Source organism: Amblyomma maculatum, chromosome 2, assembly GCF_055883805.1.
Source record: "Amblyomma maculatum isolate TAMU_Amacu chromosome 2, ASM5588380v1, whole genome shotgun sequence".
Taxonomy (NCBI): Eukaryota; Metazoa; Arthropoda; class Arachnida; order Ixodida; family Ixodidae; genus Amblyomma; species Amblyomma maculatum.
Window position 1 is genome coordinate 130,706,318 of NC_139345.1, and position 72,089 is coordinate 130,778,406.

At 44.9% G+C, this 72,089-nt stretch overlaps 1 protein-coding gene across 2 annotated transcripts; it reads right to left on the reverse strand.

Annotated features, from left to right (window-relative positions):
- Positions 1-29,266: 29,266 nt before the first annotated feature.
- LOC146199887 (uncharacterized) lies at positions 29,267-57,992 on the reverse strand. Of its 2 annotated transcripts, none has more exons than XM_084595283.1 (5): positions 57,734-57,992; positions 43,590-43,795; positions 37,617-37,760; positions 33,348-34,682; positions 29,267-30,859 (listed from the first exon to the last, which is right to left on the reverse strand). In XM_084595283.1, exons 2-5 carry the CDS (start codon positions 43,774-43,776, stop codon positions 30,717-30,719), a joined length of 1,809 nt encoding a protein of 602 aa, XP_084451409.1. In that variant the 5' UTR covers positions 43,777-43,795; positions 57,734-57,992; the 3' UTR covers positions 29,267-30,716. The 2 variants fall into 2 exon arrangements, with proteins under 2 accessions (XP_084451409.1, XP_084451408.1); XM_084595282.1 differs by lacking the exon at positions 57,734-57,992 and adding an exon at positions 47,229-47,389.
- Between the last annotated feature and the right edge of the window lie 14,097 nt (positions 57,993-72,089).

Consider the following 72,089-nt stretch of genomic DNA (forward strand, 5'->3'; position numbering starts at 1 on the left):
CCGGCCCTCAGTCACCAGCGGCTGCGGAACAACTGACCACGGCGGCGGTCAGACCTGTTACGCAGCAGGGGGTGCTAAGAAAGCCTAGCTCCGCCGGACAGGCCGCCATTGGAAACTGACCCTGGCAATGTTTAATGCTAGAACCCTAGCTAGTGAAGCTAGTTTAGCAGTGCTGTTAGAGGAACTAGAGGGCATGAAATGGGATGTCATGGGGCTTAGTGAGGTTACGAGGCCGAATGAGGCATATACTGTACTGTATATGGGCATGTACTGTGTTATCGATGTTTACCAGAGAGGCGACAACTAGAAGTAGGTTTCCTTGTCAATAAGTGTATAGCGGGCAATATAGATGATTTCTATAGTATTAATGAGAGGGTGGCAGGCATCGCAATTAAGCTTAATAAGCGGTATAAACAAAAGGTTGTACAGGCCTATGCACCTACATGTAGTTATGATGACCAGGCAGTTGAAAGCTTCTATGAAGATGTAGAATCGGTAATGCGAAAAGTAAAGACGCAGTATACTGTACTAATGGGCGACTTCAATGCCAAGGTAGGGAAAAAACAGGCAGGAGACAAGGCAGTAGGTGACTATGGCATTGGTTCTAGGAATAGCAGGGGGGAGTTACTAGTTGAGTTTTCAGAGCGCAATAACTTACGACTCATGAATACCTTCTTCAGCAAACGGAAGAACCGGAAATGAACATGGAAAAGTCCTAACGGAGAGAATAAAAATGAAATCGACTTCATAATGTGTTCAACCCCCACCATTATGCAAGATGTAGAGGTAATCGGGAAAGTGAGATGCAGTGACCACAGGATGGTGAGGTCCCGAATTAGCCTAAATCTGAAGAAGGAACGCAACAGAATAGTAAGAAAGAAACCCATCAACGAATTAGCGGTGAGGGGGTGGGCAAAAGAGTTCAGGATCTCGCTACAGAATAGGTTTTCAGCTCTAAGTGAGGATGGCGACATTACCATAGAGGCAAGGAACAATAATTTCAGAGATATCATTACTGAGTGCGCGGTAGAAGTAGGCAGTAGGATAGTTAGAGAGGATACAGGTAAGCTAAGGACACGAAAGATTTGATTAAGAAACGCCAGAGTATGAAAGCTTCCAATCCAACAGACCAGATCGAAATAGCCGAGATATCAAAGTTAATCAATAAGCACAAGGTGCCCGATATAAGGAAGTATACCATGGAGAAAATTGAGCATGCTGTAAAGAACGGGGGAAGCCTTAAAGTGGTAAAGAAGAAATTGGGCATAGGCAAAAACCAGATGTATGCGATAAGGGACAAGGCGGGCAACGTCATAACTAATATGGAAAAGATAGTCAAAGTAGCCGAGGAGTTCTATACAGATCTCTACAGTAGCCAAAATAGTCAGGACCGTAATGAGATTGGCGATAGGGAAAAACAGTCAGACGTTCCACCAGTGACGAAGGACGAAGTAAAGAAAGCACTAGGAACTATGAAAAGGGGGAAATCAGTTGGAGAGGATCAGATAACTACAGATTTACTGAAGGACGGGGGGGATATCGTGCTAGAAAAACTAGCCACCCTTTATACGCAGTGCCTGGTGTCATCGACGGTACCGTAACCATGGAAGAATGCAAACATTATCCTCATTCACAAGAAAATGACTCTAAGTACCTTAAAAATTACAGACCAATCAGCTTACTGTATGTTACGTATAAGGTATTTACTAAGGTAATCACTAATAGAATCAGGACAACCTTAGACTGCAATCAAGCAAAGGATCAAGCAGGGTTTCGGAAACAATACTCTACTATCGATCATATCCATACCATTAATCAGGTAATAGAAATATGCTCGGAATATAACCAGCCCTTATACATAGCATTCATTGAATACGAAACAGCATTTGACTCAGTTGAAACCTTGGCGGTGATGCAGGGATTGCGAAATCAAGGGGTAGACGAGCCGTACGTGAAAGCGCTGGAAGATATATATAGTGGCTGCACAGCAGCCATAGTTCTGCATAATGAAAGTAAGAAAATTCCAATAAAGAAAGGTGTTAGGCAAGGAGACACAATCTCCCCAGTACTATTCACAGCTTGTTTAGAAGAAGTATTCAGAGACTTGGAATGGGAGCAGTTAGGGATAAGGGTAGATGGAGAATACCTCAGTAATCTGCGATTTGCTGATGACATTGCCTTGCTAAGCAACTCGGGGGATGAACTGCAAATAATGATTGATGACCTAGACAGGAAAAGTAGAAAGGTAGGCTTGAAAATCAATATGCAGAAGACTAAGGTAATGTTCAACAGCCTCGGGAAGGAACAGCAGTTTACATTAGGTAGCGAAATACTGGAAGTAGTAGGTGAATATGTCTACTTAGGACAGGTAGTAACCGCAAATCCGGACCATGAAAAGGAAATAACAAGAAGAATAAGATTGTTATGGAGCGCATTTGGCAAGCACTCGCAGATTATGACTAGCAGCTTACCGGTATCGCTCAAGAGGAAAGTAAACAACAGTTGCATCTTGCCTGTACTCACCTATGGGGCTGAAACGTGGAGGTTAACCAAGAGAGTTCTACTTAAGTTGAGGACAACCCAGAGGGCTATGGAACGAAAAATGGTAGGGGTAACATTAAGAGATAAAAAGCGTGCAGAGTGGGTCAGAGAAATAACTCAAGTTACCGACATTCTAGTAGAAATTAAGAAGAAGAAATGGACATGGGCAGGCCATGTAGTGCGAAGAGAGGATAACCGATGGTCGCTGAGGGTAACAAACTGGATTCCAAGGGAAGGAAAGCGTTGCAGGGGGTGGCAGAAAGTTATGTGGACGGATGAGATTAAGAAGTTCGCAGGGGTCAAGTGGATGCAGCTAGCACAGAACCGGGTTAAGTGAAGAATTATGGGAGAGGCCTTCGCCCTGAAGTGGGTATAATCAGGCTGATGATGATGATAATGATGATGATGATGATGATCCTTGATGTCTTAATCAGCCCCGCTGTGGTGGTGCAGTGGTTCGCCCGACTATGGAGCCGGAGTGCTCGAGTTCGAACCTGGCCGTGGGTGGCTTTGTTTAGATGGAGGCGAAACGGAGAAACAACTGTGAACTGTGCAATATCAGCGTACATTAAATATCCCCAGGTGGTCGAAATAACTGCTAAGGCCTCCACAATGACTTCTCTTTCCGTCTTTCTACCTTCACTACCGCCTTCCTCCCTTCCCTTTGCGAACGGCGTCCACGAAAAAAAAAAGTGACGGATAGTGTGCCTTCCCTGTTAACAAACTCATGTCTTAGTGAAAATATTTTTCCCAATTCTCTGTGCCCCTTTGTTCTCCCAGAAGCACTTATAAGGCGAGGTAGGAACGGCAGTCAGTAAAGCAGTTGTGGACTGGCACCTAAAAAACTACGCCGAGGCACTGATCTTAAACACACATCCTACGTACAACCGTAACCCATAGACAATTTGGGCCTTTTCACAGCAGACACGTGAATACGCATTCTTGTGGAGTCATATTCATCCTGTAAAGCTATTCAGGTGTGAAGGAAGTCACTTCATATTGCAAGCCATGACAAATCGAAAGACGTTAGTCATACTCCTGCTGCGTTGCACCCACGCGAGTATGTCTTCGACGCAGACGCAGGTTCAAATTATACCGTCAAAAATGTTTCCAATCGCCTTCTCGAGCACCTCACTCGCGGTGCATATTTCAAATGGTAGCCTTAATAAGCGATACATCCCAAGTGCCGTGCAAGGACACAAAGGTACAGATTGTTGATTTTTTTCATGCAATTCAACTTGATGAAATCCACTGTGAGCATCTCGCTTGCAGAATACCTTTGCATTTGCAAGTTTAGACTGAATTATTTCTCCAGTCGGCAGCTGATAATCGCGTTTCACGCATCGCTTTACGGGCCGATAGGTTCCATGTAAACGCGCAGATGTCCGCCTTTTCTCCCGACAGTGACAAGGGAACTCACCATTGAGCGGCTTCCTGCACCTTTTTGCTAATGTGTTGAAGTCCCATGCGGGCCTAATCGGGATGGGGCGATTCACGAAGCGCATTTTAATTCGGCGGCAGGGCAGCGAGAATTGGTTTGCTCCCTCATTCAGCTCTAGGCTGTAAGGCTCGTTTTTACAAACTAGGCCTTGAAAAGGCTGCGGAAAGTCACTGAGAAATCGATTCTTCAATCAGCAGTATTTTTATTTGCTTGGACCCTTTAACAAGACTAAAACGTTCGCAGGCCAGTAGACCCAGTAAAGCTCGTTCACTCACCTACAGGAAAAAGGTAAGGGAATACCAAGTTTTCTTGTGCCCCAGTGTCGATTTTCATGCGCATGGTGAGACAGACTGTACGGTTGTATATTCGATCTTGGTCCCCCAACATGTCACTTATGCTCATGTCCAGAACTTGAAAGTCGTCGTCTAATTCCTCTTCAGCCTGCACAGCACAGTAAATGTCTTGATTGCTTTTCCCTGATTTTCAGCACACTGCAAAGTGGTTTCCTTCAGGTATATGCCGTACCTATTGCCCCATACTTGGAATTTTCTCCGCTTATGGCTGCGGTGGCATGTGAGCACTGCCAATTATATTTCTTTGCGGCGCCTTTTTCTTTTCGGGCTTTTCCCCTACGGCATTAAGCTTTCCCTTATCCTTCTCACTCAGTTGTTTTGGCAAGCAGCTAAATTATATTTCTTTGCGGCGCCTTTTTCTTTTCGGGCTTTTCCCCTACGGCATTAAGCTTTCCCTTATCCTTCTCACTCAGTTGTTTTGGCAAGCAGCTAGCTCTACGGCTTGGCAATATTCAATGACCATGTCTAGGGTTAGACCTTTAACTGGCAGCAGCCGCATCCGGACTTTCTGGTCTGCCTTTCCACACACAAGTCGAACTCGAACCCTTGAATCTTTCAGGTCTCCTAAATTACAGCTTTAAGCTTTAAGCTGAAAGTCGAGAAAATTTCAAAAATATCAGGCCATATCAAAGTCGCATAAATGCGTTTAGGTTGTCATTCTTTCCGCGCTCAATTTTAGATTACAATTTACTCCCAGATGAGATCGTATCTGCGCCCAATTTTTCACCTGCTATCGAGCAAATTTTATGAATCTGTTTTACATCACAGGCAGTGTACTTTATTGTGAACCTGAGTCACAAATTTTTGTTGAGTGTGTCTTTTACACTTGGCATTGAATGTGCTTCCATTCTTTTTGTTAAAACGTTTTTTTCTTAGAACTGATTGTATGCTTTCGCTCCCGCTTTCTCTTTGTTTTGTGTTTGCAACTAACCCCCCTAAGATAATGCCCAATGGGCCGTGTAGGTATTTGTAATAAATAATTAAAAAAAACTGCTCGAATAGCTCGACGTCTCGCTGTTGGTCGAATTCTGAAGATATAGCTTTCTTACGTCTCGCTTTTGTTTGGCGTGCGATGTTTTTCGAACTTCTTCCCAATAACGCTGCAGTCCTCGTGCTCCTGGGTGGCAGTTTAAAAGTGCTAAATATGGAAATCGTTTCCTGTCCTGCTACATGAAGGAACACTGCAGCCACCTGTGTGGCTGAGGTGAATGAATGAATGAAGCAAGGAAGGAAGGAAGGAAGGAAGGAAGGAAGGAAGGAAGGAAGGAAGGAAGGAAGGAAGGAAGGAAGGAAGGAAGGAAGGAAGGAAGGAAGGAAGGAAGGAAGGAAGGAGGGAAGGAAGGAGGAAGGAAGGAAGGAAGGAAGGAAGGAAGGAAGGAAGGAAGGAAGGAAGGAAGGAAGGAAGGAAGGAAGGAAGGAAGGAAGGAAGGAAGGAAGGAAGGAAGGAAGGAAGGAAGGAAGGAAGGAAGGAAGGAAGGAAGGAAGGAAGGAAGGAAGGAAGGAACGAACGAACGAACGAACGAACGAACGAACGCACATATATTGGGAGATAGGTGTGTGAGGAATATGAAATATATTCTGAGATGGGGGGGGGGGGGGGGGGTCAGCACCTCGTGGCAGTCGCCGACGCTGTGAACGCATATCAGCGAAACTTTTGTCCAGACGTTTTGTAACAACGCCGGTTTGCGGATGGTAAGCAGTCGCTTTTCGGTAATTCCCAAGCTGGTCGTGAGGTCCACCGTAAATGCTGTCAATGGCCATTTCATGTTCATCTTCATGACGAGGTGTTTAAGGTACTCATTTCAGAGGCGCAGTGGCCTAAGAGAATCCGCTCGAAGAAAAGCTTGGCAACTTCTGCTACGGTAGCACGGTACTATTGGCAAGGTATTCGCTTAGATGTAACGGGTCGTGTAGCCTGTTGCCATATTGATTCACTCGTTACCCTGTGAGCAAGTTGGGAATTAGGGGCCAAGTAGATCCAAACCTGTTTGCTGAGAAAAGTTATTCGGGGGCGGTATTAGGTTCAGCTATAGTGGCTGAACAGCACGTTAGTTCTGCATAAAGAAGTTGAGAAAATTATAATTAATAAAGGTATTAAGCAAGCAGACACCATCTTCCTAATGCTATTTACAGCTTGCTTAGAGGGTGTATTTAAGAACATAGAGTTGGAGCAACTATGCATCAGGGGTGATGGAGAATATCTCACTAATCTGTGATTCGCCGATGTCATCGCCTTGTTAAGGAACTCAGGGTAGCACCTGCAACTAATGTTTGATGATATAGACAAGAGAAGCAGAACAGTAGGCCTAAAGATTAATATGTAGAAGACTAAGGTAACGTTGAAGAGCCTGGGAAGTGAACAGCTGATCAAAGTAAGCAGCGAAGCTCTTGAAGTGGTAGGCGAACATGTCTATTTAAAGATGGAGCGCATTTGGAAGGTACTCAAACATTACGACTAGAAGCAAAACGGTATCACTCAAGAGGAAACTGTATAACTTTTGCCTCAAAACAGGCAGGATAACGCAAGGGGTTCTGTTTAACTTGAGGGCAACGTAGGGGGCGATTGAACGGAAAATGGTAAGTGTAGCGTTAGGAGACAGCAAGAGTGCAGAGTGGGTCAGAGAAATAACTCAAGTTACTGACACTCACGTCGAAATTGAGAAAAAAAATGGGCATGGGCAGGACATGAAGTGCCAAGAGAGGATAAATGATGGTCTCCAATAGTGGCCATTTAGACTCCAAGGGAAGGAAAGTGTAGCAGCGGCAGAAAATTAGGTTGGTGGATGAAGTCAAGTTCGTAGGAGTCAAGTGGATGCCGCTAGCACAAGACTGGGCTGATTGGAGGAAAATGGGAGAGGCATTCGCCCTGCAGTAGGAATAGTCAGGCTGATGATGATTAGATTCAACAGACCAGCAGGTCTGCTCGAGGACCTGTTGTGTCGCAGACACGCACGGCAAGTTTGCAAGTGATTCGGGTAACGTGCGCGCAAGCTCTGGAAGCGCTGCTTCAGGATCATCGTGCAACGTCTCGGGGATTTCCTTTCAGTCTTAGGCATAAGATTATGTGTGATTCTGTTGGTTTCGAAGTTCTTTTTCACGAGCACATCGTTGTGTGTAAGGTAAAAAGTCAGCTGATGCCGTTAAGACAGAGGGAGATCTCTCTTGATTTCCGAGTAATTATTTATAACTGTTAACTCAGCAAACGTGATGCTGTGCAGGCCTGTTGGCACGTACAGGTCATGAGGAGGAGTCTTCATCCTTCTCTTTAGCAGCACATCAACGGGGGCTCGTGACAAATAGTATACATCGGAATGCTTGCGACTAGCTTACACAACTATAAGCTCGCATTCTCGAAGGCGCTGGATCCATCGAGCAAGACAGCCGGAAAGTGCCTTGGGATTGGTGAGCCTATGACGAGATTGGCGATCGTGTGGTAGTTACTACCTTGAATGGTCGACCGTGTATGTACGGACAGAACTTCGAAGTGGTCCAGCTGCTCGCGAGGCACTCCTCATAGGTCGAGTAATTGGCTTCAGCATTTGAAAAAGCGCTGCAAGTCCACGTGATAACTATGCACTCCGGCACTCTTTTGAACGAGGATGGCGCCTATAGGCTCACACTGCTTTAATCAGTCTGAATTCTAGTCTGGGCGTTCTCATCGAAGCGCCCGTGGACAGGAGACTGCAGGTGGCACCGAATTTTGTGAAAGGTTTCCTCATGCAGTATTTCCTACTTAAAAAGCACATCAATCTTTGTAAGCTGCGCCAAATTTTTCATGATTTGAGAAGAGTTCTTCATGAATCCTCATAAATTTCTAAACAATAACAGCAAAAATGGGCGCCTCGCAATAAAAATTCAACTTTTTCCACTATAATGTCGGCGCGATGACAGAGGCGTGTTATTTCGTCAATAGTGATAAATCAGGGCGGACTCAATGAGTAGTTGCAGCCTTGATTAAAGAGGCTGCGCTCTTTCTTTATTTAAGAAATGGGAGATGTCTTCAAAAGCACTTGTTTGAATGTGTCCAAAGTAACCTCATTATTTCAAACCAGATTCTAGAAGGACCCTGAAGGACGAAGTAGTCTTGCCTCAGCTTAGTTGTGTCGTTCCTACCAAGCGCCAAAGAAGCCAATCGAAACTTTCGCATCTTTATCGACCACTACAAAGAAAGTGATCCAGCCACGTCTCGAGACACCCAGCATGAAAGAGAGCACAAGTTCCTTTCGTGCGCTACTGTCACAGTAAAATGAAGCCGTAGGCTGGCTACTTCTGAAAACAAATAACTATTTTGACGATTCGCGCCAATATGTATGCCAGACCAAGCCCTTGAATTTCCTGCTTTTGGCTGCACAAAAGTTCTCAACGCCCACTTTGTATTAGCAATCGCAAAGCACCGTATATATGTATTTGGCAGAAGGAAGCAAGAAATAAAAGTTGGTTTTAGTAGCCCAGCGAGGAATGAATGCTAGAGAAGCTGATTTGGAGAGTTGACACTTCGAGCAGCAGCTATTATTTATGTGGCGTCGATATGTGTTTACCGAGCAGTGGCAACCGTACGGATGTCAGCCATGTTAAAATAGTAAAGAAAAAGCTTCAATGGTAGTAGCGGAACAACGTGATGCGATAAATGAAGCCTGGAACTAAATATTCAAAGAGCACAGCAGAACAACGCAGTAGCGTATCCGATGTGGTCAGACTGGCTCAGTTCAGACGGCTTCCTTCCATCTCTGGAAGTCGTTCCGGTAGATGTAGATGGCGTGTGAAGGTGCACTCCTGCTTGGACCACTGAAACTCTCTGCGCAAAGAAGAGAAATCAAAAAATATCATGAGCCGCGTCTCTCCCTAAGATTTATTTATTTATTTATTTATTTATTTATTTATTTATTTATTTATTTATTTAATTATTTATTTATTTATTTATTTATTTATTTTTTTTTTTTTATTTATTTATTTATTATTTGAAATACCCTACAGGCCCATAAGAGGGACGGAAAATTCTATGCAGTGCTATATTCATGCCCAGTTTGCTCTGTCGGACTGAACAAGCTTCGCATCTCTGACAGAAGATATTAAAGCTTGTTTAGTGGACACCTTTAATCGAAATGGATAAGGATCGATATGGATCTCAGTTCAATATTGTGAGAGAGCGCGCAGTTTATTCTTATGTTACGAAGCAGGTAAAGCTTGTCGGATTTTCCGGTTCAAATTTTAGGCTAACTACAGCTCAACAATCGCATCATAGTTGTACGGAACGTGTTACAAGCTTATTGCAATCAAATTTATTTAGACTACATTTGTAATCATACCAGGCACGTACCTTGCCCCCCCCCCCCCCCCCCCCCGAAATTTCGATGTGAAAGCTCGCGAGGGTGCTGGGTGACGGTGCGAAGGAGTTGCGGGTTAATCGGATTGACATTGCTAAAAAGAGGGGGAAAGCGCAAAGCCAGGACGAAGAGAGGAACGAATAACACAACTCCTGTGACAAAGGTGCTGTGTGGTTCGTTCCTCTCTTCGTCCATTTTTTTTTTAGCTGTTTACCCTTTTTAGATGCAAAAGCACTCATTGGATAGGTCTAACTGAGTTAATACAGTTGTACGTACGTCGCCATCAGGTAACCGAGTCTATCGAGGCTGCAAACTGCAGCTATCAACGTTCAGTCAGAGGTTCCATACCTAGGTCGTGCAGGAACATTCGTGCGACTTGGTTATAAACGGAGGATTATATCTACCTCGTTCCTGTGAACTTGGACGCCATCTATCAGTGTCCTCCTCACAAGCATGCTTTTGGAAGGCTGTAGATGGCAGGGGACATGACCGGACGGTTCATGGGATAAGTCATGACTTAGCCCACACTCGAAACTTCAGTAGCTTACCCAAAATATAAGGTCGGAAAATCGTAAATATGGATGGACATTCAAGATTTCGATGCATTCACATAGTACTGTATTGGTTAGCAGAGTCAAACCATGTCTCACGTTTTTTCTGACCCCAGCTATCCTCGCACGGATTCCTAAAGCACCGCCATATCACATTACAGTTATTCGCAGATGTTCGCCAAGGCTTGGAAGCGATCGCTAATTGGGCCGCCAGCTCTAAGAGTACGTGCGTACAGTGCAGCTAGCTGCAAAGAGAGAGAGACAGTATTCTTGAAGGAAATCACACAAAACTGGAGACGTGAAAGAGAGTGGCATTATCAGCTAAACAATGTATCAATGTTTTCGCCTTTATGATTATTTAATTATTTTGAAATATCAAGCAACTCGCAGTTGGAAAAGCCTCATGTGACCTTTCAAAGTAGTGTATAAGTTTCACAGTCCATCCACAAAAACATTTAAACTTGTGGATCTCGCAATCTCCGTATGTATCTTATTCCAAGTAACTGAGAGGTCTCAGTCCGCCAGAGGTCGTCACTACCGAAGCTTTTGCGTTCTCATTATTGGCGTTGATAGCTCATACCACGGTTCTACTTGTGTCGTTGAAATAATTAGTTTTTACAAATATCGCAGGTTGCCATAACTCGAACCTGATTTTAATGAGGGCCTTTTAAATGCTCATAAATTCGCTGTACTGCTGCAGGGGCGGCATAAGCTGTGCCCTTTGTGAGGTTAGGAAGAGAAAACAACTTCACATGTCTCATGCGTGCTCGTTTCTTTGTTTCAGAAAGTCTCCATATGAGGGGCTACAGGGACCGCGGTTAATTCCTTAGGAATCCTGGAATGGAAGGGGGGGGGGGGGGGCGTTTTATGAAGTTTCTATAGAATGAGTTCAGATATCTGCAGCGTTAGTTTAATTTATTCCGCGGTTGTTGATCTCCGTTCCCGGACACTGCATCATTTACGTGTATTTATTTCTCTTTGTTTTGTTTTCTAATGCCTCCGTTTTGTTCCTCCATCCGGTCCGCAAGCACTCCTCAAAAGGAAGAAGTTCAGCACATTCCCTCAGTCCACAGACGCAGTGTGGTCTGTTCCCTTGATTCGTTTTTTTCTTTTACGCGGCCCCTATCTAAAGAGTTTCAAGACAACGTTCGAATTAGTGTTCAATCTATAATCTCGCCCGTTTTTTTATGCTTTTTATGCCTTCGCCACTGTATCTCGCAGCCGGTACGATTGGCCTGTTGTGCCATTGACCGCTGAGTCGTCTTCCTGAATTTTTTTTTATGCTGTCAGTCAGCGACCTTCATGTGCCGTATCTTCCTTGTCCTCCTTCTACGCGTTGCTTTCTGCCTTGTTTACAGGAAAGATGCCAAAAGCGCGCTGAAGCAGCACAAGTGCTTGTCGCGGAGGCAGTGCTTTGAGACTACAAAGTGGAATGTTGCGGTTGCCAACATCAGGCAAGCGAGAGAAAGTGCATGCGCCGTCTGTGGAATGTCAACGCGCATGAGACAACAGTGGTGTGCCGTGAACGCGAGGCTCGCGCGGCAAAGGTGGCGCTTTTCTGCCTCTGTCCACGGGTCATAGAGTTCCTTACACTAACTAGAGGGAAAGCTGAGGGCGCTGCACTTCAGCCACCATGGGCGCGCTAAGAATCATGGGCCGGTGTGCTACTTGTTGCGGGACAGTCGGTTTTTCTCGAGTACGTGGAGTGGCGTTATTGCAATGTTTTTTTTTTCGTTATCATCATCTGAAGGTGCGTACATAGACGGCGAAAGCCATAGTAGCGAAGGCGCAAAAGCAGACGTCGCCAATAAATGGTTTCTGTTTCCCGAAATGCCACTAAAAACTTCCTTAAGTGATGGCACAACGATAAATATTTTCATAACATTTTTTTATTTCAAAGTTTGCCTATTAAGTGCGAAATATTGGTATTTGTGCTGCTCAAAACTAAGCCAATAGGAGAAAGGGCCATCGCTTATATTGGATAAATCTCACACTGGCATTCTGTTTCTCTCTCTTTTCGCAATTTATAGTCACAATATTCAATCTTAGGACATTATTTACGGTAGAACAACGTTTATCTTTGCATTAGTTTTGGCCAAAAGTTGTAGTTCTGCACTCGGTAGCTCACCGGCCCATGATGCTTTGAGCGCCCATGGTGGCTGAACTGGCCATCTGGAAACTCCATGTAAACTCCCATAGACGGCAGCACAGCTTTCCCTCTAGGTAAGAGTAAGAAACTCTATGCCACGGGTAGACGCGTGCATTCTCTTCTTCGGAAGCTAAACATTCTGAGAGCCTGTCTAGTTGGGTTGGTAACGACCACGAACAATGTCATCCTCATAAGAGGCAACCTTCATTATGTGTACCTAGAGGGTATTCGCTCGATGTTGGTTAACTTACAAATAAAAGGAAGAAGACTCCAGCGGGCACACCCTCGCACATGCCAACTCCGGTATACTTTTGCCGCCCACTTCTCAGCACTAACTCTTCCCCTCCTCTCCCATCAGCTGTCCTTTCATCGCTGTTCAAAGCTGTCACCCTGAGAAAGGAGCAGAGCGGCTCCTTTCTCCCCACCCCCTCCCCACTCGGTAACAAAAACAAAATTGTATTTTAAATTGTAAAAAAAAATGTATAGTTGTAATATTTTAATAAAAAAACAAACAAAAAGAGAAGGAAAAGATTGTTGTCTGCCGCGGTAATTGCTATCTAATATCCGAAGCCCCCTAGCTAGGGCTAGTGATAAAAAAAGGTATAAGGAGAGGATAGCAAGGATAAATACACGACAGCGATAGCAGGAAAGCAAAGGGGAAGCTTAGTATACATTATTTTAAAAAATATGAATGCCATTGGACATTCATATAATTAGTGCTATCAGGAAATAGCTAAAATAAAAATGTTCTAAATTTAGTAGCACATAGTCAGCAAGAAACGTTCCGTCTTTTTTCATGGTTAGAGCTTTGCTTCTTTGAGGACAATACACAAAGCAAAGCAGTGTCGAACCTCAGGACATAGAGCATTATCATTGCCTGCGTGCAGAAAGAAAGCGTTTCAAGCAATCGTAATGGACCATTCACATAGTGAATGTATGGCACATAGGGGATTTCTTTGTTTGGGTCAATCAGGCAACTTGTTCCTCAAACTGTAAGGACGCTTAATCAATTTAAATGTTCTGCCCGATTTTACAATGCCGTCTGTAGCTGTCAGCATTTACGAAGCAGGCGCCTCTTTACGGCGCATTCACACCTGCGAGTAGCTTAAGTGTCGCAGGGTGGAAGCGTGTAGATGGGCCGAAACCAGTCGTGCTGGAGAAGCAAGGCTCTGGAGAATCCCCTTCATCCCCTATTTTTCTAATAAAGGGGATGCGAGTCGACCATTTTAGTCTTTGGACACGTCTCCCTGAGTAATCTTGCAGTCGACCGGAAACATTCCAGAGTTTACGCAGCAGGAGTAACTTGCCTCTTTTCGCTTCCTCAAATAATGCGAGTGCCTATGGGGAACGAGACCTTGCGGTTGGGAGAAAAGGCTTGTGAAGCAGCTGGCAAGGACTTCCGCAAGTGGTCAATTTCAGCTGCTGTACAGCACGCTTCTAATTTACTTTTACCTGTAAACTTACCTGCAAGCTGTAATTTTTGTTTACCTCAAGGCGAATGTCGTAGTCAACACTTTTCGTTTGTGCGACGCACTTGTCGCTAATATCGAACGGCTCCGCTGTGGTGATTGCTTCTTCTTTACCGCCATACACAATTACTCGTATAAAGCTGCCGTCCACTTTTCAAGCTCTCTCGCAGTTTACATCCAGGTTTTCAGCCCGTCGAAATCCGCGTAATAGCAGGCATTGGCTCGCCCGCGGTGCCATTCTCGCAGCGATGTCACTGCGTGTCGGCTCTGCGAACGGGTTGACGAAAACGCACTGGGCGTCCAGTTAACACGAGGAATGCCATGCGGTGGCGCTGGCGATGAGGTCGCCGGAGAAATGGTAGGCGCTTTGATGATAGCCTGTTTATAGTAGCCTGTTCGTGCTTGCCCAATGCATCGAAATATCTAGAGTGGAAAATAGACCTTTGTATGTGGCCTTCCTGGACATAAACGAGGCGTACGACAATGTAAACAGGGAACTCCTGTGGCACATAATAAAAGAAGAAAGTATCGGTTATGAGATAATAGAGTTCCTACAGGAAATATACCGGGATAACAAAGTAGGAAATACATGGGAAGGGATAAGAACTACGGAAGATGTCAAAGTATGCAAAGGATTAGGACAAGACTGTCCTCTATCACCGCTGCTGTTCATGCTTTATATGGTAAACCTGGAACGGAGGATACAAGGCAGTAACCTAGGTTTTAACCTGTCATATAGATTAGGTGGAAAGGCGGTAGAGCAGCGCCTCCCGGTTTGATGTGTGCAGACGATATTGTGCTGCTAGCTGAGAGTCTGGAAGAATTGCAAACTCTAGTTAAGTATTGCGGAGACGAAAGGGACGCTCTAGGCTTCGGTTTTAGGGCAGTTAAGTCGGGTCTGATGATTTTCAACGGCTCAACTGATCAGGACCTAAAATACAAGGTCATGAAATACCCAGAAGCAGAATATAAATATCTGGGGGTATGGGTAAACGAAGGATTGGCGTACATTGGAAAGCATGAGCAATCACTTAAGGCCAAAGGGTGAAGAAATGCCGGGATAATGAAGCATAGGGCATTGTGGGGATACAACAGGTATGACGTTTTGAGGGGTATTTGGAAAGGAATTATGGTGCCCGGACTTACTTTCGGAAATGCGGCTTTGTGCCTAAATTCAGAGGTACAGTCGGCATTAGAAATAAATCAGAGAACCGTTGGACAATTAACACTAGGTGCCCACGGCAAAACTGCAAATTAGGCGGTACAGGGATATATGGGCTCGGCATCCTTCGAAGTACGGGAAGCTCAGAGTAAAATATTATATAAGGAACGCCTGAGGAAATTGGATAGTAAGAGATGAGCAGCTAAAGCATTTAAATACCTGTACTTAAAAAGCGTTGACTCACAATGGAGGAAAAAACTAGGAAACTAACTAGTAAGTATGCTAGTCACGAGGACGGAGAAATGAAGAGCATTGACACCCTTGTACTGCTACAGCACCCTTCTCCGCCCCCCCCCCCCCCCCTCCTAGTGAAGGAGTCCGTTGTATCCGGGACGATCGATACATGCCGCTTTTGTCGAGTGACAGGGGTAGATGGTAAGAGTAGCACCTGGCATCTTAAAACGGCATCAAGAAAGTGAAATGGGAATTTGGCAAGTCGGTGCTAGACTTCTTTGGTCACCGTGTCGACCACACTGGCATTCGGCCACTCTCATAGAAATTCAAGGACATTCATGACTTTCCGCAGCCTCCCTCAATCCGCAAGCCACGCGAATTTGTTGGGCTTATAAAATTTATTCTCCGTTTTATTCCGCACTGCGCAGCACTCATCAAACCATAGCAGGCGTGCTGCAGTGAAACCAATCAAACTCCGCACGACTGCATGGTTTTCAGCTGCTCTGGACTCATAGCACGCCGCTAAGGTGAAACTATCCGACGTCGCTCTTCTTGCCATCCCCGTCCCGACTCTCCGTTACTCCACATAACCGACGCTTCGACACTGGTGTTCGAGCCGTACTTAGCATTTCGTGGATGGGGCATGAGCCCCGCCTGTACAAAGAACGCCTCACCTAATCCACCTACATGGGTGGTGTTTCTGCCACAACCGGCCAGGTTCCAGCATTCACCATCTGCTCTTCTACTGCACAAAATACACAACACAGTAACTTAAATCTGACTAAAGAAACACAGGTTAGAATGCTTAAGGCTGTGATGGTTCGGGTATTGACTTCCAGTCATTAATGGTGCGAAGAAAAAAGGAAACTTGCACAAATTGGTTCTTTAAAAATGCGGTGTTAATAGACTTTTGTAACTGTCGTGTATTGGGGCGGAAGCCTTCATAAAAGGCTCACGAGTGTCCACCGTCCGTGGGCACGTGTGTCCGCGAGAACTCTCACAGTTCGCGAGATTCTGAACAGCTCTGCTTTTCTTTAAAGCTCTCAGTGAAGCAGTTAGTAAGTGATAGACAGTGATCGATATTAATAGTTAGTGGTAGTTAGCGATAGTGATAGCTAGCGATGACAATGATGATCATGATAGTTATGAGGACAGTGACCGTAGTGATGACCGATATAGTTTCTGATGATCAAGTGACAGTTGATAATAATAGTGGTAGTGACGTCAGTACTCATCACCAATTGCTACATCATTATCTGTGGACGTCATTGGCTATGATCGGATTTGACTCCATCATGACGACACACTATGTCATGTCTAATAAACGGAACTAACGTCATCGTGACATCACATTCGGTCATGACCGATGAACTTCATTAGGCGATTCATGCATATGCGAAGCTGACCCCGCCGGTCGTCCGATCCAGGCGTCCGTGCTGTGCTTTTTATTTGGCGCATTCACGAAAGCCACACCTCACAGCATACAGAAGAAGGCGCCGTAAAGCGGGAGTCAGCAGCGTTTCAAACAACGTATTTCACCTCCTCGCACTTTAGTGGTCCAAAGTGCATCCTAGAATTTTTTCTTGCTGGCATAGGGGAAAAGTAAAGCGAAGGGTAAAGCCTGAGCTTGAAGGTCCTTAAAGGAGAACCGCAAATTCCACCTGCAAATTTATTTTCTTTGTTCTATATGATCCCATTTCTTATAGCAGCATGAAATAAAAGAAACGCTATATTTCATTCTGCGCTTACAGAATTCAGCCTCGGCGTAGGGTTAAGTGATCGGTCGCAATACGAGGATCGCATATCGTTCGAACAAACTTAGTTCACAAGTGCTGAAATACAGAGGGCACCTCTGAGGGTGCCCGACGATTTGCGGTAAATATGCTTCTACTTTCATATTAAGGCCCCCCACTGACATAATTTCGCAGGCGCCGCTTCTTAAGAGCAAGATATAATCAGCTCGAGCTCCTTATCTTGACTGCGCAGAGAAGAGGTGGGGAGGATGTGATTGGCACTTACACATGCCACGATAGCTCTGGCCAAGCCGAAGTGTTGGGCGAAGACGGAGCGGCCGCACACCACGAAGGCGAAGCCTCCCAGGGTGTGGTGGATGAGGAGCTGCAGCATCTGCACCGCAGAACCCCAGGATGAGTAAGCACAATTCGTCCACCGACTGTCATGCATGCGTTGCTCGTGCCGCGGTGTATTTCAGCTGCGTTGCGTAAGACAGTGAAGTCACCGAAAGTTGTCCCTGTTCTGCTGGCTGGTTTAGAGGGAGAGTGATAGTCAGAGCAGCACATGCGTCTATCTTCAGTTCAGCCTCCATGCCAAACCTTTGAGTCGAGACAAGCAAGCAGCAATATACACGTGAAAGAGATGAGTTGTGCAGCGCATAATTGAACTTTACGCTACACTACTTTCCTATATTTTGGATACCTTTTGTGCTATATAAATGTGCTTGGATAATGCACCATCATTGGATAGCTTAAATATCATGTGCGACTGCAATACAATAATTTCAGGTCCAAACAAATACCATTAATTAGCTATTCGTGATTAAAAATTGTACCTTGTCACTGAAAAGGTGTCGACAAGAAAAATCTAAAAACGAACACTGAACCATGCAAAACAGAGCTACAGCTCGTTTAACTCAGTTAAACCGTAGGTACACCACGACCAATTTTTCGAATGAGTGGGTTCTGCTGCAAAGTCAAAAATATATATGTTGTGGGGCAATGTGTAACGCGCTACCATGCCTGACGAATGTGACCATGATGCTGCTGACCACATGAGCGCACATTAACGATCTGCGTCCTTCCTGAAAGAGTTTTGTATAACCGTCTTCACTGCTCAAACTACCATGAAGACATTCACCACCTATCACAGCATCCTTCCGCTTGTCACGTCGGCCTGCACATGCATTGCCTGCTTGCTCTCGTTACATCCGTCCCGACACAAACCTGCGCTAGGTACTAGTGTGTTTTGAAGCGTTTGAACAATGTAAAAGAGCTCCGGTCCTCCCGTTGTATGATTTGTTTACGCTGTGCGAAGGCAAGAAGGATTTCAAAGGAAGAATTATCATGACAAGACGGCTCAGGATATCAATTATTATATTCCGATAGAAATTATTTCAAAAGTCCTTTTTCAATTTTGCTTTCTCAAACTATTTCACTACGATTAGTCTTTAGCTGACTGCAAAGATTTTGATTCATGTTTAATTGCTTGTAAATTTTTTCAAAAGCATCAATCATGTTTTCTTTTGATGCCAGCATGCACTGAGTGGTGTAGGGTATTGGAACTGAGGGACTCTGCTAAAATATACAGAAGGAACTCAGCAAGTGAAACCAAGAAAAGCATTGGGAATTATTTTTGTCTGTTGTTTTGCTCAGTTGAAAATTAGTAGCGTAATAATTATGACAGAAAATTAAACTCCTTATTTAATTAAATTACCTTAAAAGAAAGTACATCGAAGAAGAAACATGCCACAGATAGCATCTGAGCCCAGGACCTCCGCACGCATGAACTGTCTTCTACCTGCTCCACTACAGCGGCGACCATCTTCCCTGTGACTTTCGCCCGTATTAAGCAAGTAGCCCTGAGGACGTTAACTAAGACACCACAAAATGGCACAATAATAAGGGGCTAATAGAAGACAAAGGCACGAAAAAACAGCTCCTAGCAAAGCAGCACCCTTGATAACAGCACACAAAATTTCTGCACAGCAACAAAAGAGCTCAGGGAATTGCAAGGGAAAATACAGCCGGACTACAGAGCATCGCGTTGAAGAAACACCATGACGACAAAGCAATAGGGGACATTACTGAGTGCTATTATATTTATAACCAAATAACTAAAAGCGTAAAGCTTAACCTCTGCGACAGCAACATTTTTCTAAGGTAATACTAAGCTAGACTGTGTTAGCATTTAGGGTACAGTGTCTGGAGAAACACGTCTTCTTTCTTCCATGTACTCATTTTTCTTGCCATAAAGTGCGACAGCGTGGCGTCACATTCAAATATTGTCTAGTGGCGGCAACCTGATGTTTAATGAGCCTACTACACACTTCACAATTATTACAGATGCAGAAAATAATTGAATGAGACATTCCGCTGCTGTCTCGAATAAAATCACTAACCAACAGATGTAGTGGTGGTTCATGCAGTTCCAGCAAAATAGAAAAAAAAAATAAAACAGTTGCGGGTGCTGGCATTTCTCTTTTTAGTTCATATTGTGCTTCCGTAATGCACAACAAAACTACACCGTTAAACTAAAGCAAGCGAGATCTACATAATCACCGCCAATTGAAGGCCGCCGTAGCTGCTCGCCTCATTTGCGCCACCTGGGTCGACTCATTTTCCCTTGCTCCTTGGTCTACGGGCCGTCACCCGAGAATACTTAAGTGCTTAGCTGCAGAGCTGGTGTATGATAGTGATCTGCGTCTTCCAGGAGACTTTTTTAGATCGCAGCAGCTCTCAAACCAGCCTCAAGAATTCCTTCAATGCCTGTTGGACTTCATTAAGGAACTCCGGCGTACTTCACCGCGTCCGTCCCGCCACCACACCATTTGTGTGCACCCTGAACTGGCCACTTCGACCCACATTTTTTTGCACTGCGATGCTGTCCGAGCTCCACTAACATAGGCCTACGGCGGACTTTACGCGTTCTCCACCACGTTTCTAAAGCCACTGCCCTCCTGCAGAACGGCCGGGCAGAGACCGTCAGCCTAGACCGCCTTAAGCCCGCTCACATGGAGACCGCACTGGACTATCTCGCATCGCTGCCTGACCACCTGCTCCAGTGTCATCGCCCTTCCTCCGTCCGTTTGGACTTCCAGTCTAGGCGGGGGCCCTGTAGCGCCCTCATGGGTGGCGCCGGAAACCCTGATATCACGCGCCGCCCGGCGAAGAAAATAAAGAGGGCGCCTTGTCGTGGCTCGTGCAGCCTCTGCACACAGCCTTGTTGTTATGCCAATCAACAGCCGTCTAGTTCCTTCGCTCCTGAGGTGTTAGGCCTTCAAGGTGAATCTTGCGAGGACTCACAAGGGTAGCGATCAACATGCAACAGAGATGAAGGAAACAAAAAACAAAGAGTGAGAAGTACGCTGACTGCTGGCGCGGGCAGCGTTGGTACGAAGGCCGGTGGCTGTCAGTCCGGTCAAACAACAAGCGCGCCCACGCTCGACAGGACAAGGAAAGGTGACACCCGTGGTACCGGAGTTTGCAAACTGCGAAGTAATCTAGTAACGTTGACTATAGCATGGTGTTTGTCCTCTTCCATCTCGCGCAAAGTTGCAACATATGCAGGAGCCCGGCGGTTCCATTTATACACGTATCGGCCCTCTAACACCCTCTACTTCGACAACACACTGATGTCACTTCACGTGACCTTGACAGTGATCGCGGGCCACTTGATGGCCTACGTGACTATGCCCTAGTCACATGGTGACCACCAGGTCACATGACCTTCTCCTTGACAGTGGTTACGGGTCACTTTGTGGCCTATGTAACAATGCCCCAAACTCACAGACGGCCACCAGGCTTAACACAGAAGTTTGACCTCTAAATGTCGTGAACTTGGCCTTGACAGTGCTCACGGGCCACTTGGTGACCTACGGGACTATGATCCAGTCACATAGCGACCACCAAGCTGAACACAGAATTTTGACCTCTAGATGGCTTTGCCTTGACCTTGACAATGTTCATGGGCCACATGCCCAATTCGAAGTGGCCCTACGTTAGTATGCCCCTAACTCAGATAACGACCACCAGGCTTAACACAGAAGTTTGACCTCTAAATTTCCCTCAAGGTGAAGCCTGCATACCCGACGGCTCCAACTACCTGGAGTAGCTTCGCTTCACTAATGATTATTATAAGAGATGACACGCACACCCATTCCCAGGTGTAGTATATAAGGTCGGTCGGTAAAGTAGATAATGCAGCGTTGGTCGGGAGGCCTCAGTCACAGAGCTTTGGGGAATCATGACATCACACACGGTGGACCAGGTTTTGGACTCTATGACATGGATGGTCCCGTGGTAGCTACGAAATCACTTGTAATGTTGTAGCTATGCTCACGTGACTTGGCCGCCACCTTCAAGCTGAGAACGACGGAGAAACAGACGATAAATCGAAAAATTTTAGTAAGAGCTAACGCTCTTAAAAGCCGAGCCCTCGGGTTAACGACCCCTCTCCCCCCCCCCCCCCCTCATCCCCTGTGTTAAATACCACGACACATCAGCGACACAGTGTAGCGTCTGCAGAAACATGAACAAAAATTCAAAGTAGGTGCACATACGCCACAACACGCTTGTAGATATGTGCTAAATTTTAGGACAAAAATCTTATCGTTCGCGCCTCAACAAAAGGAGATGCGCTAAAAAACGCAAACTCGCAATATAATCGGGCCAATATAAAACAATAAATAACCCTATTTGTCTTTTTTTTTTCATTGTTCGCTTTCGCTTTTCCTCCATTTTATCTGTTCCGCGAAGAAAAGGTTACGAAGGTAAACTTAATACCACCTTCTTCCCTGTAGGAGAGGAAGGTGTGAATTGATAAGCGAAATAATCCGATCAGAAGTCCTTGCTATCGGGCTTCACGTTGCACCACGCCTTTCATCTGCTTCCTTAACAGTGCGAGCTAAGAAGCATTTACTTTCGCTCTCAGAAAAGCGATAAATTTATTTCTTGTACAACATTGGGAAGTCGTCTGCGCTATTCTTTGAAAGATGGAAGTATCTGATCAACACCATCTGAAGAGGTAGATACCTTTCTTACGGCAGGAAAGTGCTACTTGAAGTATAAGAAAAAGAAAGGAAAATTCTGATATGCGCGTAGTATATTTTGTGGGCGCATATTGCATTCCATCCAGCTAAACAGCTACCACTTGACCCTTTGTAACTGGACGAGAGCGCTCAGAAACGAAAAGACGATGAAGACGATAACGGTGCTCGAAAGAAGGAGGAGTGGGGTCCGGTTCCCGGAACAGCCTGGGCGAGGACAGTTGCACCGGACTGGTGATTGTGCGCACGTATGAATTCTCTCACAGTTCGTCGCTTATCGACTTGTCGACGCTGGCAAGTTGAGGTAAAGAAAATGGAATTATGCACATATAAAGTTCCGGTTTGACCAAGCTTTGTGAATTTGCCGACATGACCTAAATGTAACGTGCGTGTTTCGAGATCCAAGATTCCCGGGGGATTAGATTCCCGTCTCAACCTCTCTTGCCAAAGGCGCTGCTCGATCTGGCAGCTCCAATGAGCTCCAAATACCTTGCTAGCTCGGTCCTTTCACGTGGTCTCGTGATGTTGTGATATCGTACAAACCGCCGACCAGTCAGCATCTGGCTACGACACCCTTTCATTCTATTCATTTTGTTACCTTAAAGACCCACGATGGGTATTACATAAGGGGCGGGTACATATATTTTGGTGAGCAAGTGTTAACACGAAAAACGATGACTGGTAACATTATTGGCAAAGTTGGATGAGCACGTGATGCCTGTGATGTCGTGAGGTAGGTCGTTCCAGTCTGCTGCAGTACGGGAAAAAAAATGATGCGGCAAAAGTGGTGGTATGGGCACGTGGTCGGGAAACTTGAAAAGGATGATGAGTGCGATGAGATATGCGGGATAGAGGGACGATGTAGGGTGCGCGGCCTAGTGAACTATAGAAAACTTTATGAAACAAGCAAAGACTGGCAATGCAGCGACGAAGAGGTAAGGGCAACAAGTCGAATTCAGCTTCTTTCAACGCTGACACACTGATATCGTAAGAACATATGATGACTGTATGAATCTGGCTGCTCTGTTTTATACTGATTCGAGTGCATTTATAAGGTAAGTTGGTGCGGGTTCCCAATGGGTGAGGCATATTCTAATTTTGGAAGGGCTTGGTGGACATTACGTCTGAAAAATTCAAGTGTTTTATTAGCAGACGAAATGATGTTCGTAACGTGTGTGCTCCATAATAAGTCGCTCAAGGTAATACCTAAATACTTGTATGATGGAACCGGCTGTACAGGGACGTTAGTTATTGCGAAGGGGAAGTTCAGTTTCTGAGCATATGCGGCACGTCTGAGTGAAAAAAGGTATGCTTGGCTTTTGAAATAGGAGCGAGATTTGATATATCAGCTTCGGGAATTTCACCCATGCTCTATGCGTCCCCTGAGACTTGGATGAACGTTAAAGGCTCTTCTTTTTGATTTCCAAACGTTTCAGTGTTTTAGTAAACCATGGATTTTGTGAATTAGAGCAAATTTAATTGGGGCGATGAATCTATTGGTTACACTTTCTTGCTGGTCTTTGAACAGTAGCCAATTTTCTTCAACATCGTGAGAATGAAACCGTGACAAAAAGACTTGGTTGGTTGGTTGGTTGGTTGGTTGGTTTGTGGGGTTTAACGTCCCAGAGCGACTCAGGCTATGAGAGACGCCGTAGTGGAAGACTCCGGAAATTTCGACCACCTGGGGTTCTTTAACGTGCACTGACATCGCACAGCACACGGGCGCCCTGCTTTTCGCCTCCATCGAAAAGCTGCCGCCGAGGCCGGGATTCGATCCCGCGTCCTTGGGAACAGTAGTCGAGCGACGTAACCACTGCGCCACCCCGGCGGGGTACAAAAAGACTTGAAAAGACGCATTAGGTTCATTATTTATGGCCTTGTAATTCCCTTTGTCATAAACACCAATGGCTTTATGGCATTTTAAGCGCCGGTTTGGCGTCAGGACAAGGTTAGCGTGAATTACTTTGTGATCGCTTACTGCGGGCAGCTATGTAACTGGCTCAACACTGTCCGGGTGATTGGTTAATAACAGATCTAAAATATTCGCGCAGCTCTGTGTTACGCGAGTAGGTTCAAGTATTATCTGAATTAGGTTAAGGCGGTAACAAAAACTAAGGATTCCCTGTAGGTGCAGGCTGGTTATGCCAGTCAATATTCTGTAAATTAAAATCGCCAAAGTAAGATATCTGAATTAGGACGCTTTGTGGACAGCTTACTTAGTACGTTATTATGCTGAAGGGAAAAACACTGGCTACTATGTGGCGGCCTATAACAAACGCCGAGTAAAACTGTATTTGATGCTGCGCGAAATATTAGCCACAGCATTTCGAGACCGATGAATCCTGAATTAGGGAACATGATAAATTTTGGCTGACAGCAATGAGTACACCCCCTCCTCGCCAATCTACGGTCTTTCCTAAAAACCTGAAAGTTGAGCAAATCAGTCAGTACTTCGTTTTCTGTTATGTCACCGCTCAGCTAAGTCTCAATAAGCATAAGTAACTTGCTGCTTGATGACGAAACAAGACTTGAAATGAGTTCGCGTTTAGGAATAAAACTACGAATGTTAAAGGTCAACTCCGGTGGTTTTTCCATCATTCTGTGTTTTTGGTTGAATTATATTCCTCGTCACGTCCTGACTCGAACCCCAAAAACTGTTTTTCGAAATTCCAATTAGAAGTATTTTTAAAAAGAAAAAACAGCAAATCGAAACCGAAACTGCTTTCACGGCCAGAAACGACGTCCCAGGTGACGAAATGGTGACGTCACACTCAGTATTAGAGAAACACTCGTACGTGCGTTGGATGGTGAAAATAAAGTTTGGAAATCATGAAACATTGCATAAAATGTCTGAGGTAGTTCAATATAAGCCTCACAATTTCATAATCATGCGGGAAGTGGACAGTAACGCCGGTTGGTTGGTTGGTTGTACAACTTTTAATTCCATCGGAAACGGGGAGTCGTGCGCCCGCGGATTAGAGGCTGGCAGGTAGCCCTTGGCTTCTTGCGGCCTCTTCCGCCAGATGGACGGTGCGGTGCTGGATCGCAGGGTCCGCGCTTCGCAGCAGGGTATCCCAGGCTTCTCTACTTGTAATATTTTGCCCTATCCCTGGAGATTGTGGGCACTCCCAAATTATGTGGTCGAGGGTCCCTCTCGCCCCACAGTGTTTGCAGAGATCATTGTCCCTAAAGTCTGGTTGCGCGTGAAACGCCCAGACCGGGTTCATGAACGTATTAGTTTGTAGCCGCCTCCACGCGACAGCTTCTCTATTATTTAGTCTAACATTTGGCGGGGGTACCAGTCTACGTCCCAATTTATAATGGTCGATGATTTCCCTGTAATTTTGCAGACGCTCGTCATATGCCCAGTGTATGCCCGAGCTCTCTACTTCCAGTAACGCCGGTATACTGTTTGTGACGTCAGAAACTCAGTGTTGCCGGCAGAAATAGTCTCAACTTAAGCCATGAAAACAGCATATTTTAAAGACGTGTTGCGCGTGAATGGATTATCGTACGGCGCCCAAAATTTGTAGAATGCGTCAGGACGGAGAGGAGAATCTACAGTAAAATTTTTATTAGAATATTCGAATGTCAAAAACCCCCGGAGTTGCCCTTTAATGCATACAGCGAAGAGCGAATGGCTAGATAAAATTACAAGGGTTCAACGCTGCTGAACCAAATATTGAGCGAAAGCATTAGCTGCGGGTGACCGAGCATTCTTCTTCTTCTCTTTTTCTTCTTCATCAGCCCACATATAAAGCCCCACTTTAACCAACCCATATGAACGTGCCTTAGTGGCTTATAGGGGTAATGTGAGGCCAGGGTCCTAGCAGACTGATTCTGACATAGCCGTCCCATGTGAAACGAGAGACCCAAGTTGACAGCTCCTGCAAGCCCGTGTGTCACGTGGGGTGTGACGTCACAGCGTCACGTGGGTAAGACGTAACGCGAAGGCTTGAATGTGCGAGTAGTATTGCTTTCGCAATAAAAGAAACGCTCTTGGTATTGTTTTCAGGCGGTTTATGATCAGGTGATTGTTAATCTGATTGTGAGGAAAAAGTTACTATTTCCTTGACTGTTTCCGTGGTTTCATTGATCACGTAGCGATTGGGACCAATATGCAATGTCTTAAAGTTCAAAGAAAATTTTGTAGGCTATTTTTTAGCGAGCACGACTAGATGTTTTCGCGCATTTAGGACTTTGAGGGAAAAGCCTTCTCAGACGCTGAAGTTAGTATCCTTAAACCATTCTTTAATATGGCGTCTTTGATCTTAGATGAAGTGAACTTGACGATGATTGGACAAGCGTGGGTAGATTTGTAACGTCCAAGGCAGTGGGCGCGTTTAATGCTCTCAGGATTAAATGTTATACTCAAGTTCTGAAGGCAATGGTTGATAACTGTTTCCTCAGAGCGTGCAAAATTTTCGGATGGGTTAGTACCGCGAATTCCATAGAATATAAGATTATTGCGACGCGAGCGATTTTCAGCATCCTCAATTCGCGCATCTAGAATGTGATCTTTTGAGCTATCCCAGCACACTCAGATTTCATTGCTTCGAAATCGGTTTGTAGAACCGAATAGCTTAGAAATAGGCTTGAAAATCGGTCATTCACTTAGTCAAGCCGGTTATGGCAACTTCAGTGGAATTGATCTGTGTTTTGAGGTCCTGTATTTCGGAAATGACCTGTACGTATTCTGTACCTGTCAGAGGCATGCTCGAGAACGCCGACCGACAACTCCCGAGTTTGGATTTTCTGGATGGCCTTCAACGCTAACGTAATGTTAAGCACGAAATTGGGGTACACTCAAGCTCTATCTTTATATGTATGACTCGACAGTGTTAATGGCTTCGGTATGCCGGCTCCGATTGCGGATCCTCGTTCGTGTCCATTTGTGCATATTATTCCACACGTACTCGTTAGCATCAATACAGTTGTAGAATGCCAAGTTATATGTAGCGCCATTCGCCATAGCTGTAAATCCGCACTTTAAACAATCCGTACGAATGTGACTGCGTGCTCTAAGGACAGTGTGGCTAATTCGCGGTATTAATGTAACGGAAGGCTGGATACCGATCTCCACCTTCCATCTCAGTGGTGTGCGTTGTCAGTGGACATTAAAGAACCCCAGGTGGTTGAAATTTCTAGAGTCCTCCACTACGGCATCTCTCATAGTCTGAGTCGCTTTGGGACGTTGAGCCGTATACAAACCAAACCAAACCTTCCATCTCAAATGCGAGCACCAAATTGGCATCGCCTACCAACTCGTCATGTCATGTCGTTATGTCATGTGGTCTCGTGTCATGCGACTACCACCTGCGTGAGCCATGTCTGTGATTTTTCGTTCAAGACAGACACCGATCACGACCCACTCCGTTTTTCTCGTCGAGGCTATCGCTTAAAATGAGCATTAGTAATCGCATTCGTTGTAATAGTAGCGGTAGTAATAGCAGTAGCAGTAGCAGTAGTTTTAATGATGAATGAAGACACGAAAAGGAGTCATTTCAGACAACGTGACAGCGTATCTCTCTGTACAGTTGTTTAATAAATGACTGGTGGAAATGCCGACTACAAGACTCCCTACCATAACCAATGATTAAGAGGTGTGTATGAATGGTTTCATTGAGCGTGGTTTATGTTAGCTGTACTTTATTTTTTTTTTTTTTTAAAGAGCGAACTGGTTCACCTCCAAATGCCACTCCGTGAACGCTAGAGCGCGCTTCAAATATTTTGTAGAAACAGTTCGAAGCGTTAAAGCACGCCACTTACGCAGTGCCATTGGTGTGCAAACCAAAGCTGCTAGGGATGGCGCTTTGGAACAAGCCACTACTGACCATAAAAGGTCTAATTATGTGACGGGCACGTTATAAATGCAATATTAACTCATTACTTCAACTACTTCAGCAGCGAATGAGACCACGCGAGAGCAGCCGAAAGCCTTCAGTCAGCAAGGCTGGCTCTACCGCGCAATCAGTGCACCGGACGCTGGCGTCTCCGTATGACATCAATGCCGCATTGAAACAGGCACGTCAAACCGAAGACCACTTTCGTGAGGACACTGCGTTCTCTCGTAGAGCGGTTTTAAAGCTTTTGCTTTTCTAGCAGGGGCTGAAGGCTGCGTAGCTGACCCGGCTCTGCGCGCGAGAAATTACTGTGCGGGTGTACGGCGTGTTGAAAGGGAGTTAGATAAGCGCGAACACCGCTACTATACTTTTGCATGGAAGTTTCAAGAAGATTTTCTGAGAGTTCTACATAAGCAATAATTTGATATATCCGGATTCGACATGTCCGAGAACGGCCGGCTGTAAATCGGAATTTTAAAGAGGAACTATGTGCCACCCCATACTATTATTGTTTTCTGCAACCATCCTACCTGTTGCCCTTTATGGCGCTGATGACGTCTGCCTGTCAGTAAAAGACGCAAATATGGCTGAGAAAATTCGATTCTTGCGACGTCTGTACACAAATGAACTGTCTACCGTTTTTACTCGTATGGCACTTTGGAATTCGTGCCAAATTCGTGACGCGTTTGGCACTTTGGGATTCGACGCACGCAGCTGAAGTGCAGAATGGGTCGCTGATATTAAGCTTAACATTTACTCTTTTTTTTTCAGCTCATGAAAGCTCTCTTTTGTACTAGAGTGGCCTCTCTGTTATATTGTGTCCTACCTTATTAATATAGTTCAATGTATATTTAACGGTAGCTTACCGAAGTAAGTGTTCAAGCGTTATATTTGTTATTTTGTATGCAAAGTTTTTATACTGTGCCTGTAAAAAATATGAAATTCAGCTTTTAACCTATGCAGATGCAACTTTTTTCCAAGTCCACGAGTATTTTGCAGAAGCCTCCAGTGCGTAAATTTGTGGAATGCTTTACAACAGGCCACAATTTAACCTCTGGGCACATAACAGCGCAAACCAATGCGACCAGAGTCATTAACTGCTCTAAATAATTTTTCACAAAGAACAAGTGAACTAACGAATTTTGAGTCGTCAGTAGCACTAGCCACTTGCACTGCCAGAACCGCCACGTACTGAACACACTATCGTTGCTTAGATCTGCCCATTCTTTTCCAAATAAATGAAAACAAGGGGCAAGAAAAACTGAATTTATCTCAGTTGGTTCTCTCCCTGACTTAAAAACAAGGTTCTCTTTTCATTTCTCGCTTCCTACACTTATTTCATTAAACGTTGAAGCGTTCAGCTCACTGTAATGCGGAGAATAAAACAGGCGACATTTTATCAGAAAAATAATGGTCGCAAGCAATCATTTATTTACTTCGTTTTCATTTATACACTTTGCATTATTATGAAACTGTCGCTTCATCAAGATATGTTTCTACCGGGCCACATAAGACATCTTTATTTACATCCTAATGAGATTGTGGTGATAAAAAGTGAACAACGCTAAATGAACATGAGTTATGTCGAATGCAAAACATCACGTTGCACGTTTAAAGGCAACCCATGTCTAAGACACACTTTGCAGCACAATCTTTCTCGCACCAATGAATCAACACAAATAAGTTATTTTAGGAATAAACTAATAATCAGGGAAAATGCTGGAAGAAGCCCAGTGGGAATAAATAGTCGCAAGTCACTTCTCCTTCTTGAGATTTCCTGGGCATCCCTGTGTACCATGTTAAGCTTGTTAAGAATAAATAACAGATCAGAATGATGGCGCGGCGCCTTCTCTCCCTGTGCCCGTTCCCGCTCTTTATTGCCTGCCTGTGTTTAATGAAGGTTCCTTCTGAAGAAATGAACTACAACTTCAACGTTGAGTATAGTAACACACACAAATAAGGCTTTCTTTTTTTACTAAAAAAATATCCGAAGTAGTGCTTTTTTTATGCTGGTAAATAATATTTATATATCTTCGAACGTGAATAAATAAAGACCGACAATAATGAGTACCTCGCTATGTGATCAATCATGCAGCCCTCTGAGAGTCAAACAGTTGACTAACCACTGTGTTAACCCGTTATCCAAAGTGTAAATAAAGGGATATATAGCGAGAATGACAGGAAAGACATTTCACTTGGAATTTTTAACACGAACATTTGGAAGCAGGCGATGCTTAATATCTGTCTTCCATTCTTGGCCACAATATCAACACGACGCTAAGTACATTGTCAGCAAGATGTGTCCGACTGTCGTCATGGCTTACACCAAACTGTCAAATGAGCCCCGCTTTCGTGACCGAAGTCAGCAGCGGCACATAGATGCACCTTGCAGGTCGTTTAGCCATAGTACACAAACCAAAATGGTCAAGTTCATTCATAGAAGCAATGGATGCTGCCAGATGGTCGACTGGAAGGCGCAGCACTCCATCGGCCACACACGTACACACACACAAAACACGCAAATCACTGCATCACAAATAAGTAGTTTCTATGGCAGCCCGCGCTCTGCTAACTTCCTCTTGTTCGCCTTGTCGTGAGTGGTAACAAGGCACGGTTTCACGGCTTAGTATGACGGCAAGCAGACACGTTTCCGCTCCACTCCTGTGATCAGTAGTTTATCACAACTCTGAAGACGTGGCCACCTGCAACACGTATGGTCCTGTATACGAGTGCACTGTGGGCACACATCGTCGAACCTCATGTATACCACTCGGGCCTAACCCGTCACCAATAGCGGAGGGCTCTTGGGCACATCTCGTGATAGCCGCATCTGAAGTGTTGCATGAACGGATGTTGTCCGCACGGCCATCAAATGGCCTCCTCTGCAGCTGCGGGTTTGTTCCTTCGCGAGGAGATGACGAAGCCAGAAAGCACGACAGCAGTGCAAAGAAGCATGCCAGCCGCGATCCTGTACAAGTTGTCGTAGGAGCCCGCGTTGTCACGGAAATGACCTGCAGTGGAGTTGAAGCGGAGTTTCGGGGTTCTTACATCGTACCTCAAAGCACATATACAACAGCTAAAGGATGATATCACAACAGTGTGTCGACGGACAGTAATTCGATTGTGCGCCTTCGCAACGGTGAGATTTGTTGCTGTAAATAATACGGTTGTCAGAGTAAACAGAACAGGGGTTATGAGGAATAAAAACAACACCCATTGCCATGGCAGGGGCTCCGAATGCATTTATGCATTCAGACGACTACAGAAAACTGCTTTTAGACTTCTCGAGCCGCTTGAATGTAGAATCCAACTCAAGCATAATAAGTATTCAACTGAGGAGAGGGGGCAATTTTAAAGAACTCATGTTTTCCTAGTCATATTGCTACAAAAGTTACGATTAAATCGGTAATGGAGTCTGTAAGCACTACAGTTAATGAAACATTGTATATGTTCTAATGTGCACATCTACAGATTCAGACATAAGGCCTAAATGTGGCATGAGCAAAATTATTGCATTCACAGCGACATGTTTCAGCTTTAAAGAAAACACGTTTAAATTCTGAATACGTCTACTCCATCCACCGGAGAGACGCACCGTTGGGCAAGGAAATCCAGAGGAACTGAAATTATCATTCGTATCAGCTCGCATACCAAAAACACTTTGTGCATAATGCATAGCCCAATAACCAACTTAAAAAAAAATGGTGGCATAATCTCTTAATGTATTTAACTTTAGCTTAATTATAAAACTTGTGTAATTGTCAGAGCTAAGTAAGAAGCACGAGGTGGCCGATATATTGAAGAGAGAATCGAGCCAGCGTTATAAAACAGCGTAATCCTAAAAGCGGTCAATGGCAAACAAGGAGTAATCAAAATTGGATTACCTACAGCCATGTAGAAATTTTGGGCCTTGTAGTGTAATAAAAAAAATATTGATGGGCGGTCTGGCAAAAGAGGTGAGTTATAGTCATAAACGCATGAGAAGATACGCGTCCCTGTACCATTAACAATTAGGTGGCTAGTAAAGCAGGGGGTAAATTAACCGTTTGACAAGATACTGCATCCTGTGAATTTTTTTCCGCTACCATACGCACAAAAAAAAAAATGAGTCCATTGTCGTTGCCAATATGAATGAGATATCTAACGTAATCGACTAGTTCTGCAGGATGTCTGCAGTAATTTCGGAGGTCATAGCAAGGTACAATTGGCCATGCGACCATCAACGAGAGAGGAGGTAAAAATAAGCCTTACCAGCAACTAAACATATATCAAAAATAAAAGTAGCTGGTGAGGATCAGGAGAGTCCACATCTAGTCACTCGCCTTACGCAATTCTTCAAAACCTAGCTCGAATGTAATGAAATAGTCGAAGAATGCTAACAAAGTATAAGTTCATAAGAAAGCTGACGTGAAAGAGCTGAAAAACAAAAATGGCCGAAGATTACGTTACTCGCTAAAGCGGCATTTGAGCACAATTATGCTGGTAGTTAAGATTTGCTAGCAGCACAAGTAAATAATTTCAGAGAAATAAATGTTTTTTTATTTATGCGCAGCTAGAGCCTGCCCTATTTGCATTTCCCAACAAAGAGGTTTTTAACAGACACTAGTCTTTCCCAACTCTTGATTGTTTGCAAGTGTAATAGAACTGCTTTATCTCGTCGATGTCGCCTTAAGCGTCGCGTTTTTCTTTGTGCGAATATATTTGAGCGCGGTAAAATTTAGGGGACACTCACACTCTGCTCCAAGGATATGAAGTTACGGTCTTAATGACACCCGCATGTGGCTCCCGTTTCTGTATTACCCTTGGGTACATCCACACTGCTGCTCTCTTATCTCTGCTCCCAATATACGCCTGCACTACCTGAAATATACATAGCATGAAGTGGTAATCTATCGCGTATTCTGAAGGACCACTCTAAAAAATACAAAGCCCCGCTTTAACCAAGCCGCCTTACCCTAGGGGTTGGTGGCGAGCGTTTATGTGTGACGTAGGCATCGGGACGTCCGGCATGCGTGAGGTAAACACGTCGACACGTGGCCTGACATTTACAACTGCGATAATCTGAATACGAACTACACGTGCCGCACCTCGAAACTCCGATGACAGTCGGAGAGCTTAGTAACGTAGGGAAAGGGCGTGTGTTTTGGTGCAGGAGTATAGGGTGTTCTGAATGTGCAAGCGTTTTGCCTGCGACCGTGTGTCACACGAGGTATATCATCCATCGAAATGTATTATACGATATAAGCGTTAAGAGTCCAGAAATACAAGTTATAGCGAGCTGTCAACAGTGTATAGGTGGCCATTGAGAGTGTAGGGCTTTGTGGCATATAGCACCCACGTTGACCTTAATATTCAACGGGACGTCTTTGCAGGTTGTACGTATAACCTTGTGGTGTGTACGGACGGCGCTGACCGAATCTCTGAGAATGACGCCCTTACAGCTGTCCCTGTAGAAGTGCGCCAAGGTGTATTGGTAAGAAATAGCACGGTTAAACTTACCGATTATCAGGGGGTTGCTTAACTGCACCGGCACGAGCAGCAGGCCCGATGCTCCCATAACTAGGGACACAGACTCTGCTCCCAGGTAGTCGGCGATCAGGACTTGCCTCATGGTCAGCAGGCCCGCCATGGACACGGATGACACCGCCCGGACGACCACGTGCGCAACCATCATCGTCTCTGGCGTGATCGCAAACAGTAGCCCGAGTGTAAACATAGCTCCACAGAAGAGGGCGGGCCTCGTCGTCCAGCCGAGGTCGGCGATAAGAGGCAGCAAAATACGCCCGAGGATCTCCGGTGCGGCTGCGTACGCAATCGTCATGGTCGCTTGCAAGGATGGGACACCCTTGTCTCGCGCGTAGTCCACCATTGTTGTTAGGTGCAAAGTGTTGACGTAGTCCAGCAATATTGAGACAAGAACGGCTACTACAAAACTAAGCGATGGAAGCCTCGCCGAGTCAAGGAACTTATACAACCAGGAAAACGGTGAATGTGAAATCCAGGGAAGATTGCCTCTTATTTCATGGCGCTGAACGCCATCTTGTTCACTCATGTCTCTCTCGGCGCCTTGGCGAAGTGTGTGCGTATCGTGGTGAACTGGCAGCAAAGGACTGGTCACGGGGCTAGCTTTGCGGCTGCTCATTCCTTGCTGTCCAGTGTTATTTTCATGAATGTCGTTATTCGTGACTTCCGAGTGACACTTTTCCAGGCCTTCCTTCTTTTTCTGGAAAACTGAGGCAAGCCAATTCTTTTTGTGAGTACCTGGCTCAGACAGCGTTTGGCTCACCCCGAGGATTTTTTTCTCCACAAATTCCAAGGACCTGCCCAAGCCAGAAACTGAACCGTTTTGTCTTGCTAAAACATCGCAGCTTCTGCTTGATGCAAGGGGAGAGATCAAAGCCTGTGCCTCCGGAATGAATGCGTCGCCTCCTCTTGACTTTTCCGCGGCTACTTCGTTAACCCTCCAAGCACTCGCCACCATATCCTCCTTCCGGACAGAGGAGACATGGCAACCAATCGAACTTCTAGAAGAGTCTTTCTGAGTATCGGTCGCTGGAGTCGCTAACACGGATTTCTTCGTTTTATTGCTGGTCAGCCAGGGCGGCTCCTTCAGCATTATGCAAAAGGCGGTCACGTGCATCGTGATGGCACCGAACACGAGCGAAGCACCACGGAACCCGTAAGCGTCTTTCAGTGCCGACAGCGCGGCAGGGAACACGATCGCACTGACTGGATTTGAAGACAGCCGTAGACCCGCTGCAATCCCTCGGTATTTGCGGAAGTACTGCATGATCAGTACTATATGCGTGACCAGCACGACTCCAGACCCGACTCCTGCGCGCAAATAGAAACGTAGATAGCATGAAACAGCATCAAGGTTGGAAAGTACGTTCTGTCCCTTTCTGCTTTATTGGGCAGTGTCTAATTACCCGTTGCCGTAACAATATATTAACTCCTTGTGTGCCGCGAAGTAAAGTAAGAGGGATAAGTTTTTCCTTGAAGTGAGCGAAAACTCGAACTCTTCAAATAGCGAATCCAATCCCATTTTGTTACATTTGCTGAAAGAATCAAAAAGCGCTGTTTTCATTCATTCAAAACTAAACGAATCTGTTCTCAAGTTTAAAATAACTGTCAGGAAGTTCGTTTAAGGCATGCCGTAGTTTTCTATGACGAATGCCTCAAAAACAGGGCTGTCTGCAACGCCGCACAGCATGCTGACCCTAGGGAGGGTTTAGCATCGCGAAACAGTCTATTCTGGTGACAAGGTTCATAATTACATATATGGACCTCAATATTAGGCGACGTAGCTCAAGGCTCAGCCATGTTTAGCAAACTCTGCCACGATGAACCGATATCGGAAGCCATATGGTTCACACGAGATCGCCCTCGCCCCTCTCAATCATCGAAAAGTGTTGCTGGTTGTTTCTCTATACCATCATCAGGATAGCAAAAAGAATTTTTTACTTACCTATGAAATGTAGGTCATCCATTACATACGCTCAACTGACCCTGCATATCCGCTAGCGAAGGTCAGTGTTGAGGTTTTTTTTTTTGTGATTCCAAGGGCTACCACCTAATATACTTCAACGACACAGTACTGGACTGAGGTGTCTCGAACGGTCAGTCATTATTTAAAGACATGCACACAAGCAGAGAATATTCCCAGATATACGCCAATCGTATTCGATTCATTTCTCTTACAACTGATTTGTATACGAATTGATTTTTATTCGCAGTGTTACTATTCCATTCGGTGCAAAAAAAAAACGTTAGGCGGAGTTATAGCCAAATTACGCATGGATACATGTGCAGAAGCAATGTTTCGCACTAGTTTAGATTTGCTTTGCCACGCATTTCCACATTTAACTAAGCATGTAACGGCTGCGTTAGGCTTTTATTAGGATGAACCAGGCCTAAAAAAGGTTTTTAGTGTAATTCTGTCCGATGCTATGAAGGCGATGAAGACGACGATATCCTAAGCACAGCCTAAATTACTGGCAGCTTTGCAAGTCAAAGACCGGCTATTGTTTTGCGAAATGAAGGCAATAAAGAAAGAAAACGAAATTGTGCAGTTGCTTAAGCAGTGGTCAGTTAAGATTTTTATTGTCTCGCCCTCGGTTTCAAGCAATCGGCGACGAGTGCAGTTTTACTTTTTTATTCTTCTTCGAGCGGTTGCTCAAAGGAGGCTTCGAAGCCACCCTGGCGAATTCCAAGAATGCAGGTGGTAATGTTTCTGCCTTAAAAGTACGATTCGCGCATCTCTATATCATTCTGTGTAACAATGCCCACGTTAGGTAAGGTAAACTATTATTCTTTTCGAGCAACACATAATGTTTAACATTTGCTTTTCTGGCAGGTTCTTCTGACTCTCCTACAGGTTGCCATAGACTGCATATTGAGTGCGAAACTTGAAAGTGATGTCATTATATCCCGACGTACTTTCAAAGACAGCAGTTTTCATTCACCGTAAGCACCACCGACAACCTAGAAAGTACCCCATATAGCAACAAACTAAGTCTCAGTCATAACAGCAGTCTCAATTTTGACTGCTGTTATGACCCAAGTGAGAATTATTCCCATTTTACTGGTTGTTTCATGCGGTGGATATCGGCAAAACCAATAAAGTGCTTATTTCAGACTCAATGGACCCAAGCAGGAGGTCAAATACGCACCTTAAAGTCGCCCCTTTCATTGCAGCGCTCAAGCAGACGCTCATTGAAGTAGCGAGGCTCTGAGGTAGTACAAATACAAAGCGGGTCCCTTCCTCGACAACGAAGACCTTGCCTATGCACCATAACTGGAGCTCACGCACGTACTAGGACAAAAGAAGAGGACACAGGATGAGACTACCACCAACTAACGTTCTATTGCACGCTTGCAATAGAAGGTTAGCAGGTAATAGCGCTCATTTTGTGTGCTGTTCTTGTATCCTGTTCAGTGCGCGAATTTTACGCTGAACAAAAACCAACGAGCCCGACCTCAAACATTGATGACCTTGCCTATGCCCAGAACAAGTAAAAGACTTTCGAGCATAGGTATTCCGCTTTGACATTGAGACTGCACTTATGGAAGCAAATATGACATTACGGATTCTAAGAAAGATTTTCGGAGTGCTTTTTTAAATAGTCTATGACTGCCGTTGTTTCATTGCAATTATAATAAAGTGCATAAAGTGAATCGTAAAATTTGAAAAGCCACTTCTAAGCCTTGGGTCTACTACAATATGCGACAATTTGCGATTCATGATGCTGGCTACACGGTTACTCAAGAAGTCTAGAGGCTAAACAACAAAGCTCGAAAACATAATTAACTAGCTTTACCTCCTTCATTTCCTCTATAACCACGGCCATGCCACTCGAGACATCAGGAAAAAAAGTTGTTAATGCGGTCAGCTTAACTTGACTTCCCCAGCAGTCCCAGAAGCGCTTGGCATACGGTAACAATAGAGCTTCGCTTCGCAGATGCCATTAGGGAACATCGGCAACATGAGAGAGCACTTTCAATGCGCTTCGCCTCGGCTAAAGCTGTTCATTTGTCCGTAATGGCTTGTGAGAAGGGCATCTGCGTTACTAAACGTATTATAAAATGAAACGTAAATAAAATAAACAACACTCGACCAGAAACCAGCTAGCCAACGTTCCCACAAAAGGACTTGCATGAACATGTAGTAGCAGGTAAGGATTCCCCTTAACTCGTGCTCCTTTTGCTTCGTTTTCAAGAAGAACCTTATCGAATCCGTCTCTGTACTTACTACGCAATTTGCCTTACCGTATGCAACGCCGATAGCCACAGTCATCCACTCAATACTGGGAGCGAAGGCAGATGCGGTGATGCTTCCCCAGAGCAAGATGCTTCCCAGGAGACCGATCGAGAAGAGCGAGAGATACTTGTGCAGCAGGGTGACAAGGAGACCTGTGAATGCAGCACGTGGATATCACCGCGCAAGGGGTCAGATACACTAATATTTTACATGTCCTTCTATAGCGAAAGATGCAATATGATTTACATATGCATTTCTAGCCGTAAATAACGCCGCCTAATTGACTCCATGCACCGTAACACCACAATTACCCAGATTTCATTTTCCATCTGCCACAATGACATTAATATTTGAGTTTAATTACAGTAAATTAACTTCACATAAAATGCCAACCGCGAACCATGGTGGGCGGCGACAATCGGCCACGTAAGGACAGGTGCCAAAGTGCAGAGAAAATAATCCCCGTTTCACTTTTAGGGAAGCGTAGTTGGATGGATAACTTACGAGAGAAGAAAGAGGCACGGTGGTTGCATGGACACACAAAACCCAAACACACACACACACACACACACACACACACACACACACACACACACACACACACACACACACACACACACACACACACACACACACACACACACACACACACACACATATATATATATATATATATATATATATATATATATATATATATATTGTAAGGTACCTGCTGTTTAATATGTCTTGACATTTTTGCTATATTGCTTTTGAGAGTTTCCTGCTTTGACTTTTCGTAATCCAGTGAATCAGAGAAAGCAGCACCGAAATATATTTTCTGCAACCGCAGTAGCAGAAATGCTAATAAAACTAGAATAATTACTACTTTATTCCTATAATGTACACTGTTTTTTTTCTTTTTTTCAAAAGTACTCGCTGCTTTTAATTGCTAGACGAAGTGCCCATTGAAGTTCAATTTCGAGTACTATTGTCATTCTACGGAGCGACTGTCGCTAAAACTTCAAGCGCGGGAAACTGTGGCTTTTTTATTTTTTGTGAAGTAATGACCTGATATTCCGAAGAAAAAAAAGATGAGGCAATACAAGATAGAGCGACAGTCAATAGACCTAGATATCGTATCTCCTTTCGCAGAAGTCGGAACAAATCACTACACAGAACACAATACACTGCACTTGTCAGGAGCTTGAAAGGCGTAACAAAAGAGGATTGCTTCCGAGCTACGGAGGCCATCTGCATGTACAGCAGGATGGCATCCGCTTAAAGGGCCCATGTACACCTAGGCAGTAGATAAGCATTATGATAGCCTTATTTTTACTTATATAAACCTTGTAACTGAATAATAATACAAATATAGTAATAATGCCAGTGATTATTCAAATGATAATAATAACCTTACATACTAAACACACTGCTTTTCAGTCTGTTTTTCAAAAGATTACGAAGAACAGAGAAGTGAACATTCATGTACTTGTTATGTTTGGTACTTTAAAAACAACAATTATTGAATATATGTGGAATTTTGGCTTCAATGGTAAACTAACCCTACAGAACCAGATCGACCATTAATGAGAGCACGCGGGTTTAATTGACAGTCCGCTTGCAGTATAACCAATACCCCCCACCCCTTCCCCTCGTGGTGACGTTCAATTTGATTCCAGGAGCTCATGCTTTTTTTTTCTATGGTCCTTTCTAGAGTAACGTACTGTGAGGTCTGGCGATCATAGCGCGAGAATCGAGAAGATTTTGGCGCAAATGTCGAATTTGTCAACACATGGAATGTTCGTCAGCTAACTAAAGCTACGTCGAGAGTAGCTAGGCAAGGAGTGCTATGTGCCAAACGCTTGCCTGCATTGGTTCCTGGTATGATCTTGCTTCTGCAGCCACCCCAGCTGCTTAACAGACGAATTGTTAAGGTCCCAACAGATACTTTCAGTGCCGCGGGGGCAGCTCAGGTTCCCTAATAAAGCATAGCTCAATAGCCTTAGCGCTGAATTGCCAGTAAGTAATGTTTAGTGGTTAGATTGATTGTGACGGTTATATATTTGCCGTCAGAATCCACAGCCTTTAACTGGTATATTTTGCTGGTTGAAGGATATCATTATTGCCAGAAATATAAAACATTGGGCGCAGCACATAAAATGTACTTTTAATATTGCTTGAAATATATCGTTTCAACATCATGCCATCATTGATAACGCCCCTTTAATGTTCTGTTTGATTTAAATATTAAACATTTCCTCAGTGTGTAAAGCACTTATCTCTTAGTTACTGCAACAACAAGGTAACGTTACAGCAACTTGGACGACTGCGAAAACTTATTCTTAGACTTTTTCAGATTCATCAAGCGAATCTTCTAGGGCATGTGCCTTTAATAGCAGCTTGTAATACGTGTCCTTATATCATTTGTAACCTCATGTGGCTCTAAAGGGCTAGAAGGAAAGGTGTTAGGCTCTACGCTATTTCTTTCCAACGCTAGAGTCCCGAACTTAACGGCAGATTTATGGGGGAAATAGAAAGCTACCCACTATATCCTACTTGCCCCGTCAGCAACTTCAGCCGAGCACGCTTTCGGCTGCTGACTTTTGATAAAGACCGCTAGGCAAAGCGCCAGTCATTGGCGAACGTCACTGATTTATAATCTGCGCAGCATCTATTCTACGCGTCGTCCGTGGCTGCAGGCACTCTACGGTATTCGTACGTTTATCGCGTCTCTATCTTAACGAGCCGGTACGCCGCTCCCAGTACATACTCCTTCCGCAAGAACGTGTTTGTTGAAAGGAAAGTAAGCGAAATCGGCTATGCTTAACGGGCGTGCAATCGAGTGCAACTGAGATGCCGGACAGCGCCTAGAAGGTGCTTTCACCTAGGTTTCTCAAATGCACGAAAGGGCGCATTGCAAACGAAATGAGCAAGAAGCACGAAATTGAGTCTATCGTGAAATCTTCCACACCGTGCAAAGTGGCGTATACGATTGGCTTCGTACATCTATAAACTGCTGTACAAGCGCCCAAATCTTTAGCTGGCGTGCGCGAGCGGTGAATTTTTCGTGCGTCAGCGCCGTGTGACGGGGCGAGGCTGGATTCAGTTTGAGGCTAAGCGCACGTGGACGCTAACCAAAAGAGTTCTACTTAAATTAAGCACAACCCAGAGGGCTATGGAACGAAAAATGGTAGGGGTAACATTAAGAGATAGGAAGCGTGCAGAGTGGGTCAGCAAAATAACTCAAGTTACCGGCATTCTATCGGAAATTAAGAAGAAATGGACATGGCCAGGACATGTAGTGCGAAGAGAGGATAACCGATGGTCGCTTAGGGTAACAAACTGGATTCTAAGGGAAGGAAAGCGTAGCAGGGGGCGACAGAAAGTTAGGTGGGCAGATGAGGTTAAGAAGTTCGCAGGGGTCAAGTGGATGCAGCTAGCACAGAACCGGGTTAAGTGGAGAAATATGGGGGAAGCCTTCGCCCTGCAGTGGGTATAGTCAGGCTGATGATGATGATGATGCCGACAAATCGCGCTCAACTGGGCCTGTCGTCTGCTAGGCTGTTCCTTCTTAATGATGTCACTCCACATTATCACACCTCAGACGAACAGACAGCGTCAGTTGGCGAATGGTTTTGCTTAGGTTTTATTTTTCGAAGGTCAGCGTCGCAGCAACCAAATTGTCGGTGAAATATAAAGATACGCCGAACACGCTCCATGATGTGAAAAGACAAAGAACGCGTATACGTTGAACTGTTACTTCCTGGCGTTAAGGCACTTTTCATCTCTAGAAAGAAAGGGTAGTTATCAGCACGCAGCGTACTGATCTCGGAAAGAAAATCTGAGCAAAACCATTCGTTTACTCACGCTGTCTGTTCGTCTGAGGTGTGATAATGTGAGGTGACGTCCTTAAGAAGGAACAGCCTAGCAGACAACAGGCCGAGTTGAGCGCGATTTGTCGGCGTGCGCTTAGCCTCAAACTGTTTCCAGCCTCGCCCCGTCGCACGGAAAAGTCGCCGCTCACGCACGCTAGCTAAACATTTGGGCGCCTGTACCTTTTCGTCATTGATCACGTAAATTCTAACTAAACACAAGGACTACTTTACTTTTGTTTTCGTAAGCTAACTGTAAAACATTTACATCCATTATGTGAAAGTGAGAATGACAGTACACTCAAATTTATTAGTATATGTTATATTGAAAGAGTCAATAGTTTACCAGGTTGCTTTACACAATAACTTGAATAGCCTTATATTTGGTTATAGATTCAATTGCACCATTAATATTACAAGTGCAAAAGCCTAATTTCTTATAATCAAGAAGTTTCTCACGGGGAACTTTTCGAATGCCCGCATCGAAAAGTTTATGATGCCCAATGAGAGAAGAAAAACAAAGAGAAAAATCCCACCCCAGCCTTTACGTGCAGCCTGAAAGGCGGGATGGTCCAGAGTAGAGTTCTGAGTGCAGCCATTCACTGATTCCCCAGGACGCCGCCCAGATTTTTCATCGAATGAAATTTATTCGCGTAGGCCCCATTCGATAAGCTCATAACTGTGGGTGCACTGCCTGCATTAGCACCGTTTGATAAATTTCTCCTTTCCTAGAAACAGACATCCAAATGGCCACAGCTTTTCTTGCTAAGAACATGGACATGTGACACCGGCATCAGAGTTAAACTAGCTTTTCCGGCTGCGAGCAGTGTGAAGAATGAACGAACTTATCAGGCACCACTTACTATTTCCATTCCAGGAATTGTTTTAAGCGCACAAGTGATCCACGCAGCCGGTGTAACCTATACGTTATTTTCAAAACGAGGCAGCGTTTATCTATATTTTGCAGATATATTCTAAATTGTATAAAAGGGATCAAATTTGCTGAGAATTTTAATGCTGAAATAAATAAGATTGACAAAGTAAGCAGTAGAAACGTCATCTCAACATTTTTTTGTTGTTGCTGCTGTTATTGTTAAAGCTAAAACATATGCGGAGACTCAGTGTAAAATAACCTTAGTACGGCCTAGAAAACCTGGTAGCGGAGGAGGGGACACGTAAGTTCCGCCTTGAAGAGTACGCCGCGACAACGTTATTACCTCCCGTCTTTGATACTCGCTCAGTCAGTAGTCTTTTATTTTGCTTCTACGATCTCAAACATCTGATTGACACACAGTCCCAGCATAAATGGGCTGATATCAATAATGTGAACGACAACCCAACATATATATAAATCCCTGCGTTAACGAAGCCATGCGAAAGTGCCTGTGTGGCCTGAGCAGACAGTCTGATTCGGGATCGAAGAGTTCTAAAGGCTGGATTCTGATCTCGCCCTCCCATCTGAAAGACGAGGCCCAAGAAAGGAAGGCCTGCAGACTCGACCGTGTCAGGTGATCTGTGGATGTCACACCACTCGACGGCCAATCAGTGCACAGAGGTGTCACCTGTCGACTACCATTTTCCACAGACACGTCCGCGATTTTTCGTTCACAACGTCAACGCCGAAGCCCAAAATTCTGACACCGTCGACGCGAATCTCGCCTCGGTGGTTCAGTAGTTAGGGCTCTCGATCCTGCGCCCAAGGATACGGGATGGAATCCCGGCCGCGGCTGCCGCTTTCCATTGGAGACGAAAAGCTATGCGCCTTTGTGCTGTGCGATGTCAGCGCACATTAAAGAACCCCAGGTGGTCGAAATTTCGGACGCCCTCCACCACGGCGTCTCCATAGACAGTTACTTTGGGGCGTTATAAATCCCATAAACTAATCTAAAGCATCCTTCTTTCGCTGGCCATCAGGCAAACTAAGCCCTTGTTGTGACGTGAGGACTGCCGAATTCGTCTGAAACAAATGACGGCTACACGTCGCAGAGTCCCGGAAAATTTTTATCGAGTTTGTGACGTACAGTGCACAACCTTACAATTGTGTCCTGAAAAGCCTTAAAACCACAGAACTCGGGATAACTTTGTGAGATGCCTATTGCGGCTCTCGAAGCCGAGTGCTTATCTTACCAGAGCAGCGGAATGTCGAGGAGAGGACAGACCCCGGCCATGAGGCACCTCGACGGTCCACCCCAAACTCCTCCATGTAGGCAACGTAGAACCAGCCCATGTTGCGGTTGGTGGCGATGGCGAAGAAGCCGGCTATGGACGCCACGGCGGCCACGTCCCACCGGCAGTCGACGCGGTTCCGTATCATGGCGAGTGACGATGTCACACTATGCAAGCAGAAAGCATCCGAGTTAAAACATTGGTACCCCATCGCATACTGCTCTCATTTCAGTTCATTATGACAACTCATATGTACGTCTCATGAAACATGGGATTATAAAAAACAATAACATATTACATTTTTCAGTGTCATACTTCTAAGGGAAAAGCATAACGGTAGTACGAGGAGATAAAATATACTGCAAGTTTTGCCAAAAATAAACAGAGCAAAGTGTTTCATTCGAAGGCGTGTTGTTGGATTCCCTAGCACCCGTGGAAATAAAACGTCAGAAAGGTGAGCACAATAATCATTGTCCCCTTCGACACATTCGTGCTGCTGACGGTAAGGACAAAAACTAGGCTTCATCTCTCGGAAGTACGTACATCTGGTGGTATCCATTCTTTCAACAAAGCCTGTAGTTGAAGAGAGTGTACGCAATACATCGAAAAAAAAAAGACATTTACCATGGTTTTCCTCCAGTCAAACCAATTAAGACGTGAGAAGGCACTGTTTAGCATGATGTGGCATGGTTTGACATTGATTTATTAGAGGTTTAATTAGGATCGAGAGAGTGCCACAGAGTTTGGTGAAGCCCTAAACCTCTGTAGTTGGTCCGAATTTGGGAGAAAGGAAGAGAAAGACGAAGTGTCTGTCTTACTTCTCAGTGAACACCTTTACTTAATATTATTGAAATGCAATATTGGAATGGTACGACATCACCTTTAAGGCTGCCCAAGGAACTGCTGTGACCATATGGACACGAAATAACGTTATAACTGCCTGTTGTCACTTCTTGCACACAGATCCTGCGGGCAGCACCCATGAGCCTTAACAATCAGCGGCAGTTTAAAGGGATATTGCGCACACGGAACAAAGAAAAACATGATTAAGAATGCCACTAGAATGTACGATGAAGATAAATCTGCATCGCTAAAGCGACTTATGAGAGGACTAGCCTAAGAAAACTGAACTTCTCACTGTAAGAAATCTTTACCCTCAATTGCATTGCAAAGGGTCAGACTTGCGAGAATCTAGAAGCACTTCTTAACCAAGTCACTTAAACAGAAACGCTTCTGCATTTATTTATTGCTTCAAACTGTCAGTCCTTAGTATGAGTCATAGGACAGGGAGGAAATGAGGAATACCAAATCAATAACATATGCTAAAAATTCCAAATACAACAAAATAAAATGAACATATTGAGTTGGAATTATATACACGCCATCTCAAAAAAAACTGCTATGCTGGTACAAATTCATAGAAAGCAAAAGTGCACCTGCAAAGTAATAGAACGCTACGAACCGGCAGAAACATGTTAGTATTCATTAAAATATTCGTGAACACTTGTATGAAATCTTGTCTTACTGGAACTTCCCACATGAGCAGGAAGTTTATCCACAGCTGTACTACACGAAGAAAAAAGGAAAAGCGAAGTACGCTAGCGCGTGCGAAGTATGGCCTTATTGTGGCGCTATGATTCAACCTGGCGCTAAGCTTAGCAAGTGCGTGCCAGTACTATTTCTTAATTATCTTTTCATGAAATAATTTGTGCAATAATTTCATCCTTTGCTTTTTCCTTCTTACTTAAAACCTTCCAAGATTGCTGTACTGCAACATTTTGGTGATTTGGTGACAGCGTGAGTCCTCCTATGCTTGCCACAGATAAAACGTGCCCCGGGTTGCTGTATCTTCTCGAGATTACCTTGCAGCATCGTTTAGTGAGAATTTCAGGCAGCTGAAGCATACTGGAGCACTGGACGAATGAAATTCTGATTAGCCAACAAATTCAAGCCCTTTTCTTTAGACAGCTTTGCTCTTAAAAACATAGCTTTTTAAAAGCTGCTGATGAAACCGCTTCGACATGCACGCGCCAGTTTAAGCCATATGCAAAAGTTATCCCTAAACATTTAAAACTGCTCGCATTTTTCAACGAGTAGTTACCTAAAGAATACTGGGAGGTAAGTGCACTTTTTTCTTGTAATATGTGTTCAAATTTTCAGGTTAGTTTTTACATGTAGTTCAATAGTAGTCACAACATTATTATAGACCAGATAAAGCAATGGTCCGAGCACGGGCACCTTTGGTACGCACGAGCGTACATCCAATAATCCATATTCTATATCCTCTGCACGTGCAACCCGTTTACTGCCAGTGAGGTAGGCCTGTATACATTTCAAAATCTCGTAACTGATTTCCATTTCATGCAGATTGAAAAGCAAAGCATTGTGGTGCACCTTGCCAGGCTGATGCTCAGTAGTAGTGATGCTCGGCGTAGTACTCGTTATCATTAAAGCAGTCTAGTTCTTAGCTCTAGAACTGACGCCAGCTATAATGAGCTGTCCAAACTACTGTTGTGGGAATAGGCAATGACTTCACGGAGACAGTTTCTTTAAAACAAAACGACTAAATTGTATTGAACTTTTACCTTATATGTGGGGAGGTTAAACAAGGGTACAGCACACACGCATTCTGTCTTTCAGTTCGCGAAGCAAAAGTGAATGTGATCCGCAGGCGAATCTCTCTCTCTCGGTGCCGGGGCGAGGTCCCACATATGTCTAGGATTTAGACTCCCAGGCGCCAGATCACGAGATAAACAGCAGAGGGGTCGGTTTCCGCGCTGTGCACAGGATGAGGTAACACCCTCTCACACACACCGCAAAAAGGGGGAGAGAGAGAGTATATTTGTATATCACTGCACGCGATCGAACTTTAATTCCTACCAGAAGAGAAAAGAAAAAAACTAAGCTGCTCACGCGTAAGTTGCTTTTATCATCAAATCCTTAGACAGCGAATGCCGTGCGCCAGTACGCAACGCTTGAATGATGTCATGACCAAATTGTTAGACCAAGTAAATAGAAGCTCAGTATTATTCAGTGCTGGTCAGTAGTATCGCTGCGTCTTAGGTTTTAAACACTGGCATGCTTGATACGTTTGTGAAGGTATTACCAGCGTTTGCTGCAAAATAAACTGCAAATGCAATTATCGAAAAAATAAATTGGATTTTGTTTGACCGCTGCCTAGCCTGTCTGTATATCAGTTTATACCCCGAAGTGCGTTAAGGTCAGCTACGCTGCAAACTGTGCATAGAATTCTTTAAGACGTCGTCGTCTTCCACAAAGCTTTAGTGAAGCATGACGATAGTTCTTGAACCCCTTGTGATGGCCTGTGGCGCATTCAACGCAGCTCATTGCCGGTATGAAAGGATCCCATGAAAGTTAAGGCTAAAATCTGCACAAAATCCGTCACAGCAAATATTATGCCTTATTACCGCAGCTAAACGTTCACAGCATTGACATGTTTACGCAAAGATCGCTAAAATTTGCTTGTGCCTCACGGCCACGTTGCGTATACTGCTCCTTCACAAAGTACTTTAAAGCAGCTCTACCGCATTTTGACGTTACAAAGCGTTGAGATAAAAAAAGAGAGACGAATGACATCACCTGATCACGGCCGCCCGACGAAGTCGGGAAAGTAAAAATTTGTGACGAGTGTCCCAGCGTGCGCAGTCCTACCGCTGATAGGAACGCAAGCGGCTCAGCAGTTTCGCACAGCGTGTCTTCCTCACCCGAGAATCCGGAACGAAAGGGCGCCGCTAAGCGGTCGCACTACTGGAGCGGCTCTTGCATCATGCGATTCGCAAAAGCGTCGGTTGCATCGGTTGCGCAACAAGAGTCGCAAAGGCGAATTACGTCGCCCGCGTACTTACCCGTGATAGACTACCATTAGGGCGTGTTAACGCCGCTTCCTTAACGAAGGCGCTCACGGCATCGACGCATTCTCTCCGATACACTGATCTTTCGTTTCGACTTCTAGGAGAACGATTCAATCCGGGATGTTGCTTGCCCCTCCTGACCGCAACGGGGCACTAGAACGCTCGGCAACACTATCATGTTTCCTCTTCAGGGACTTTTTGGAGTGGCCGCGATAAAAGGTGACCTTGTGTTTAGCGTCGATATCGCGGAAACGTACATGAGGAAGGGAACGCCTCCACGCGTGACGGGAACACGTGTGATGAAAGGCCCATACCTCCGCTCACGCAATTACATAGGTTCATTAAGCGCTGGAGACAACAGATGACTCTTGAGAGAGCCGTTGTATATAAGGAAAGCAGTTGAGGCCCTTCTGTGTAAGCCTGAGCAGTTCACAAGGAAGAAAAGAGTATATAATGCTGAATCATTTGATATAATACCGGAAACGCTCTATTTTGAGATTGAGTTCATGTTCAGTTCAGTTTATTCTGCACGAATCAAGCACTCCTTTACTTCGACTTTCAAAAATATGCTCTGACGAAATATGCTTTAACGCTTTCCTCCGAAATGGAAGTAGCGAAGATAGTCAATAACGTAATATGTCGTAGTCACTCATTATCCTTCAGTGCATTAGGGGTTCCAACTAGCAACAATCCGATAAAAGCCACTTGCGACATTTACCTGCAACTACTTATAACTACCTTTACCTGAGTGACTAATTCAGATCCATAGAAAAAACGTGCGAACGATTTACTCTGCTAAATGATGGAGATACGAAGAGAGCCAAAAGCCGCTCACGCTAAGAAAAATTAAAAGGTATTTGGAGGTCGCGGGTTAGTATCTCAACGTAGCTTTTACTATATTTTTTCTCTTCTACAAATTTCTGATACATTACCTCCCCGGTTAAATTATTTTAAGCGATGACATGTACATCTCGTGTGGTCTAAAAGCATTCGGCGTAGTATAGTAGTAGTCGGCACCGCGTTTCGGAAATAATCGGGGGCTGCGTAAACATAATCGTATCGTGGTACTTTGTGGTTTTAGTATATGGTTGATTGATGTTTGACATGCAATGGCAAGCTGATGAAATCATCGCATTTAATTGGTGAACTTATTATTAAAACAAATGAAAAATTTTTAAATGGAAAAATGGGTTCAAATGCGTCAAAATTCTCAGAACGAAAAGGCGCAACGTTTGCTAATTGAGAAAATGGCGAGTGTGTGATTAATTAAATAACTGAAATAACTGAAAAGAATGCAAATTAGAAAAAGGAGATATAAAGGGACAAATACTTCAAACAAAAATTCAATGCTTGTTTATGCTAATTAAGAAATGTTAGAGTAAATTCATCCAATATTTGCCGAAAATAATTTGGGAAATGAAAAACTGGAAAAACGGGGTTCACAGGTATCAAAATGCTTGAATGAAAAGCCGCAGTTTAAAGATGCTAATTAAGAAATCTAAGAATGTGCAATATATCAAATAAGTAATTGAAAAACAGAGCATTGGAAAAAGGGAATCAAAGCTGTCAAAATGCTCAGAATGAAAAGCCAATGCCTGATGATGCGAATTATAAAAATTTAAAAGGATTAACCGATTAATTATTTGAAATACCTGAAGATATGAAACTCAAAATGAAAATCCAATGCTTGATGATGCTAATTAGAAAACTTAGAGTTGTAATTGTTCTATTAAATACATGAAAAAGTGCAATGCATTCAAATAAGTCAAACTACTCAGAATAGAAGCTCGGTGTTTGCTGATACTAAGTCCCGGTGTATAAATAAAACAAAAATTAAGAAAGTAATAACACGTACATGAAACGCTATCGCGTCATATCTTCAACGGTGCATGAGCTTAAGTGTCCTCAAATTTTTTCACATCGATCAACGCCAAAATAAAAAGCCTTCCATGCTTTCCTTGGTGCCAGTGACAGTTCGCTCTTGCCGTATATGTATCATAATAAGGCTGTAATTTCCTTATATATCTTTGCTAAATATAAGTAAAAATTGCTATTATGCTTGGTCATAAACAATTCCTCTATTTTGAATATCGCTTTGGTACGACGCACTGCATCTACTTTGCCTTTGATTTGTAATCAAATTATGTTATCCCGGTATTGATGCGCGAAATATTTATTTTGATTTTGTTGGGTAAGCAGTGCTGCATTGTCGATCTCCGTGTCTAGAATCCTGCTCCATATATATATATATATATATGTGCGTGTGGGTGGGGAGGGGGCGTGCGTGCGTGCGTGCGTATATATGTATATATATATATATATATATATATATGAGGGGGGGGGGGGGCGTGCGTGCGTGCGTGCGTGCGTGCGCGCGCGCGCGCAACTAATTACCCTATACTAACTGCAGCTGTTAGCTATACTGATTGGCATTTCATAAGGGAAACATTTCAAATATCGAATGCTTCAATGTCACTTGTAGCCGTGATCATTGCCTTAGCTGCATTTCGCCTGGCATCATCTACCATTGACTGCCTACCAATGATGGCATTCCCCTCTCCTCGTGCCAGACATTTTTTGCGCTTTTCGAAGGGTGCTTGAGATCGCTTACCAACGTACAGGACTCGATGAGGGGAAGTCGGCCGAAAAACTTAGTAGGACAAGCAGCGTGGAAACGCAGTTATTTTGGCATAGTTGTATGCTAAACAGTCCCCTGAAATGCCTGTTAGTCTGAGGACGCGTACATGCTTGGACACGTGTTGCAGATAAAAGTAGTTGCTTGGCGATGTAGAGGTGTACAGTAGGTTTGTTTTTATTTTGTTTGTTTGTTTGTTTGTTTGTTTGTTTGTTTGTTTGTTTTTTTGTTTGTTTAGTCGATATTTATTGCCTCAGGGCATTAGTAGGTTATGAGATGAAGGATGAATAAATGAATAAAAAAAGGTTGGTTGATTTTATGAAGTCCAGAAGTGAGCGATGATGAGGTCCCTGCGTAGATGTAAGTAAGTAAAGATGTAAGTGGTTCCGAAAGCTGAAACGTAGTTGTCTGATTCAGGCTAGGTCTCCGTAGACAGTAGATTGCCGTTTTGGCTTCACAGCCTTGCAGGCTTCCATCTACGTACACTACTATGGAATCTTGAGTCAGGTGAGTATCTTGCTCTTCAAATGTCTGGCGTAGCAACGATGCCGAGTTGGCAAACGTCGGTCTGCGGATGTCAGTTGGCTTGTTGTCTCCTAACTGTATAAATTTCCAGGGAGGGAGAACTGGAGCAGTAGATTTGTTAGTGAGCACATGCATCCCGAAAGCTATCGCTGTCGGCTGTACAAAATTCAAGAAAATCTTATTAAAGTGGGAAATCTTGCTATGCACTGGACCTGTCAAGCATGCTCAGAATTGGTCTAAAGGGTGTAAACATATTGGGAAAACGAATTCGTTCTGCATTTGTTTACAGTTGCCATTTAGCATTTCTCGGTCGAAGTGGCTGTTAAACACCACTATTAACGCCTTGTCAACAAGGGTGAATAGCACAAAAAGGTCGAAGAGATAATCTTTCAGGGCGAAAGCGCTTCTAGCCTATTAGGGTTGAATTTCGTCATTTCCATCTTCCGTCCGCCTAGCCGAGTGTTGCTATGGCAACAACCAAGCCTTGCGTTGCTACACATGGTTATACTACGACTTGCTATGAGTGATCATGACTGCCATCAATACCGTTGATCATGGCTTAGGTAAGGGTTAGTCGAAGTTAGTTACGTGTGACACTGATTAAACCTGTGTGAAGTACATGTTAGGAAATGAAGTCGGAATGTGTCTACACACACACACACTGGCGCCAATTAAGTTCATTTTTGTGCGAAGACACTTCTAGCTTTAGCAGGTAAAAGTTGTGCTTACCTATGGATGAACCGCTATCACTGTTTCACATCTCGCGCAGGCTCCGTCATAAACCAAGGCGAAAATTATGCCTTCGCACTCCTGAGACCAGAGGACATGTAATGGCGGACTTGTGTACTATCGCATTTCTAACGCCCAGTATGTTCAGCCTAAATGTGAGTGTAGAACGAGACAAGGAACAATCCTGCTGCTTGGTTCCCTTCAAAAACGGAATCGATATCGATCATTGAAGCGCTAAAGTATTGTCCTTTCAAGTACTAAGCGTTTAAAACCTCAGAAGAGTGGGGAGCTCGGCTTGTTCATTCGTGATTATGTTGGAACAGTACTGAGACAGGACAAAAAAAGCGCATGTGTTAAGTCCAGCGCTTGTATTGTGTTCCTTCTTTTCGTCGTTTCAGCTCTGTTTCAACATCATTTTATACGCAGCCTTATCTGGTTAACCGATGCCCTGCAAGCGCAAGAAAAATATTCCGAGAGTACTGTGGTATCTACACTGCAGAAATACAAAAGCCTAAGCGTTGCTGGTGCACACGGTGCATCACGCTTACTCTCATTATCATTATCAACTAAATGCGCCTTCATTATCATTGTCAATGTCATCATTGTCATTATCACTAATTGCAATGTCATTGTCATCGCTGCATCACCCTCACGGTAGACAAGGAGACTTATGCAAATTATAAGGAGGAGATAGGATTTCTATTTTTCTGATGTCATTTTATTTACAGCACACACGTACTCTTTTCAATTGATTTTTTAAAGGCATTTGCCCCAGATTTTACGACAGCCATTGTACCCGGAAGCTGTACAATAAAAAGCACGATTGAGCCGCGTGGTGTCATGCCGGCTTTGAAGATTGTATGATATATTTTTGAGCAAACTTTAGCATTTCTTACAAGTTGAGTAACTCAACGTTCTCTTTAAGATGTCTTGAAAGTGTCCGAACGAAACATTCCACTCTGATCTCGTCTTGGCATGCAAGAATATATATATATATATATATATATATATATATATATATATATATATATATATATATATATATATATATATATATATATATATATATATATATATATATATATATATATATACCACCCTTTAAAACGACGCCAAGGAAAGACATACTTATCGCATCACGCCAGAACGCAAGAGATGTCGTGTGTTTCTCTGTTTCAGTAGTATCAGAGAGCATCCCACTGAGTCCCCGTGAAATCTCTTCGCGGGCATCAACCTCGCGGTTATTGGAAACTGTGATAAATGCAGTGTCACGAGCTGCTCCGGAATTGTTTGTTAAGGATATGTTGGAGTGTTACAGCCACGTCTAAGCAATGCGGCTATGTTTCTCGAGCACGAGTCCCCAGTTACATTGGCGTGCTATGGTACCCTAGAGATTCATCACAACACTACAAAAAAAAAAGAAAATAAATTGAGTTCCCAGAACACGTTTTTCTTTGTGAAAAACGTATTTCGTAAGACACTTCTAATGATTCTTTATATATTATAGGTGGCTCATAAAGAAAATGGCTCATATGGAATCTATGTGCGCTATACTCACAAGCATATTTGGACGTTGTATGACACTGGGTTCTTCATATGATTCTCTAAGAAAACCGAAATCATACGAAAACTTGAAAAAAGCGCTCGTATTTTCCCATAATTTTAGTCTCACGTATACATTGTATTCCAATAATTCTGTATATTACTCATACCGGAACGGTTAAGTGACTTTGAAATCATTATTGTACATATATTTCAGTAGCATTAGTTAGTATATTTTAGAGATGTATATCCTGTATTCCAAATTTTCATGAAAATCTAATATCCAGAAGTACCAATTGGCATCTTCAAGAGTCGGTCTATATTATTAGCGCTTTTTCAAGCCCCTCTATGAGACTCACTATTTCAAGGGTCTTTTAGAACGGACATAAAGGAATGAATAGAAATACTTGCAACATGTCTCACCTTCCGGCTGAGCATAAACTGCACGACCCAGTGCGGCAGCATTCTTCCAAATCTGCCACAATATGAGCCTTTGTAACGCTTAGTTTTGAACATTTAACCTAAAACATTCGTGTAGCCCAGCTTTGCTCTTCTGTCAGTGCATACACCCTGGTAACAAAAAAAAATAGATGGAAGGATCTCATAACATAGCCTCATTCACGACAAAGTCAGAGCCATCATTAGTCGAGTGCACTTTTCTTCTCTTAGAAATATTTGTATTAAAGTTGGACTGGACAAGGGGCATCCGCCTGAAAAGCTCCGATTGTTAGTATTGATACGATAATAAATTATTGTAACAATTACGCCTGAACTCCACTCTTCTACTCTAAGAATTCACAGTACCTGTCCCGCCCACGTCATAGTGGCTTACCGGAGTTACGCCTAATAGGCCTTTTCACGAAATCAACGCCACGCTGCGGCGAGGCTGCAAACTAAGCTATAGGAACAATAGGCAGTGCACTGAATCGTTCGTTCGCTCCTTCCTGGCAGCTTCGTAGCGACACTAGAACGTTGTTAAAACTCTTTCCTGTGAAAATATTGACAATTTCCACAACATCCGCGTCACCCAACGCCGCGCCACGGTCCTGTCTACGAAGACCTTGCTCAGCAGAATTGTGCAGCTTGCTGCGTAGCAAGCACTTTTGGATGTCGTCACGGTAGCGCTATGACGAAAATAAAGCTCAGCAATAATGCTGCGGGTCTTTTCCTATCTCAACGAGATGGAAAAGCCAGAGAGTTATTTCCATGGCTTTCCCACTGCTAGCCGCCCGAAGAGAAGGCAGCATTGGGTGCAGAAACTGTAGATCGGCTAGCCAGTCACAGCGTGGATGGTCGCGTGATTGCGGTATTTTAGGAGCTTTCATTCGGGTAAAGACTCGGTACCGTTATAGCCTTGTTTCTTTTGGATTCAATGACTATGGTGATAATTTCGGTTGATTAATATAACTGCAGCCATGATTCAGCAAATCATACAAAAAATTATACCTTATCGTAGCCCATGCAGCAGTTATACTTCACTGTTTGCTATTTATCTTTTCGCATTAGTGCTTGTTAATTTAAAGAGTCGTGTTTGGAAGTCCTCCAAATAAGACATCAATTTTAAGAGACCGATGTGGCGACGTATGGATGCATATTGAGAAAGCAGGAGCCAGCGGAACGAAAAAAAAAATAATAAAGCGACAAGGCGGGTCCAGGTAACTCACCAGCAAGGGGTCCGTTTATATGCTGGGCCCGACTGAAAAAATTTCACTTTTTCCGCTTCACGCTTGGGAATTTGATTACCAGTAAATGAAAACAGGAAGAGAACATCGTGCGCTTGCTGATCTCCGCAATACTAAAAATACCAGATAAATAAAAGTTATGACGTAATAATGACGTATACTCGGCGTGAATTTAGAATTTTGGTTCACGCGACTCAGACACTACGGAAAAGCCTGCGTCTACTACACTCGCGCTGCTGCGAACCTATCAGGGTGCACTCCGAGTTCACGTCACAATTCATAGAGCGAACGAAGCAAAATTTCATGTTTACTGCTCGCGCCTAAGTGAATCCGCAGAGCAATGAATGAGGTCATTAACCTTATTTCATCTGTTGCACGGTGTGACTTGTGAGGCAGCACACCACTGCAGCGCTCAAAGTCTGCAAGTCTATGAAAGAAGCCATATAGGTAAAATGGTGCATGGGGCTCAGCTTGCTGTATTGAAACCCGAGCTGTCGACGGTCGGAAGCGAAACCATCGCGAACCATTTTTGCTTCCAGCGTCGTACAATAGTTCCACTGGGCCTTGCTTAACTGCAACAATGCAGCTTAAACCCGAGACACGCTCGCAATTTTTTTTTTTTTTTTTTTTCAAGTTTCCCGAGGTGCGGGGAAACTCAGCGCTGGTCATCTTGAAAGCGCGCTGGGAGCAGGCGACGATCATTTGCTGTCCCGCTTGAACGCCAGACGTTTGTGGACGCCGGTCGTCCCTATGCGATTTGTCGCCGGTTTGCACTGACTAGTGCACGGAGTTATTTATTACTACCGTCCAACTTCAATGAACCAACGCGAGTCAAGCCTGCGCAAAGAAACCTCTTGCTCCCAGGCTGATTAGAGACGGAGTCGTGCCTAGGTTGCGATCTTCAGTCGACTTATGCATTGCCTGTATATTTTGTTTAAAAATTTTGTGAAAACTGCCATTAGCTATCGTTCTGAAGGCTTAACAACAACCTTCATTCGTATGTTAGAGCTTATTTACATTTATACAGATAATGCCTACGCTCTGCGTTTTTCTCCTCAATGTCGGCCACCTATATGTGATCACTTTGATCCCTCTTTGGAACCAAGCGATAACGCAGAAAACAAATGCTGTAGCCCAGCCAAAAATATGTCATGGCGAAGGGCTTTCTTTTGTACTGAACCATTTTAAACAAGGTTCAAGCTTTCAGACCTTTTAAAGCGAAGAGAGCCCTTGTCATATTGAAATATCTCACATCCGGCTCTCTATGGTTGACGTGAGTAGTCCGCTAAGCGCATCCAAAGCAATGTGGACCGAACACTTACTTGCCGTATTTGCCACAGTACTATAGAGCAGGCAGTTAGAATTGAACGCCGAAGCAGAGACGCTGTTAGAAAAAATCAAAGGCAAGAAAATCACCACACCTAAGCCTCGGCAAGGGAGACCACAGGTGGTCCATGTGCGCACCGTGCCGCCCACAGCCTAAAAGAGGTTGCTGCCAGGTATGATGTGCCTGTCGTCTTCTCAGCCCCGAGAAAGCTGAGTGGTATGTGCGCCCGCATCGGGCGAAAAAAAGAATCCTGAGACGTACGCCTACAAATTTAACAAAGTTTAGACAATATGGACTGCAATCACTTGATATGTTTCAGCTTTCAGTAATTTTCAAGGCTTACCACTGAATTGCATATACTAAATATGTTACGTCCTATCCTTGAATATGGTGCGTTATTGGCTCAAATCCCTTGATCACTACATCTCTACTACTCCCATTAGCACTACTATACTGTTAGTACACCTGCCACCCATACTGTTACTATAACTGCTAATATTTAATATATAGCTAATAAGGTGGCACGTCTACTACTGCAATATTTTTAAATATGCTCTTACGACTACTATTAACACTAGTACCATAGTGGCAGTAATAGTACCGTCTTTGCCAAAAGTAACCAGGCTGCGTGTTCCGCTTCTCAGTCGGTTAGCAGAGAATTCGTACCACTTCTGAAGCTGTAAATCAGGGGCCAGGAGCTACTGGGAACATATGGGTCCCGCAACTAGGGAACCACCCCATCTGGTGCAAGCATGCACCACCGAATTATTTCGGGCACAATAAATGTTGATTCCTCCTTCGCAAAGTAAAGGCGAGCTCCTGTCCTCGCTTCTCAGCAAGTTGTAATACTCTGGGAATCCATGTTGGCTTTACAATACAAGCGAGAAGCAAAACATGCAGCCTGGTTACTTTTGGCAAAGACGGTACATTCGCTACTACCGTTACTACTGGTGCGTCTAAAATTACCTAGACTCATAACTACAACTACTGTTGCTGCCACCTCCCGCGATAATGTACCGTTGAAATCTACAGCTATTTTCGTTTCCAACTTTAGGGACTTCCTTTCAGTGCAGTCGTAATCCGATTATCCGCTATTGCAGTCAAACCCATTTATGGCAATATTGAAGTGCCACAAAAATATCATTGTTATAACAAATAATTGTAACAACTGGGCTACGCCAGAACAGTAGAACAAAAAAGCATGAGAAACTCAAGAAATTTTATTAAAGGGAAAGTAGCTTACAATTTTCACTTATTTGCGGGCAAAAATATGTAATCAGTAAGCTTAAATTTAATTTGACTGCTTCACAATAATATTGTTGACATCTCTGTGCACGGCGTCCAACTGCTGCACAAAGCTGAGTGAAATGTTTCTAGTACAAATGATGTCCCGCAGGGACTTGATCATTCTTGGGACTTCGTGACGTGGTTTGGCTGGCATGGTCGTAGTGTTCATAAGTTTTTTTTTTCCTACTAAAGTTTGCATTCAGTGACCAAATGTAATTGTTATAACTAATAATCTATTGTTGGAGCATTGTTATTTACGGTTTATTTTACCATAGAACACATGGCAAAGTAGGCAGTGCTACGGCTCTCCATTGTTATATCCAATACATTGTTCAAAGCGGTATTAAGCTAGCTGCATCCATTCATCGCTTTGGAGTTCAGCTGCATGAAATCTACAAAATACCATCCCCATCAAACTCGAGGCCTTTGCTTCAATACGCTCGGCATGCAATAAAGGGTCTTCTTGCAATATGGAATCACAATAAGCTTTCGCCGGTGCCACTTACCTTTTGCGCACAATACTACGCTTAAAAGCGTGATGCTGGTCGCAAGGTTACCCACGGCTGTATGTTACGAACACGCTTCCCAAGCGAAGATTTCTACACGGCGCTCAAAGTCCTCTTGGCTTGACTAAACTACATCCAGGGCTTGTCAGAACGGATGCTTTGTCGGGACATGCGGATATGCCAATAAGCGGCACCTTCCTCGGCGTTGCTTCGAAAAGAATAAGGTGATCCTAACTTTTTCTTCTCGTTCGAAGTTATGCCGTCACGCAACGAAGCAATACTGAAGCACCGCTGTCTCGAGAATGACAGATGACGAAACAAAGGAACGGTGGCAGTGGAGCGACTTCCATCGTGCCAACAGCGGCAGCAGGCGCCCCTCTGCGAGCGGTGTGTTGGCCTTAGAGACAACCAAGCCGCAGCCGTGACTTCTTGGCCTTCCCCCCAACCGTCTATATATAGAGGCCAGAAAAGACACAAAAATCAAGCCCCTACGATTTTGTTTTATTTGGTTTTATTCGCCGATCTTGACTAAATATAAACTACCGCGTGCTTCTTGCGAGCTGCAGTTGCGTATGCTACAGCGCTATGCCGTGCGGCAGCGGGGGAGGTTGATGAGGAGGAGAGAGCAAGTAATAAAGTCCAATATAAAATATCGCTTAATCGGCTGAGGTCCGTAGGTCATTCGCCGAGTCTGCGTGATGCCAAGCGCTCGAAGAGAAAAGGAATAGAGTATTAGAAAGGAGTGATGATGGAAGCGTAAGTGAATGAGTGAATAGAGAATGTGTAGCGGTTTTATCAGCCTCCGCATAGCGGGGACAGTCTCGTGCCCCGATCCCAAGCTGCACAGCATTACTTTTTTTTTATTTACAGGGAGGCTTAGCGCGAGACCGACGAGGACAAGTGCGGCACACAGGACGAGCGCTAACTTACAACCGAAATTGGAAGCGAAATAAATTGTACGAGTTTGAGGAAATAAGCACGCATGCTGAGCTATATGCACTGAATTTGGATTAAGAGGATAGATAAGCTAAACTGAACCAAGATAATCTAGAGCCACCCGAAGACAGATAAAACATGTACAGAAAACGGAAGCAACGAAATATCATTTATCCATAGGTTAGGAACCGATAAGTGCGTAAGTGAAACGTCGTTTTGAAAAGGAAAGCTTTGTTTCTAAATGCCGTGTAATTTCTTTCGTCACTTCCGGGTTTGTTTGTTTATTTTTTTTTTTGTCAGTGCATAACTGAGCATGCGTACTTATTTCCTCAAGCTCGTACAATTTCTTTCGCTTCCAATTTCAGTTGTAAGTTAGAGCTCGCCCTGTGTGCCTCTCTTGTCCTCGACTGTCACGCGCTAATCCTCCATGAAAATCATGTCCTATCAACTGCCCCAGAACTCCACTTTACTGCAGAGCATTAGTCCGGTTACGAGAGCATTGGCTAGTTTCAACTCTGCGGGTTATGTGGACTCGTTTCGTGTTGTGTGCCGGGTATGAATGAGAGAACATTGTGCGCTTTTTCCCAATGTTCTTGTTTTGTTCGCAATATGTTACGCCGTTTTGAACTGGCGTTCTTGGCCAGGGCATCGAAAGCGCCCGGATTTTCTGTGGCCAGTTAATCAAACAAATGCTTTTTCGTCGGTCCTTGCACGACCAGGCATCCGGACAGGGTCATGCAATCTTGCTTTATGTTGCCAACATCCCTCTTCGGGGCCAGATCGGAGGGCGTGCTTGCGTAGGGAAGGGGAGGCGATTGTAATATTGTGACATCCGTAATAGGTTTCCGTTAGGACGCCGTACACGTGGAGCTCCAGTAGTCGGCATTGCGTATTGCGGAAGCTTCGGTTTTTCTGTGCTATATATTCACATTATCATATGTGTGTTTTGTGCGTTTGCAGCGTCGTTACATTAGAGGCGGGGGCTTATAAAAAAAAAAAAGATTGTGTTGTGTGATCGGTGTTGTCTGTTCGGGTGTATACATTCCGTACGTGTATAGGGCTCCACGTTGGAGCACACAGCGTGCGTGGGCATTGTTTTCCATGCTCTGTCTCTCAGATAATATATACCTTGCTCGTGCGTTGTGTCAGCATGCACCCCCGCCCATATGTTTTGTTTATTTTTAAATATAATGTTGCGCGGTGCTTGAGGGCACTGTCTAATCGGCATCTGATTTATAGAGTGATCCCTGTGTTGCAATTATGTTCGTAGCTGTTTAAGCAGCCCATCCTCTAGATGACAGCGAACTATGAAAGTGGAAATATTGGAAAAATTCGAATAACGAATCGAATATCCTCCCATTCGATTATTCGAGCGAATCAAACACAGCTGCTCAGGAAATACTGCATAAGCAGAGGCTGCGCACGGTTCTGAAGCGATGAGTCTGCTTGGAATGAGCGATTCAGTGGCGCTATGATGTGGCGCTGTTTATACTGATCATGTATGGCCACAAAAGTTAGGCGACATAGATGAGCGAACTCTGCCGTGATCGCCATTAATGACCACGACTTCAATAATTTATCTCCTTTTTCTCCTAATACGTAACTCTCCAATGTTTCATGCCTCGAAGTGTAGCTCTAAATCATTTTCTTTTGTCAATAATGAGGAAAGACGTTTTTTTTCTTGTCATACGCATGAGTTGAGGAATTGATACTGAATTAGTGTCACGGTCTTTTAGTGGAGATCATTTTCGTGTTATTTCACCGCTATAGTTTTAACTCCGTAATTTACAACTCCTGAAAGCAACGCCTGCGCTTCAAAGTTTTGCATTACTGCCACTGTGCGCGAATGTTCGCAAAAGTAGTGAATATATAAGAACCAATGTTAGCATATGCACACGATTTTGTAGAATTATGCGCATGCCTGACTGCTGATGCATTATCTATTATGTCTGATTATTTAGATCAGTGCTCGATGTCAATCCTTATTTTTAGTATTTTTTTATGACTGCACAAGAGATTGTAGAACTTTGTACATGCCTTGCTGCCAACACAGCCTGCAATGTCTGTTATTCTTCACCGCATCTCGATATATATATGACGCGTGCACAAGTTTGCATAACCACTTTGTACACTTGTCCACTCCTGCTTGCCCGCTGAAGGCGGTTAGGTGTATTGTAAAATAAAAAAAAAACTATTGATTACTCGATGCTGGATTCAGTATCAAAGCAGTACTATTCCTACTTAATTCCGTTTCAAAAAAGTACAACTTGCATTCCTCTACAGGCAAGATCGAACCGTTGTTGTTCTCAATAATGTATTTGGGAGAAAATATTTAACTGCTAAGACGATATTTTAACGCACTAATGTGTCAAGGCTGCTCACATTCCTTGCCTTGTCAGATGGAAGGAAGGATGCACTAGGTGCGATCCTCCTGTGAGGGTACAGACCTCAACCTGCGACCATCATCATCCTACGGCTACCCCAGGCAAGGCCTCCCGCACCATAAGGTGTGGGAGTTTTTTGTTTCGGGGAGCGGGCCTTTCCCAGCCAAGGGGCTCATGCAATCCGGCCTGTTCCCACCGGGGCGGGGTCGCAGTGCATATGCACCACGTCCGCACCACCCCGGTGGGTCGAAGCCTGACGAGAGCAAGTCTTCTGATATCTCACTTCGAGTTTTCCGTTTTCTTCTTTGAAGATCACCATGGGGTGTCCCCATTCTTCAAAAAACTTCTTTCTCCCTAAATGAGGTCTCTCTCTCTCTAGGTGGAACCATAATTCTTTTCTGATTTTGGTTTTCACTTCATGGAGGCTCGGAGTCTTGTTCGAGTAGGCCGCTTTGCAGCGGGCCAACCGCACCTGATAGTTGACCTCTGCCAGTGTCAAGACAAACTGATTGCGCCCTTCCTTTGGAAGCAGGTTGAAGTAGCGCACGGTGGGGTATGGGATCCCGGGGAGGCCGAACATATCTCTCAGACGCTCTAGGAGTGCTGCGGGAATTAGGCAGTCAAGAAATATGTGCTCCGCTGTCTCTCGAGCCAAGCAGAAGGGACACAGGTCAATCATTCCTGACGTCGCAGGGACGAAGGCACGCCTTCTGATTGGTAAGATGCCTCTTGCGAACCTCCACATTAGAGAGGCTCGGCGTGCATCGAGGAAGTGGGCGGTTATGTACTGCCAACTGGGTCTTTCTGCACATAGCATGTAGCTTGATAGGCGGGTAGGGAGCGGAGGGGTGATCATATTGATAATATCTTTCAGGTGCATGGTTCGTGGGTGAACTTCAGACGAGTTTTCTTTCAGGTACTCTATGTCTGTGGCTGCGGTTCGGTAAATAATAGGGGTGACCCTGCATGCGGGGTGTTGTGGCGTAGGGCCTTCTCAGTGAATGTTCGCAGCCGTATCGACAGATAGTACGAAGCCATCGTTTTTGTTAGCGACATGTCGCATTCGATGGCTCTGAATTTCCATTTGATATGCAGAGCCCTTGCGAGAATATCCAGATCGGGCAGCCCCAGGCCACCTTTGAATCTTGGCAGGCAGACAATGGCTCGCTTTACCTTATCGGGAGCTCCCTGCCACAAAAAGCGGTATATATGTTTCTGGAGCTGTTTTTTCTTGTCTGGGGGGATGTCAAGAATGCTGGCCACAAAGCTGAGGGTAGAAATCAGCATTGTCTTGATGATGGTGGCCTGCGCAGTCAAGGGACATTTTAGAGCACCAAGATTCTGGGTTTTGATGCTTAGTTGCACTTCAGCCCTATTCCAATTTCTAGGCGCTGGCCCAGCCGAATCGAAGAAATATCCGAGGATTCGTGTCTTGCGAGTAACAAAGATCGATTGGATAGTGGTAGGGGAGGGGGTCGTATTCAAGGCCATAACAGTGGACTCTTGTGATTCAGGTGAGCCCCACTCGCTTGGAGGTACTCCACAGTTAATTCAAGTAGTCTCTCCACTGACGTTGTGTGAAAACTTTTCTATGAAAAGGACACACCTGGGCGCCCAAGTGCGTCCTTTTCATATAAGAGTTGTGACGCAACCGTTTTCCGTGCAGCGTTTCGGATTGTGTCATAAAATTTCGCTGCATAATTAGCACGCACTTGTTAGTCTTGTTAACGGATAGGCATTTTCATCGAATTATGTGCTTCCCTAAGTATGCTCTAATTACTCCACTACATCACGTGACCTACAGCAGGGCAGAGTGCGTTTTCGAATCGGGCATCGCTCCGCGAGCGAGCTTTCGCCTTTAAGTGCACAGTTGCATGTACACAGTTGCATGTACACAGCGCATGTACACAGTTTAAGTGCCTCGAAGAGAGAGAACTTTTATTCGTCCAACAGAGTGACTATTCCCTTCTTCGGGGGTTACACCCAGAAGGTGGGACAGTCGCCTTAGTTGCAGGCCGGTAGTTGTTGGACCCCGGCGGCATCTTCGACCAGTCGAACAATTCCTCTTGGGCTGTAGGGTCGGAGCTTCGCAGAAGGGTTTCCCAGGTACAATATTAAATGGGCTTTGCGAGGAGTACCTAGACACCTTTCGCAGCCATTTTGTCGACTTTGCAGGTGCCTCCGCGCCAAACTAAAAGGCACCTACTGGCATATATAATTAGTAGTACACCGCGCTAACACCCTCAACAACAAGAAACACAACAACACAGAGCGCGAACTATGAATAATCAACTAAGCCCAATTCTTGCCATTTTTGACATAACTCCCGGACTTCTGATAAACTCTCGCTCCCAGGATTTCATTCCACGAGCCTAGAAAGTTCGAACCCGACCACGGGGGCTGCGTTTCGATGGAGGCGAAACGGAGTGGCGTCCGTGTGGTGTGCGATGTCAGCGCATGTTAAAAATCCCCAGGTGGTCGAAATTACTCCGTAGCCCTCCACTACGGCCAACACCCTCTTGACTAAGGCCCTTCCACGGAGGCCGTGACGTCACGCCAGTTGCCCTCGCCACCCTGGACGCTGCTTTCGGCAGCCTGGCGTTCGCGTTGAATCTCTCGCGGCTGCTTGCCCAGGTACGCGTTTGTTGCAGGTTTTTGCGTTCGGTAATTATTAAGGGAGCTTGACTAACACTCGAGTTCATTTTTTTCGCACCACCGAGGCATGCACCGCCAATGTCTAAGGTAGCTTTTAGACTAGTAAACAGCATTCTGAAATAGAGTCGCAAATGCTTTTATACAAATAGTTTTATTGACAGGAAAGGTCAGAAGCGGCCAATTTTATTTCTTGCTTGACGTCTTCATTTTTCTGTCCGCAGCTTTTTTTCTGCGCTGCACTTTGAATATGATCGTTTCTCATTTTACAAAAGTTGTTCGAAGTAACGTTTCTTGCGGCACGTACTACATGCCGCGCTAGAGTTTCTGGTGTGTGACCTTTTACAGGTTTCCAAGGCGGCATCTTGCAGAAATGAAATGCCTATACGGGGCTAGCCTGCCACCGGATTTGTATCTTGTAGGCCGTCGTTTCACCCGCCACCGCTTCGGTGGTGGACCACGGCATTGCCCTCCGGGGCTGGGACTGGTTCAAGTAAGCTGTGCAGTGCGGGTAAATAGGTGGTACGGCATAGGACACCAGATGAAACCTGTCACTGTCAACTGTCAGTATTTCCTGTTGCTGCATCAATGTGTGATAGCCTCTTCATTAGGTCTTTCTCTTGGAAGTGAAGTTCACAAACTTGCGCAATGTATGAAAAATATGTAGTCACTTATTTCCGGTATATGGACACAATTACATAATTTGCTTGTTATTAAGCAGTCCAGCACACTACTGCATACTTCTGTTCATTATCCCTGGCCTGGTCAAATTCACTAAGATGGCCAGTCTTTTCACGTCAAACATTATGCACTACATGAACGTGGGACATGGGGAGTACGGCATAAACTTGTTTCTCACCATTTAATGCACGCTGGGTGTGAAATACTTCCACGGGATGACTCTAATCCGCGATTTATTTCTTGGAAGTAGGCAGCGGAGCAGGTAACAACACACAACATAGGAAGCACACACAAACACGAGGACAACGTTTCATTCTTGCTGGAATTCTTTGGAGACGCGAGAACACGCACCTTGGGACCAGTGTCATAGTTCCCGCGACACACAGGAACCCAACACCACCCCATGTTACGCCACGTCAAATGCAGTCTTTTGCGCAACGCCATATCCTCGTTTCAAGCACCGGTGATGCTGCTCACACTTCCATATTTTGCACGTACTGATTTATGCAGAAATATATGCACACGATTGAAAGCAAACTTGAGCTTGAGAAAGCCACCCAAAAATAACGTCAACGCGGAGCTGTGCAGCACCAAACCTAATCAAGAAATTATAGGCAGCGACGACTAAAAAGCTGATATTCATTTGCTCAAACATTTTCGCTCAAACCTGTTTCTGGGAACGTTCGGAGAAAGACTTTATTGGCTCATACTGTCGTCGAACAAAGCTATCCGGGCGAGCGGCGCACCTGGTTGGTGGACAGAGAAGTGACATTACCAGCCACCAAAATCGAAGCGACCAACCAGGAGTCTCATTTTGTCTAGCGTTCCTGCCATCTGCAATCCCACACGAACGCACGCCAAAGAACGCCACGCGACAGAAGCGATGGTGTACGGTCCAAACGCCAAAGGTGTTGGCAGAAAAGGACAACTAGCGTGACGTAGACGCTGAGGAGAGGAGGATGTGAGCAGGCCTTGTAGAAGTCGAGAAGGTGTTGCTACGGCTCCCCTTTCTCTCTGTCCATTTTCACTCCCACCTTCATCCCTTCCCTTACGGCGCGGTTCAGGTGTCCACAGAGCAAGTGTGAGATACTGCGCCTTTTCCTTCCTGTGAACCAATATATAGCCTAGAAAGCGTTCGCTTCAGAACATTCCGAGATCACTGCGGAATCTCCACTGGAAAAAATGAGAAACACTGAGCGTTGCTGCTGCACACGGTATATCGCCCTTTGAGAGCTAGCAACGCCGTGGCTCGTGCCGCACAGTAGAAATTTCCTACACCGGGCACAAGAAGTGCAAAAATATGTTTCATTCCCCGTAAAATCGTTAAAAAACACCAATAGGAAGCCAGAAAAGAAACTGAAAAAGCGAAGCAAGAAGGCCGGAGGAGCAGCCGCCCCAGGGATAAATCAGCAGCACAACGAGAGACCGGTCAGCGTCCTTCCCACAGCTACAAACCTGCAACAGCAACGCACGGAGCCAGGAGCAAAGGTGAGCTGGTCAGCTAAAGTTTCCCAGGACTCCGACACAAAGAATTCGAACAGCTCATTAAGCAACAGGCCGATAAGACTCTCACTGAGTATATTAAGAAGCAAGAAGAGCGGATAAAAATGCTAGAAACCGCAGCTGAGAAAACCGCGGAAGACAACCGGAACAGGCACAGGCAACGGAATCTATGCAGGTAGAACAGGATAAATAAGCAAAGGTTATGAAGGTGGGAACCCCCCCCCCCCCCCCCCCCTAAGAAGAAACGAACAAAATCAGATCTCGAGACCAAATTCGAACAACTGTATTATAAACAGAAAGAGGACATAAAACTACTGAATGGAACGCTACTGCAATTCATGAAACAAGTGGCAGAAACAATCTCAGCGGAATTTGAAAAGCGAGACGCTGCTCTCAAGGCGGATTTTGAAAGAAAGGACCAATGGATATGCGTGGAGCTACAAGCAATAAAAAAATGCCTTGGCCGAACAGCAGTAATACTATATGGCAATGGTACTGAAGGGGCTTCCTGCGTGAACGAGCCGTTTTACAATTGTTCCTTGCAAACGGAGACAAACCAGAAATTAAGCGTTACAAGAGCGCGGCAAAAATGCTAAGCTGTCCGGTTAAAAATCGTAACCGAGCCTAGGGGACAAGACGCAGGTTTCCACCCTCGTCAAACGGAACGCTACCGCATTGCAGCACGAGACAGGACACGTCCAGTTAGACCACACTCTCATTGAAATGATACCGCGAAAGCCGAAAGAAAAAAGATTATATGTTTTAAATGTATACAGCTTTCTGAAACAGAGAAAGGATTGCGGCTACGGCGTACTATTCACAAGAACGCAACACATCGCGGGCAAAAATTTATTCGTCCCTGTAGGGGACTTTAACGCGCATCACCCCGCATGGGGGTACAAAATCAGGAACCTTAAAGGAGGGAACTCTGGAACAGCATTTTACAAAATGAGCTAACCTTAATCACTGACCCTATCAAACCAACAAGACAGGAAAATAGCGTGAGTAGGGACACCCCACCTGACTTAACACTTATCGGAGGTCAAATCACGGCCAGGTGGTGCAACACGGGGGAGAACCTAAGAAGCGACCACAAAATTATTGAGATCGTGGTAGAAGACAGACCGCCCGCACCGAAACCCAAAACGTTCGCAGCTGTAAACTGCATGGGACCTACTCAGACAGAATCTTCATGTCCAAGACGACATCACAGATATAGCATCGCGGGCACAGACATTCTCGCGGCAGATAAAGAAGCTACGGAAGAGGTGGAAGCAGACGAAGCGTAAGAAGAGGTCAACAAGCGCTTGATAGGTATGTGGCGCAAGAAAAGGAAGGTAGAAGCAAAGCTTGCCCAGAGCAGGAAGGATAGGAATGTACGCAAGCTCCTGGCCAAAGGGAACAGAGATATTGAGAAGCATGCGCTGCACTTAACCAGGTAAAACTGGGGCAACATCTACGAGGAGATGGACCGCGGAATTAGCAACAAAGCTAATAGGGGGTATTCACTGACGCGCTGTGCGCGGTGCATTGTGGGTAATTGAGGCGCAGTCGGCCATTTTTGTGTCCACGGAACGAACAGGGCGAACGTACGTATCAATTGCTGTCGTTCAGTTCTACTGGTTCTACAAGCAGTGACAACCGCAGCTATATGTTGTTTATTGAGCTATCATATACTGTAATAGACGCGTACAGTGTAAACAACGAAAGCTGAAGAGCTGCGTAAACGACCTCGGCATTTTACGGTTCGGGAAGTACACACGAACAACTCCACTCGAACTAGACACCTCACCGAAATGCGACGTCACGTATGGCTGGCACGGCTCAATCGCACAAGTATCATGGAATACGAGAAATGTATGCCAAAATGGGATGGACTGGAATCTTCCGGATGTGCCCCAGCAGCCAGCTCTTGTCACTATCCGTGCACGGCTGTTCTTCACGCACTCGGAAGATGCATTCCCCGTAAACGAGCAGCGCGGTAATGTATCGCTTCCAGTCATGCGCTGATGTATGTGTTAACAGTCAATGACGACACAGTGAAACTTTCGTGAGAACAAACGACAAAACTGTATTGAACTTTACATTATATGGGGAGGTTAAAAAAGGCTACATTACACACGCACGACTTCTTTCTTTCAGTTCACGAAGCAAAGTAACCGACAGTCAGACCCGCAGGCGAGTCTCTCTCCCTCGGCGCCGAGGGGGCGCCGCACACACACGTCTGCTTTCTGTCAGCTCACGAAACAGCGAGAACATGATCTGCAGGCGAGTCTCTCTTTCCTGGCGCCGGGGCGCAGTCCCCCGCATGCCTCGATCTTGGGCTCCCAGGCACCAGATCACGATGTACAGCAGCAGAGGGGTCGGTGGGGAAGCATCGTCTTACTCCGGCTAGGCTCCCGCGCCGCGCCACGCACAGGATGCGGCAACACCCCTCGCATACAACGCAGGAGGGAGGAATGCAGAACTGTAAATCACTAAACACTCTCGAACTTCCATCGCAGAAGAGAAGAAAAAATACAACAACCTCCCGGGCCCCAGCTGTGGGAGAGGGTAGCCTTAAACACACAACTCGAGGGGATAGAGAAGCTGAACAGGCCGTCGCAGTGTGGTTCCGTTGGGCAGCTTCACGACGCAGGCTGTAATGTGGCCATCTCTTCCTGGGATCGATTCCACTATCCTGGCAGTCTTCCACATCGGTCGAGGCGCCTTTTCGTCGTGAAGGAGAACCAGGTCACCGACGGAGGTCTTTGTAGTACGCTGGCTCTCACACATGTGAGCCGACCTAAGACACAAAAGATATCCCTTACGCCAACGTCTTCAAAACCGTTCAAGCAATCGTTGGTGATGCTTCCACTTTCGTGTCAAAGCTTGGGTTGACGAGATGACAGCAGGGCACGATGATGATAACGAGGTAAATCTCTTTCCAATCATAAAGTGGGCTGGCGCAAGAACATCTGGTTCTTCTGGCGATGCAGGAACATGGATCAATGGGCGGGAGTTCACGATGCCTTCGACTTCCTGTAGAACTGTTGTAAGCTCTTCGAAGGTGAGTCTTGCCTGACGTAGAATTTTGAGCAAACAAACCTTCACAGTTCTCACCATCCTCTCCCAGAATCCACCCCACCATGCTGCACTTTCGACAATGAATTTCCATCGAATTCTTGTCTTGGGCACAGTGGTCGTGCAACTTTCCGAATAGGATGCCTTTCAGTGCTGCAATTTCCTTAGAAGCCCTCTGGAATGTCTTCGCGTTGTCACTGTATATAAAAGATGGTAATCCCCGTCGGGCGGTAAATCTTCGGAAAGCCAATAGAAACACATCAGATGAGAGGTTCCAGACAAGCTCTAGATGAACGGCTCGAATGACAGCGCACGTTAAAAGTGCTATGTACGATTTTGAGACCGTTTCCGTGTCTTTTATGAAGAGCAGTCCGGCAAAGTCTGTGCCAACGACTTCAAACGGTTCCGAACGGCATACTCTTTCTGCTGGCAAAGGTGACGTGGGAGCTCCTCCTGGCTTTGCACGACCTCTCAGGCAGCTGTTACAGCGATTTATAGCCGGTTTAACTTGCTGAAGGCCGCGTGGAATCCAGAACCTTTCTCTCACTTCAGTGAGAGTGTCTCGAGAGCCGCTGTGGAACGTTCGGAAATGAGCGTCACGAATAACGAGCTCCGTGAATGGGTGGCTGGGAGGAAGAAGACTGGGATGCTTAACCTCTTCATTCTCATCGGAAAAGTACAACCTGCCTCCAACTCGGAGTAGTCCCTCCTTGTCTAAAATGGGCTGTAGTTTCTGGATGCTCGATTGAGAGCTCACCGACATTCCTTGGCGAAGACGTGATACGTCGTCCGGGTAGGACTCCTCTTGAACGGATTTCAGCCAGTATAATTCTGACCTTTCGATCTCTTCCGCTAGGAGCTAAGATGTCACTTTGTTCGACGGAATCCGGCACGCAGTTATGAATCTGAGAACCCAGGCAGTTATACGCAAAACTCGACAAAAACCGCTGTGGTGGGTCAAGTTCAAGATCGGCTTAACATCCGTACTTGCAACACTTTCACTTCTTTTCGTTCTTCCGAACTTTCTTCGGCATTTGGAATATAGCTCTCTTGCAGAATAGGCCAGGAATCTTCATTCTCTGAATGCCAAGTCGGTCCAAACTAGCAAAGTTAGTCGCTCTGAAGGCTTTGTAAACTGATACCGCGGGAGACACGATCTGCGGGGTTTTCACAACCAGGAGAATGCCTCCATTGGTATTTCTCCGTGGAGGTCTTGATCTCGTTTACTCTGTTCCTGACAAATTGATTCCACTGCAAAGGGTTTCCCTTCTACCAATGAAGTGTTATGCTGGAATTTGTCCAATAAATCACTTGCGACTCTTCTGCATACATTTTCAAACAGCCTCTGAGAAACTTGGCAACTCTGGCACCTAGCCCTGCACCCATCAGCTCAAGTCGGGGAAGTGTCATACTTTTTAGCGGCGAAACTCTCGCTTTCCCGATTAGAAGTTTCGTATGGATGCAACCGTTTGTGTCCTTTATTTGTAGGTAGGCGCAGGTCCCGTACGCTCGCTGGCTGGCATCGCAGAAGATATGCAACTGTATAACACTCTGCGGTTTAAGCACCGGAGCAACACATCGTGGCACTGTCAGTAAAGAAAGGTCCACTAGCTCTGACACCCAGCCTTCCCACTTCTTGGGAATGTCAGTATAGGCAGTGGATCGTCCGAATCAATGTTCCGCTGCCATACTTCTTGAAAGAGTGTCTTGGCTTGTATTGTAAATGGCACTAGCATTCCAAGAGGATTGAATATTCTGGCGATTGTTTGCAGAATACGTCTTTTGCAGCTGTGCTGACTGTCCAATATGGTTGAAAGTGACTTTGTGGTCACGGTAATTGTGTCGCTTTCCCTATTCCAAATAAGGCCAACAATCGTCACAGTTTCGTTTGAGTCATTCTGACCTTCCTGCGATGCAAATAGGTTTTGCAAGCGCTTGGAGCTGGAAGACCACTTTCGCAAACTCATTCCGCAAGTTTGAAGAATATCATTGACTTGAGCGAAAATCTCTTCCGCCAGCTCCAACCAACAGGTCGTCGACGTAGAAAGATTCCGCCAGAAGCGCAGCTGTTTTTTGGTTAGAGGCTTCAGCAGCCTCGAAGTGATGTTGCAGCGTGGCATTAAGCAAGAATGGGCTAGCTTTGGTGCCAAACGGCACACGTTTCATACGTCATTCTTCGATTTCAGGGTCCGGTTCAGCATTTGAAGGCAGGCCATTGAACCAAAGAAAACGTAGAGCGTCTCTATCTTCCTCTCTGACACTGATTTGTAACAATGCCTTCTCAATGTCTGCTGTCAAAGAGACCTGACTCGAAAACGGATCAGTAGTTTGACTAGATCTGTGAGAAGACAAGGCCCTTTCTCTAGGTGTTCATTCAGGGAAGAAGCACCTTGCTCATGTGAGGATGCATCAAACACAATACGCATCTTTGTGGTTCTTGAGTCGCTGCGCATAACTGTGTGGTGAGGCATGTAGTAAACTTGCGGGGTGGGTTCTTCGTCAGTGGCCACACGTTCGGCGTAGCCCATCTGTATCTAGCTTTGTATAGTAGCCTCGTACTCGGCTCCGATCCGGAGCCCGCTGAATTTTTTTCCCGAGGCTCTTGAGTCACTTCTAAGCTTAGGATCGGTTATCTGAAAGGTGCCCGCTGTTCTCTTTCCAAGGAAGGGCGACTTCGCAACGGCCCTTCTGCATAGTGATGTTTCTTTCAAATTGGTGAATGGTCGCTTCTGTTTCCTCGTCAGGTCCTCCTTCGTGATCTATGATGACGATGCTTTCCAAGTCCCAGAAGCGTTTTACTAGCTTTTCGGTGGTGTTAAGCGCCGTGCTTCCTCAAACCACAGGTGTTAGATGAATTGTCAACTGAGGTATGCACTGATAATGGGCCTTGAAACATCCAACCGAAGACTCACAGCCCATGTCACTGTTGCAATCAGCAGTGCTGTGTGTCAGAGCTCCGCAGAACAGACATTGCTCTTTTACGTGGGAAGTTGCGTGCAGTACCGCAGATGTAGGCGGTAAGGACAATTGCTTCCTTTCACTTCCCTGTCTCATTGGCTTGTCTCGACTGAGGCCAGTTCCAGTCTTTTCGCGACTTTCCACTTCTACAGTCAAGTAAGTCAGAAGTTGTTCAATCT

Excerpts from the sequence above, each read along its gene's own strand:
- LOC146199887 (XM_084595283.1), bottom strand. The coding sequence starts at position 43,776 with ATGATACGGAACCGCGTCGACTGCCGGTGGGACGTGGCCGCCGTGGCG. Across the intron at positions 37,761-43,589 it reads CTCGACATTCCGCTGCTCTG|GTCTCCTTGTCACCCTGCTG; the intron begins GTAAGATAAGCA and ends CTGCATTCACAG. Across the intron at positions 34,683-37,616 it reads GGCTATCGGCGTTGCATACG|GAGTCGGGTCTGGAGTCGTG; the intron begins GTAAGGCAAATT and ends ATTTGCGCGCAG.